This window comes from Pogona vitticeps, chromosome 5 (assembly GCF_051106095.1).
Source record: "Pogona vitticeps strain Pit_001003342236 chromosome 5, PviZW2.1, whole genome shotgun sequence".
Lineage (NCBI taxonomy): Eukaryota > Metazoa > Chordata > Lepidosauria > Squamata > Agamidae > Pogona > Pogona vitticeps.
Window position 1 is genome coordinate 147,157,291 of NC_135787.1, and position 72,089 is coordinate 147,229,379.

The 72,089-nt window shown below is 39.7% G+C and overlaps 2 long non-coding RNA genes across 2 annotated transcripts; one reads left to right on the forward strand and one right to left on the reverse strand.

The window, feature by feature from the left end:
* Positions 1 to 19,579: 19,579 nt before the first annotated feature.
* LOC144583342 (uncharacterized) lies at positions 19,580 to 34,742 on the reverse strand. The gene is made up of 2 exons (XR_013537085.1): positions 22,451 to 34,742; positions 19,580 to 22,063 (listed from the first exon to the last, which is right to left on the reverse strand). It is a non-coding gene; the product is annotated as an uncharacterized LOC144583342 (long non-coding RNA).
* A 1,858-nt stretch (positions 34,743 to 36,600) lies between these two features.
* On the forward strand, positions 36,601 to 55,907 carry LOC144583343 (uncharacterized). The gene is made up of 3 exons (XR_013537086.1): positions 36,601 to 36,778; positions 47,557 to 47,659; positions 49,588 to 55,907. It is a non-coding gene; the product is annotated as an uncharacterized LOC144583343 (long non-coding RNA).
* The last annotated feature ends 16,182 nt before the right edge of the window (positions 55,908 to 72,089 follow it).

The window sequence follows — 72,089 nt, forward strand, 5'->3', positions numbered from 1 at the left end:
CATAATTTGTAAAATGAGAGGAAATGGATACTTGTTCCTGTTCTTCTGGAGTACATGAGTACAGTCGGAAATAAATTTACAACTTCTAGATGGAATGAACACCTTCCTGGAGTCAGGCCATACAAGTCCTTCCCTGGAACTCAGCAAGGACTTGCTGCCATTGAAGCTGCTTTCAAAAAGTGAACAAACCCAAAATCTTAAACTGAACCTCAGCAAAGCTTAGGAAATAAAAACAGATAATGTCTGAAATCCAGTAGTCATTTACTATCCAAGTAGGCCCAATGAATAGAATTTACACATGTGGTGTCGCACCAAATTCCCACAGTGGACGTACTCAAGTTATGACTTACCACAGGATTTCAGCCAATAGCTGTCAAACTGCTGGAGGTCACTGTTCAAATTGGAAACTCTCATAAATATGCCCTGTTGAAGCCAAACTGGTGCTCTAATTATTTGAGTCTGCCATTTGGTTGCTACCAAACTCACCATGATCGTTGGTGAAATCAGATTCTGAAGAATATCCAGTAGTTAGCTATTTCAGTTCCATATTGTTTCAAATTATGAGTGAAAACAGATGTTTTATGTGTGTGTGTGTGTTTTATATATATATATATATGTGTGTGTGTGTGTGTGTGTGTGTGTGTGTGTTTTATACACACACACACACACACACACACACACACACACACACACACACACACACACACACACACACACACACACACACAGTGGTGCCTCGCTTAGCGATTGCCTCGTTTAAAGATGTATTCGCTTAGTGATGAGGTTTTTGGAGCCATTTTGCACTCCATTTAGCGATGTTCCCTATGGGGAAATTTCGCATAGCGATGTTCGGGACCTTGCCTCGCTTAGCAATGACAGTTTAGGTCCCCCTGTTTCGCTTAGCGATGTCCGTTTTCGCCATTTTAAGTGTGTCTTAAAATGTTCAAAAACTGTTTAAAATGCTTGGGATCATTAGTGCACCTTGTAAAACCTTTGCAAACTTAATTTGGCTTTGTGTCTTAATGTGTCTTCGTTAATTTTTAGTGAATTTCCCCCCCCCATTGGAATGCATTGAACTGTAGGTTTGACAGCTTATTTCCTGCAATTTTTCCAAGCCCACATAAAATCTTGGGGTTTGTTTGTACACAAAGTTTGTACACAAAGACAAATGCAGAAAGAAAATATTTCTGTATTTTTCTTTGCATACAAACTTTTTTAAAAATTTAATTTTCCCAAATGGAAAGCAAATTTTCAACAAAGGCACTATTGTACACCTCTTTTGATTGGATATGTACATTGCAAAACTGGGCACGTATACTGAAAGCTAACTGCTTTTCAGTTGCCAGATTAATCTAGGAAGTGTGAATTAAGTAGATTCACGTTAGAATCTGAACCAGGCAAAAGTCTTCCATTCATAATTATTAAGCATGGCAGTTGCTCAGATGTGAAACTAATAAAGGGATGGAAAAAATCCAAAAACCATTGAATGGCATGGTTTAAAACTTAATAGAATTATCCTGAATTTGTATGTCTATGTGTTGAGTATTTTCATATCTATATCTATATCTATATACGCATTGGCAAAGCAGCTACCATGTTCTCTAGACTCACAAAGAGAGTATGGCTTAATAAGAAGCTGACAGCATATACCAAAATCCAGGTCTATGGAGCCTATGTCCTGAGTACACTCCTGCATTGCAGTGATTCCTGGTCCCTCTGTGCAGGGCAGGAGAGGAAACTGAACATGTTCCATATGCATTATCTCCGATGCATTTTTTGTATCACCTGGAAGGACAAAGTTCCAAACAGAGTAGTCCTAGAACAAGCTGGAAATTTTAGCATGTATACATTACTGAAACAGTGATGTCTACATAGGCATGTCATGAGACTGGCTGATGGTCAGATTCCAAAAGATCCCCTGTATGGCGAATCAGTGCAGGGAAATCACCCCAGAGGGAGACCACAGCTGTGATACAAGGATATCTGCAAGCGGGATCTGAAGGCCTTAGGAATGGACCTCAACAGATGGGAAACCTTGACATCTGAGTGTTCAGCCTGGAGGCAGACGGTGCAGCATGGTCTCTCCCAATGTGAAGAGACACTCATTCAGCAGGCTGAGGCAAAGAGCCAGTCCCAAAAGCAGCAAATTCAGCAAAATCACAAATAGATTGCATTTGTCTTTAGTGTGGAAGGGATTGTCACTCTCAAATTGGTCTTCTCAGCCAGTAGACTCTGTTCCAAGAGCACGTTACCGTAGTCTCTCGAGACTGAAGGATGCCTAATAAATCTATGGGCTTGTAATTTCAGCTTGTTTTCATTTTGGGGTCTTTCCAGGGCCACCTCTTTTGTTTTGGGGGTAGCTTATGGGTGCCAGGCCTTTTGGTAAACCTGAACACACAGAGATTCAAATCTTTCAGAATACTTTCATCTTGGGTTTTTCCTTCAGGGTCTCTAGCACTTACAAAAGCCTGTTGAAGCAAAAAGAGGGGGGAGGAAGACCAAGTCTTGGAAAACAGTCAGTTGGAGGGAGAGGAAGAAGTAACAGGAGAGTGGATGGAGGAAGAACAGGGTATGCAGCAGAGGTAATGATACAATTGGGGGAAGAACAGAGCTTGAATCACACACTCACAGAACATTTGAGTTGGAAGGGACCTATCAGGCCATCAGGCCAACCCCCTGTTCAATGCAGGAAGCCAAATCAAAGTAGATCTGACAGATGGTTGCCCAATTTTGTCTTGAATGCTTCCAGCCTTGGAGCACTCACTGGAAATCTGAGAGGGGAAAATGAGGTTTGTACCAGGATTGCAAATAACAGGAGAGGGAAGGACAGGGGTTGTGCCTATAAGACAATGACAGAAGAGGGAGAAAGGAGAGTCTGCAGCACTAAGGCACTTACAGGAGAGGAAAGGTTTTATATATCATAGAGGGAAACCAAGAGAGGAAATCTACGTATAAGAAATCTCTAAGTTTCAGCATGCTGTCTTCCAGAATCCTAAATCTTATGGATTTCAGATGGTCTCAGTTAGGAAGCTCCCAAACACTCCAAAGCTGAAAGAGTTTCTTTCATGAGGGTTTTCATTCACGTTAACCCAAAGTCCCATCCCTGTATATATGTATTCATTCTGAGGAAGCCTACACTCTTAGCATTTTAAAACTGTTGGAATACAAATTGAACAGTCTCCAGCATCCTCACTCCACCTACGCCTATTTTATTTACCTGGCCCATACTAAAAGGGCCAGTTCACAGTTTATTGTAATCTAGTCAGGTAATCCATTACTGTCATGCGAAGTGGATGATGATGATTGAGTGGATCAAGTCAATTTGTACTGATGGTGACTCTTTCTAAGGTTTTCTAGGCAACTAGTATTCAGAAGTGGATTGCCACTCTCTTCTTCTGGTTGCGTTCTGGGGCTGTGCAGTTTGCCCAAAGCTTCACAGGCTGGCTATTTATGTTAAGAGGCATAATATGGAATCATATCCCAAACTGTAGCTCAGCCTTGCTTTTTCATAATGAGGATTTAAAAAAAAAAGCATTTTCTAAAAATGACCCAATAACAATAACAATAACAATAACAATAACAATAACAATAACAATAACAATAACAATAACAGCAACAACAGCAACAGCAACAGCAACAGCAACAGCAACAGCAACAGCAACAGCAACAACAACAACAACAACAACAACAACAACAACAACAACAACAATAATAATAATAATAATAATAATAATAATAATAATAATAATAATAATAATAATAATAATAATAATAATAATAATAATAAATCATCCACCCCCAGTATTAACTTAATACAGGGATATTTTTACGATATGCTTTTATGAAACTCTCAACATAATGAAAAAGCAAGCTTTCCATATTTTCCACAGCTTTACATTTCTATCTTAGTCTGTCCAAAGATCCCCAAGGTGAAATGGTTTGTTGCAAAGCCATTCAACATCATGTAACAAAGATCATAAATCCCACTGTGGAAGATGCAAATTTCTGTTCTCATTTTCTGTCTTCCTTTTTCCTCCTTCCTTCCTTCCTTTGGTTTCCTGTATCATTCCAAAAACACATTTTCATGTAAAAATTCAGCCGTTGTTTGGATTCCATCTAATCTCTACATACAATTTGTTGCTTGCAGCTTCCTTTATGCAGCATTTGAATATCAAGGATTTCTGTGAATGTCATCCCTTAAATGCTGTTTATCTGTTCAATAGTTCAGAATAGCACAAACATATCTAAGGGCACATTTACATTTTCTAGAGAATTATCTTCCCCCTTCTCCCAATTGCTGATTTTCAAGCCCTACCATAATTAAATCTTTACATAAAAGAAGCATATTCATTTGCAAACCACCAATAAATATATTCCATGTCTCAAATAAAAATCCTGCACAATAGAAATACAGTAAACAGTATTGTGGCTAGAGAGAAGAGCTAGGGCTCAGGAGACCTGGGTTTGAATCCCTACTCAGCTAATGAAATTTATTGGAGGAGCTGATTCGGTAAAACATTTAGATATCTCACTTACAATGGAAGCCCTTAAAAGGTCACTAAAAGTCAGTGCTGATGTCTTGATGGTACATAACAATAGACTTTTCAGCGCTCTCTTTTCACATACTAAAACTGATTAGAGGGCTTTATCATAATAGACATACATTTTTTACACTTTGAATAGTGAGATTTGCTAAGGGTTTGAGATTTATGTGCAAGATCACATTTTCTAAACCTTTTAAAATACTAAAGTTTAATTCCTCGTGTACAATCCTAGCAAGAGTTTTTTCCACAGTAAGGAGCATATACTAAGTTTCATTTGTCCAGCAGGCTTATCTGCTCACTGCTAAATGAGGAGCCGTAGCTGTAGCATGCTCCGCTCCAGAAATTAGAATAATAATTAGAATACTTCCAGGAAGCTTGCTACAGGTCTGTTGACTGGGCAAGGGAGTTGAATTCAGCCCATTTTGTCTGATTTTTTTAATGTAAAAGAGCGAGTAGACTTTTCAGTAGGTGGGGTCTGGGGGGAAGTGTCAGCCATAGGTATGAGTAATGGGGAAGATCTCTATTATCATTCAGGAGAAGAGCATCCTTGACATTCCCTAATCTTTCCAGTCTGTCCAAAATCCTGCCACCCCTCTGTGAGAGATGAATAGTCATTTGGAATCTGAGGGTTGTACTTGATCCTGTACTCAAATAATTCCCCAAGGTCAGAGCAGTGGAGGCATTGCTTCTGCTTCAGAACCCCAACCTGATGAGTTGCAGTTCAAAACTGAGGATGCATTTTGATTGGGAGAATTCCAGATGCATCCCTAAGTGAATGTGGTTAAGGAAAAAAGAGTGTTCTAAATCAAACAAGATTGCAGGCCATCTTTTTAAATAGTGTTTTACTGCAGTTCTCTTTGGCCATGAAGTAGATGCTGTGATTAGCTTACTCCCGTGCATTCTATAGCCTCCTAAATTTCTCCTCTGAAGTATTTTTTTTTAAAAAAAACACACTTCATATAATTGTGAAGTGTGGAAATAGTATGCAGGCTGTGATTCAGAGAACTCTTCTGCAAACAAAACAGATTTCTCCATGTGAAACACATTTTACCACAAAAATCTTCAGCAAGGAAAATCTGCAAACCTCTTTCTCACATAAAATGTATCTTACACAGCTTGCACCCGTGGTGAGCATTTCTGAAATGGATGTTTCATCTTTCTTTCGTGACAGGAAAAAAAATCAGACTAGTTAACAAAGACATAAAATACAAAAGGGTCAATGGAGAACAACAAAAGCAGTATTGTTTTCTGAGTCTTCTTCCCCAGCGGATGAGATCCAAGGGAGGAAGCTAGGTGGCAATATGATCAGGTGGGCCTCTCACCTTTCTTCTCTCCTCCTATTAAGCTGTGATGTGGCCAATCCAGGGTTGAAAAGTCTACTTTTTTTGGACCACAATTCCCCCAGCAAGCATGGACATGGTAACTGGAGATGTTAAAGAGTTACAGTCCAAAATAATTCTCTTTCTAATCCATGGGTTAGCTACTGAGGCCCAAAGGTAAGGACTCTTGTGGCAAATGGGCCAGAGAGACCAACTGAATAAATGTTATTTTGTATTCTTTCTCTTCCTAAGCTGCAGAGTGATTGGCTACTGAATGTTATATTTATGTATGATGAAGGGGAATGAAGGAAGGAATTAGAAAAGCTAGTCAAGTATCAAGATGTGTTACTGGAGACCAAGATTATCCACACTGTTGTACTCCTGATTACTATGTATGGGTGTAAAAGCTGAACAGTGAAGAAAACTGACAGGGAAAAAAAAAAGAAGTGATTGAAATATAGTGCTTGAAAGAGATCTTTGTATATATCCTAGACTGCCAGAAAGATGAACAACTGGGTAAAAGCAAATCAAACCTGAACCTTCTCTAGAGGAAAAAGTGATGAAAATGATGCTGCCATACTTTAGACATATTGCGATAATGCAAGATTTGCTGGAAAAGATAATAATGATGTGGAAAGTTGAAAGCAGCAGGAAAGAGGAGGACTAAATATGAGATGGATTGACTTCATAAAGGAAATCACAGCCTTGAATTTACAAAAGCTGAGCAGGGATGTTGACTTCCCTGCTCAGAGGATAGGACATTTTGGAGGTCACTCATTCATAGGGTTGCCATAATTCAGACGTTACTCGATGGCATGTGACAACATGGATGTAGGAGCAACCAGGAATCATCATCCTTACTACTCCAGAGCTCACGATTGGCTAGCCCTTCCTGCCAGGTCGAAGAGTGGCTCGCAGACCAGGCACTCCAGAGCGATTGGAAGGAAGCACGGAGCCCATGACTGCAGCGGAAGGGTGAGTGGACAGTTCAGCCACAGGGGGCCAGATCCTTATTATCTCCACTGGGGGGGGTCTTCATATTCGTATACGAATACCGATATCTCTTATTACAGACATAGACTCTTGATGATGTACACACGCAAATTATGCATATTGGTTGCTCTGTAAAGATGAAGACCAAAGTGCATTGGTGATGGGCATACCACCAAGTATGATTTTTATCCTTATCCCCCATGACTTCAGGTCTGCTTTTTGTTATAGGGTTAGGAACTATTGTTAATTAGAGGAGGTTTTAAAGTTGAACTCACTTCATAGACTTGGACATGGAGATACTTACATGATAGTTTATCTTCTATATAGGAGCTTAGTTGTCTCTTTATGAATTCACCAGGTTTTATTTGAAATGCAATTTCTTGTATTCCAGGAGAGACCAAGAGTACTATTAATGATGACAATGATAATGATATGATGTTACCTAGTTAATTCTGACTTACAGCTACTTTTTCTGGGTTTTCTAGGGACGTGGTGGCGCTGTGGGGTAAACTGCAGAAGCCTCTGTGCTGCAAGATCAGAATACCTGCAGTCGTAAGATCGAATCCACCTGACAGATTGAGCCCTCATCAGTTGTCCCAACTCCCGCCAACCTAGTGGTTCGAAAGCATGCAAAATGTGAATAGATAAATAGGTACCACCACGATGGGAAGGTAATGGCGTTCCGTTTCTAGTCATGCTGGCCACATGACCATGGAAGATTGTCTTCAGACAAACGCTAGCTCTATGGGTTGGAAACGGAGATGAGCACCACCCCTAGAGTCGTACATGACTGGACAAATTGTCAAGGGGAAACTTTACTTTTATCTTTACCTACAAAGGACAGCAAATACAAACGAGATACAAATCTTGCATTGCAAAATTTAGTAACAAAAATAAGCAAAAAAAGAGTGCCTAACCAAAGTGGTAATTACTGACAAGCAACACAATTGAAATGCTACAAATATTCTCACCTTAAACTGAGTTTTTAAATAATGTTATACCTACAGTCTCTGTCAGAAGGAAGGAGAGACACATATGTTATGACCAAAGAGTAAAAAGCAAAGTGAAAGTGTTATAATTATTATAATTTAAACTTCTAAATATGACACTGTATCATTGAAACAGCTCCATATTAATGTGAATGCTGAAAAGATGCCTATATTTGCAGCTAGAACTGGGAAGTGGACAATTCTGAAAAGAAAAAACAAACATTATATTGAGGCTATTCAATTGAAATGTCCCTCCACACCATTTTTAAAAATATATATGTCCTTTAATTATAGAACAGAATTATAGACCAGGAGAATATGCATTTTAAAAACGCTTTGCAATTTGATGGCTAACCCATTCATTTAACTTCTCTGGCATTCTGAAGAAGACTCATAGCAGAGGTGAAATGTCTATTCAGAGTTAAAAGCAAGTTAATTCAGGATCAGACATCAATGCTATTGTGAGCTAGCTACAGCTGGCTGGGGGGAAAGAGCTAAGTGCCAGCATGGGCAGGCCCCCTCAGCAAGGGCAGAAGGGTTGTTGGCTCTGAAGGAAACACCTGAGGCAGAGGAGGGTGGTGGCCCTAAACCCACCCCCAGAGAAAGAGCTGTAGCTGTAGCTGAGGTAGATATAGAGGCAAGTAAGCAAAGAGAGGGAGAGGAGCAACTGGACATTTGGGAGGATGCCTGGGAGTTTCTGTCAGAGAGAAAATAGTCTGCTGGGGGGGAAACACTGAAAGGAGCTTCTAAGAGGCCTGCATCTCCGGAGGAAAGCTGGCTTATCTGAAGGCAAGTTGAAAGCTGAAAGATAGAAGCACCCAGGGACAGCCAGGGCTGCACAGCCTCCTCTGCTTGCTGGATGCCGTGCTGGGGGACTCGGCTGGCAAAGACTGTTTAACAGCCTGGACCTTTCGGCCAAGATGAGCTGCCATGGGAGTGAAGTAACTCCCTTGGAGCTGGGGGCTGGGACAGAATATTCTCTCAGCCCTGGAAGGATAGAAAGCTACCAATTCCATCCTTGCTGCTTGGGGCTAGATGCCCTATCCTGCAAAGGACGACAGAGACACTGTTTTTCTTTTCTTTGTATGCTGAGTCCAATAAGACTTAACTGATCACCAATACCTGCTGCCTCATCATGGATACGGTGGCTGGGGCTGCTCACAGCTGTTTATTCCTCATAGACAGCCAAAGGGAAGACAAAAAAGTGCACAGAGAAACAGAAACACATCAGACCAATTTCTTCCTAAAAATAAGTAATTGTGCAAATGTGTGTGTGTGACTACACAGTCTCTGCATCACTTTGTTCCTCTTCAGCTGCTCTTACCTGGAAAAGGAAGAATAGCAGAGAGGAGTTTCAGAAACCATTGTTGCCTAATAATCTAGCTAAAGTAGCTGTCAACAAATAAGTGGGAATACTCTTCCCAACAGGGCCATGCTCGTTGAGGATGGTGGACTTTATGGTCTAACACATCTCTTGTCAAACACAGCTCCTTCACTACTGGGCTCTACCATCTAGGACTCATGGGAGCTGTAGTCCAGTGACAGATGCAGAGCCACAGTTAATGCCCCTATAGCCTTCTGATATCACTGACCACAGAACAAGACACTCTTTCTATTTGGGATGGTCATCCTCTTCCACTGAGTGCACAGCTTTAGGAGGGATGCACATGGAGTATAAAAAAGGGATATCCTCTTACCAGCCAGATCAGCCAAATCAACTATGGTGATCAATGGGGTTATACTGTAGGTAGCATAGCCAGATCACCTTGCCTCCATCTTGATAGTAATGACATGGGGTGGGATCAACCAAAAGAAGCCAGCCTGCAATACACAGACATCTAATACCTGGGTATAAATGAGAGCATTCATAATATTGAGATGGTACCAAGAAGCCACATTATACTGAAAGCAAAGCAGGGTCAGGCTTAGGATTTGGAACTGAGATCATTAGAAGGCATCAGGGATCAATAGCCTGAGCTAAGAAAAACTCCAGCCTAAAGCCTTGGACAGCTTCTGGCAGTCAGAGCTTACAATAATAATGTAGGCATCCTTCAGTCTCGAGAGACTATGGTAACAAACTCTGAATAGAGAACTTGGAACAGTATCTAGTGTGGCTGAGAAGGCCAATTCTAGAGTGACAATCCCTTCCACACTGAAGACAAATACAATCTGTCCCCTGTCTAGTTCTCTGATTTTGCTGGTTTCGGGACTGCCTCTTTGCCTTCACCTGCTGAACAAGTGTTTCTTCAAATTAGGAGAGGCCATGCTGCACCGCATGCCTCCAGGCTGAACACTCAGATGTCAAGGTTTCCCATCTGTTGAGGTCCATTCCTAAGGCCTTCAGATCCCACTTACAGATATCCTTGTAACACAGCTGCGGTCTCCCTCTGGGGTGCCTTCCCTGCACTAATTCTCCATACAGGAGATCTTTTGGAATCCAACCAACAGCCATTCTCACGACATGTCCGAGCCAACGTAGACGTCACTGTTTCATTAATGTATAAAGGTAAAAGGTAAAGGTTCCCCTTGACAATTTTTGTCCAGTCGTGTTCGACTCTAGGGGGCGGTGCTCATCCCCGTTTCCAAGCCATAGAGCCAGCATTTTGTCCAAAGACAATCTTCCGTGGTCACATGGCCAGTGGGAGTTAGACACGGAACGCTGTTACCTTCCCACCGAGGTGGTCCCTATTTATCTACTTGCATTTGCATGCTTTCGAACTGCTAGGTTGGCGGGAGCTGGGACAAGCGACGGGCACTCACTCCGTCATGTGGATTTGATCTTACAACTGCTGGTCTTCTGACCCTGCAGCACAGGCTTCTGCGGTTTAGCCCGCAGCGCCACCACGTCCCTCATTAATGTATACATGCTAAAAATTCCAGCTCATTCTAGGACTACTCTGTTTGGAACTTTGTCCTGCCAGGTGATACCAAAAATGCATTGGAGGCAACACATATGGAATGTGTTCAGCTTCCTCTCCTGCCATGCACAAAGGGTCCAGGACTCACTGCAGTATAGGAGTATACTCAGGACACAGGCTCTATAGGCCTGGATCTTGGTATATGCTGTCAGCTTCTTATTAAACCATACTCTCTTTGTGAGTCTAGAGAACATGGTAGCTGCTTTGCCAATGCATTTATCCAGCTCAAAATCTAGGGAAAGAGTGTCAGAGATCATTGAGCCAAGGTACACGAAATCATGAACAACCTCCAATTTTTGTGTGGATATGGTAATAGCCATGCCCTGGCCCATGACTTGTGTTTTCTTCAGGCTGATTGTTAATCCAAAATCTTGGCAGGCCTTTACTAAAACAATTCATAACTTGTTTTAGTAATAACAGCAGAATGGGCAACAACAGCTGTATCATTGGCGAAGAGGAAGTCTTGCATCATTTCAGGTGGACTTTGGTCTTTGCTTTCAATCTAAAGAGATTAAAGAGCTGTCCATCTGATCTAGTCCATAGGTAGACACCTTCTGTTGCAGTTCCAAGAGCGTGCTTCAGCATGACAGCAAAAGAGATCCCAAACAGAGTCAATGCAAGGACATAGCCCTGTTTCACTCCACTTCAGATGTCAAAGGGATCTGATGTTGAGCCATCAAAAACTTACAATACCTCCAAACAATCAGGAAAGGAAAATGGAAGAGAATAGCTGACCTTAGAATCATAGAATAATTAAGATGGAAGCAGTTTGTAAGACCATCGAGTCCAAATCCCTCCTCAATGAAGGAATTCACATCAAAGTAGATCTGACAGATGGTTGCCCAATTTTCTCTTGAATACATCCAGCACTGGAATGCTCACCACCTCCCAAGATAATGGGTTCCATTGTCATACTGCTCTAACAGTTAAGAGGTTTTTCCTGGTATTGATTGATTGATTGATTGATTGATTGATTGATTGATTGATTGATTGATTGATTGATTGATTGATTGATTGATTGATTGATCAGATTGATATACTGTGCATCTAGAATGTGTTTACTCTGGGTGGTTTACATATAACATAACAATAAAGTCCAAATTGATGTCCAAATTGATCACAGAGTATTCAGATATTCAACCTAAATCAAACTTCCTCTAGCTTGAGCCCATTATTACATATCCAGCACTCTGGGATGATCAAGAACAGATCCAGTCCCTCCTCTGTATGACTACCTTTCAAGTATCCCTCTCTTATTTTTTAAAGTCTGTTGCAGGCCTAAAAATGATTCAGGGGGACATGAAGTAGCAGCCCATTAATGTATAGATATCACCTCTGAGGCTTCTAAGGTACAAATGGCAATGTTTGCACATTTTGGTTTTTTTTACCTAATGGATGTAGGGGTGCAGGTACAGCCTGTTGTTATGGTAGAGGAAGTTGCCCTGGACTGAGTATTAGCACTAGTGTTCATTTTATCTTTACCACCATGTAAAGAATGGGATGCAATCATAGTTAAGAACGTACTGTATATTTTTAGCTGTTTGTAATTTTCACTTTGCCACCTCTTTCTTGTGTTTATTTTCACTTGCTATACATCTAAAACCTACTTTCATCAGCTTTACATTGGGGGCAAGTGTTTTCCCCCACCTGTGGCAACCCATGAGTCATGAAGAACAATGCAGTTCCTCTGGAGAGATACTCCGAATGCAATTATTTCATTTACTCTCTGCTTCTTGAGTGTCAGGAAAGCAAAGCAGCTAATTTCTTTGATCCGCCCTCATTCTCCATTCTGCATCAATGTACTTAAACAACTGTGCAAAGATGGGGCATGGACTGGCTGTGAATGTTAAAGATGGAAAAATGAAAAGCAGCTTGTTCTACTTGGGAACAGATCACGAGTGTGCTTTACAAAGCAATGAATGAAGGCACCAGGGACAGTGTCCTGAAATATTGAATCCTCATGGTGGAAATTGAATGTAAAAACACATTATCAGCAGACTGGGCAAAGCAGGTAGTAGAGAGAGAAGGAGGGGGTGAAATTACAAATAGCAGTACATGATTGTACAAGCAATGGTCCTGAAATGTTTTCAGAATCTAGCGATTGCTGATAGTTGCATTCTGAAGGTTTCAGAGACCGTAACCAAACTGATTCAGTGAAATGAGTAGAAAATTAAATCTCCAAGTAGAAAGGGAGTGAGGTCAGGATCAACCTTTGTTTCTTGTGAAAATGGAGAGCCACAGTTGCCCATTCGATTACTGAAAACAAAGGAACTATTTCTAATGAATAATAAGAACAGAATGAATTAATATTCAGATTTCATATTCATAATGTCATTAATATGCTTATTAACATCCATTCAAGGAACCATACAATCACACAAAGAATCACAGGCTTGCAAAAGATAAGAAGAATGTTTAAAAGAAAACCTCTTCCCTGGAAAAGTATTGCTAGATGATGCATATGAAGATAAGTATAGCTACTGTGTGACAAGAACTATCAGAAATGGAAAACATAATTCAGATATTCAGGGATCAATCACAACAAGCTCATACAAAATCCATTTGTTTCAATGGGAGTGCCATGTTTCATTTTGGGCTTAAATAATCATGTGTTCATTTCTCTGCTGAAACCAATTGTGCTGTAAAAAGCTTAGCTGTAGCTTGGCCAGTGTTACAGTGAAACACCGTAATATACCATCTGTAACGGGCAGCCAAAACATCACTTGTCCGTCACAGCTGGGCAGTGAGTCATCAGCCAATGGTGTGACGGAGGGTGGAAATTAAGGGGAGGAGCTAGTATAAAAAGGGGGGTGAAGAGTGTGGGAGGGCAGATAGAGATTGGAGATGAGAGTTTTGAGCTGAGAGTTTAAAGTGATTAGTAGTTAGAGTGAGAGAGCCTGTCAGTGTGAAATAGTCTGTGTGAGCCAGTGATTTATTTACAGTGATTGACTTACTGATTCTTTACCAGTGATTTACTATTTTTATTTCCTGTAATCAATAAACCAGTTTTTGTTTTCAAAGTTACACTTGTCCTTTTATGATTCTTTAAGGATAAGTTGGTGGCAGCAGAGATTTTACAGCAAAGTAGCAACCACTCTCTGAGGTTCGAGGGTGGATGTTACACCATCATGCAACATTTTGTAATTAAATGAAGGCATAACACTGGTAAAGCATTGTAATATATACTCAATAATTAATTATGTGTTGTCAAGTCCATTCCATCAACTCTTGCCAGAGTTTCCTAGGTGTAAAATACTTGGAAGTGGTTTGCCAGTCCTTTCCTCTAGAGATTGTGTAGCTTGCCCAAGGCTGGCTTTTCTCCAGCGATAGTGGAAAGTCAAACTCCTGACGTTGGTTCTGAAGCCAGGTACTCAAACTTGTACCAGTTAGCCACCAATTAGTCTTCTGAATGTGTGATTCAAAAATCGCAACCTATTCCTCACATTTTCTGATGCAAGCAAAAAAAAGTTTGCCATTATAGTCTACATCAGGTCAAGGACAATAATGCACAGACATCCCTAGCTTCAGCAACAAGCATTTTAGGTGTGTATTTCACATATATTCTTGCCAAGGCTAGAGAGCTGGGATGCTCGCTAAAAAGAACCTCCTCCTTTGAAATGCTATTCCTAGAGAAAAACTCACTCACTGGGAGGAATCTTGGGGGAGCTCGTGGTTTTGGGCCCCAGCTGTAGCTTTTTTTTCCAGAAGCAGCCCAGTGGATAGCCCTTCAAAGAGATGGGCATCTTCTATAGCAGTTTATAACCCTCTACGGACAATAAAGGCTGCACCTGTTCTTTGGAATGGGAGAACAACAAAGGAGGAGGATACGAGAATTTTTTTCTGTAATGTACCTTGGGGTTTTTTAAAAATCAGAATTCACCACAAATCACAAAAATTGGGTATATAAAAGAGTGATGGGAGAGAGCAAGGCAAACCTGAATTTGACTCAAGGTTTTCTGTGCCAGCATATCACAATGGTCTAACACATGTGAAAGAGTATATTCTTGATTTGATCTTTGCCACTGGGTGAGAACACGGTGGACAAATGTATTCTCTATCGGGGTGGGCTAGCAATCTCCAGTAGGCAGCCTAAGCCTGCCTGCCCTTTCCATCGGCAGTCCCATGATGGATGCTGAAGGGCCACCTGTCAAGCAGGAGGCACCTCAAGAAGGAGAACCTTGAGAGTCTCTACTCATCACAGCAGCTGTACATGGCTGGATCACTAAGTGACCTGCAGGGCCTCCAACAAGCTCCCACAGGACATGGATGATCACTGGATGAGGGATTGAGAGGAGCATGAGGTAGGGGCTACAGAAAAGAGCCACTGCCTTGTGGGGCAGGAGGATAAAGAGGAACACCCCCCCTTTTTTTAAAAGCAGATGGTCCAATATCTACTACATTTGGAAAAGGGAGAAAGAAGAAGTCTTAGAAGAAGAGAGAAGATCTGAATGGGAACAACATACAGAGATCCTGCTCCACAAGAGAGACTATAGGTTCAATAATCCAACAACTGTGTTTCAACACTTGATGTTAAAAATGCGCATCTTGGGACATTTGGTTTGTCTTAGCAGAAATCAGATAGTTTCTTGAGTTCAAATGTTGTTGTTCAGCACCGCATAGCTGCTAGCAGAACATGCTCTCCACTTACAGCAATACAGTGTCAGATGACTCACATCTGCACTCATACAGGGATCCAGTTTATGTCACAGCTATTTAAACTGTAAAGGTATTCACTCCTTCTCAGGTTCAACGACTTTTACCTTGGGAGTGGCAGGAGAATAAATTTATGGGAGAACATTCATTGTCCCAGCAGGCTTCTCCCTCAGAGCTCTGGGGACTCTGGTAGACCCCATAATAGACTAAACCTCAATAGAAAGTAGCTTAACCATGCCAACAAGGCTGTCATCTCCCCACTTCCAAATCACCATGCTCTTGACCCAGCAGCAAAGACCAAATCAAGAGTATATTCTGCTATGTCGGCTGGACCATTGCACAATGGCACAGCCTTGTGTTTATCATGGTGACCATGAACTCCTAAGATGCCCCTGAAACTGCAGGCTCAGCACAGAAACGAAATCATCCAGGAAGAACATCACAGCCATCCTCCACACCAAGCATGACACAACCTTCATCTTCTGGGGCAAGGAAACTGATAGGCAGCAGGGTAGGACGTATATCAATAGAAACCATATTGGACTTGAGAGCCCCATGCAAAGTACAGTACAGACATTCTACTTGAGTCTTATCCAGAGAAGAACGGGGAGAGGAGCGCATGCCAAATGGGAATGTAGTGAGCCCTGTATGGTGGTGTATACAATATCTAAGAAGGCTAAGATGTATAACAATAAACAAACAACTTTTTGTTGCTTGATTTTCAAAGAGAGTAGCATCTATCAGGAATCTTAAAAATAGTTTTCATACCCTTATGTTGGCTTCAGCTTTGAACATGTGAAGTACAGAACAAGGGCATCACATTAGATTTATAAGGGTACAGTGTCAAAATGGTTAATGTAATTCACCAGTTCAATAAGCTTAATTACATTTTAGTAGGACAAAAGATCACACAAAGCCTGTTTATATTCATTGGTGAAAGCTGGAATAACAACTACCTAATGCTTCCTCATCTTTAGGCTCATTAGCTGTGGCTATTAGATTTGTTAGATACCATAACATCCAGATGTTTTCGGACAGCTCACTTGACATTTTATCCATTTGCAGCTTAAGTATTAATGGAGTGCAGGTGAAGAAACGTACTTGCTGCTATGTTTTTGGATTTTTTTTTCAACACTGTCAATATCTTCCTAATCCAGGTGTCTCACCATTTTGGTGCACAGAAAAAAAACATGCAAAACCCCCCAACCCTAATAATTGCCATTTCTCCTGAGCCCATAACTATCTCTTTTAAGCAATCATCTGCTTTTTGCTATGCAGAGTCTTAAGTTTTGAACAAGGATCCCATCACACAGGAACAATTCTGACTTGTGTTGTCCAAACTATTTCAAGGTTACTTCAGAGAAAATAAACTTTTTTGCAACCAGGGGATTTTCATTTATACAGTGCTGTAGTCAGCTTTGTTCATCGGGTATATTTTATTTGTTTCTTGGATTGAAAGACAAGATTAACAAGAATCAATCGATCTAGACAGATCTCCAGGGCAGCTTACATTAATAAATACAATATAATGATGTCTGGAACTATTTCTGCCTCCTATAGCAGACAGCCTCTGCTTGGTGTGTCCACCTTTTCTCCAGTATGGCAGGTCTTTCACTGTCCCAGGGCAAAGGAGAGTGAGCCAAGCAGATCAAATAATAATACTGTAATTGTGAGCCATCAAGTCAGTTCCAACTTACAGCAACCCTTTACAGGGTTTTCAAGGTAAAAAGGACTCAGAGGTGGTTTTACAATACCATCTTCTAGGGGCGTCCCAGGGCTGTGCAGCTTGCCCAACAATACACCTATTTCAGCTGCCAGAATGTAAACACACCTGCCTGAAATTCACGATATGGTCAATTCCTACATTGGCCAAGGAATCCATACTGAGCTGTGTGTAAAGCAAGAGGTAGTGACAACTACATTTGCGCCACATCTTGTTCATTAATAAGAAAAGTGACTCCCAACTTCTTAATGTTGCAGAGTTTTTAAATTTCTAATTAAAATTCCCTTTTTAATACACAACAGAATTATGGAGATGCACAGAGGAGAACAGCTTCAAGTTCCCAGATAGTCCACCCTTTTCTCATTAATGGACACTCAAGACCTCAATAACTCACTCTGAGACATTAGTAGTAGAAGCAATAGAAAACATTTCATTACTTACAGTTAGGAAAGGAAACAGTAAATTAACAAACTGACTTTAACAGATGACAGGGAAAAAACACTTAGGTGGGGATCACTTTGAATTCAGAGGCTGGAAGGAATTATTGGTTAGTGCTGGATAGATTGACAGTCAGCCCAGCCCAAAAAGGTCCCTCCCGGTCAAACAAACTATAGTCAGCATGTGGGGTTGTAAAAACTCCAGCATTTAATACGTACCATAATGTTGCTGATATTATTGGACTTGCTTGAAATGTAAACTGCAGCATATAAAAAGGTAGAGCTGAATTGTTTTGCAATCATTCCATCTGAAGAAGTGCTGTTTTTACACTTGGATAGTAATGTTGGGATTAAGGATGAAATCCAAAATCATTGACCAAAAGATTATTTTTAAATGTTTACCATTAAAATCATAGGCATGAAGGTTGCAAAGTAATTTACCTAGATATCTAACTAAGTGAAGCTAACTGTACCACTCAAAACAGAATAGATTTGAACAGATTTGGCTGGGGAAAGTGTTCTCAGGTTTTCCTCATGTCAAGCCAAAAATCTAATGACATGAGCGGGAGGTTGCCAAACAATTTCAATTGACTGGCAGAACTGCTACTATAATTTAACATTTATTTAGCGGCAATAATGAGTTACAGGCATGAAAAAAAAACCTGTATCAAGTCATACCATAACATAACTGGATGGCCTAGCACTGTCAAAGGTTCTTTTTGTGTATCAAAAATATGAAAACAGTTTTCATGCACAATATTTCTATGCCACTACCCACCTGGTTTCCTCAACTATGCCTCAGCAACATTCTAAAGAATGTGTATGGCATTAAACTGGGAGAGGTAGCTAATATGTCAGAAGACAGAATCTGAATTCAAGATTAATAGAACGGATAACTGGGCTAAGTAAGTTTTAACAAGGAAAAATGTAAAATTCTACTTTTATGCGTGAAAAGAAAACAGCTGCAGAATGGGATGACACCAGGTTTGGCAGAATCATATGTGAAAAGTATCTTGAGCTCTTAGAAGGGCACAGTCTGAACATGAGTCAACAGTCAGATTCCCCAGCAAAAGAAATATCGGAAAGCCTACTCCCACCAAAATCTACCCATATCACTCGATCCAGTCAGGAAGTGAGGCTGAAGAGATTGATGCCGAGGGAGGTCCGGAAGGAAAAAACAGGAAACCAGGCCTTCTCGGCGGTAGCTCCTTGACTCTGGAATAATCTTCCTCTTGCGATCCATGTGCCCCTTCACTGGGCATCTTGAAAAGCCAATGAAAAACCTGGCTTTTTAAGCTATTATTTGACTACCTTCTTTCCCCCTCTTTCCACCTTGAATAATCTGATCACTAATAACATTGTTATGTTTTAAATTGTTTGTTATATATATTGGAAGCTGCCTGGAGTAGTCTATTGACTAGATGGGCAGGGTACAAATACAATAAATAAATAAATAAATAAATAAATAAATAAATAAATAAATAAATAAATAAATCTTTAATGTACAGTAATTCTAGGCTGCATCGCCCTGGCAATGCTGGCCTGCATAGCCAGAGTTACATTATTATTTGTTTTTGTTTTATTTATGGAGAAATTCATGTCTGATATGACAGAGACCATTGATGCATACAACTCATCATCGAAGTTGTGACTTGAGGCTAGAAATGCAATTAAAAAAATGTAGAGGAGCATCATTCTTTGGATCCTGTATTATTTAGGCCTGGGCTAGAGCTACTCCCTACTAGAGAGAGAACAGAGTTGTTCAGAGTTGTTTAGCACACCCAGAGTACTTCCCAAAGACAAAGAGGACTGAAGGGAAAAGAGGAGTTATGCATTCAAAATCTGCAGAAAATGCAATGCCTGGCAACCCCGAAGTGAAAGGTATAGTACAGTTTACTTTTCTGGAGGAGCTGCTGGGGATTTTTGTGGAACTACCCTGGTTCCCAAACTGAGGGACCATGGTGGCATTCCTGATGTCCTGAACTACAGTTTCCATCATGTTGTTTGGGGCTGCTGGGAGTCAGACTCCAGTGCCCTCTCTGGAGGCCCAACTGTTTCCCATACCTGCTATATAATACACTACTCTAGTCTCATGTGCAGGTACTTTTCCTTTTCTCCTAATGAAATAAATTGTCTTTCTTCAGACACACACCACGTAACTATTGAAAATGGTAAGAGAGCTTAGCTTAATTTATTGGGATTCACATAGCTTTAATTAGTAAATTTGCATATGATTCCTTTCTCAGCGCTAGGAGTCAAGGGAACCAGCTTTATTGTACTGATGAAGTCTGCTTCTCTCCGACACTTGAGATTTACAAGAGTGCATGAATCAGAAAGGGAACTCTAGGGGCTTGAGAGCTTATCGGATGTCCATGGCCATCAATGTTCAGAGTTAATGTCACTCAGCTGTCTGCTTTAAATGACAAGATAAATCCAGAGGTGGTCCAAGAATAACTGTCATATACTGTTCTATGGCTGTAAAGTGAAGAATAGGTGGTGGGACAGGAGAACAGTGAAGAGGAGGGAGAAGACATATGGAAATGCGACTTCATTTAAGAGCTTCAGAATTATGCATTACATATGCCATCCTTCCATGCATCTCTGTCAAGCCCAAGAGGTGTTTTCTGAGAAATGTACCTAGTTTATCAGCTCGGCAACAACAAATTACTCCCACACAATTTCCTGTCACAACTCCAACAGGGTGAAATTTCCCTGAATGCTGTAGATTTGACATTTCACCTCAATTTTTTTATACATACTTTTTTATTGGAATACTTTTTTTTTTTTTTTGCAATCGAGTACACAATTCAACAATATTAAAGAAAAGTGTGCAGAATATTGATCAGAGCCCATCGTTAAAAATCAACTTTCCATCAAGCAGTGAATTCCATACTGTAAGGCAAATGTAGTTAAGTGGGGTTGAATTTCAGGTGCTGTACCTCAGATCTATATAGTTTTGGAGAGGGTGAGGCAAGAGAACAGAAAACTGGAGAGAAGAAAATAATAAATAATATATTAATACAATATTTACATCAAAGATGAGCAGCACTATGTTGTGCTTAGCTGAAATCACTGACTCTCTAACCCAAACAAATACATTTGCAATTGACTCTCAACAGCATAAATAAACTGCCTAACCTAGAGCAAAATTACAAGGTGCAAATGCTTTTGAAATAGCATTGTTCAAGGGAATGGAAAATATTAAGCTCCATAAGGCTTGCTAAACAAAATGTAGGGGCCACTAGAGTCGAAAAGCTTTTTTAAAATATGTGGACTGTCTTCAAACTGCATTGAGCTATGACTTTATTTTTATCCATCTTCTCTCTCTCTTGACCCATTTAGAATAAACCTTTTTTTTACTTGCTGCTTCTAAAATGTTCTTAATGTTTTCCAGCATATCTTAAATCTTAAACCTTTCAGAAAGTTGATAAAAGCTGACAAAATTAATTGAATCGCATTAGTCATGTAAATGCTTAATTAGTCACATTATTTATGATTAGATGCAAAATCTTCAAAATTCTGATAATAGATAAATACTGGAGCCCAGCAGACTTTTAAGACCCTCCAACAGTTCCAGGTGCTTTATTTCTTGCTCCTTTTATAGTGTTCAGCTGTCTCTAGGCTCATATCCAGGTAACCATGGGAACAATGTCCATGGTGACTTTCTTAAAGTGGAAGCACAGGCAGTGCCTGAAGTAATTTCATCCATGGGAATACATACAAAATATAATTAGTTTCTAATTACTATATTTCATTTCTCGTACTGCGTTTTCTATTTGTAATGTTTTGGGGATGAACAAATAATGGAATTGGTGGGATTCTTCCCTTCAGGCATGACACCAGTTACATGAGGAATGTCCCCTATAATCGCATGGATCATTCTGGAGTTCAGAACACCTGAATAGCACAATTTTAAAAAGCCAATCATACCATCTTCTTTGTTTCTGGAATGCTTTAATTATAATTGACAGGATCATAAGACATCTCTGTCCTTTCCTTGAAGTTGCACACCAGCTGTCTGTAACTCAGGATGCATTCACTGTAAAGAGGAAACTTCTGAATATGTCTAAACATATGATTTTACCCAGCAACATTGCACTTAGTCCCTGAAGGCTAATACTTGACTGGCGTGCCAAAATAATGCTAGGAGAAAAGTGGCATATAAAAACAATAAATAAACAAATACAATAAATAATAAACAACATGACACTTTATTGAAAATAAGAAAGAAAGAAAGAAAGAAAGAAAGAAAGAAAGAAAGAAAGAAAGAAAGAAAGAAAGAAAGAAAACTAAACTTTTAGAAAGTCCAAAAGAAAAGTGGGACTTATTTTAAAAATTAAAATCCACACAGCAGTAACAAAATGTACGAGTCCATATTGAACCAAACTGGACACCAGAATATCATGAGGAACCTCGTTAAAAAAAACTTGCAGAAATGAAGATACACTGCATCCACAGCATTCTCCTCAACTTCCAAGCTTGTGGTTCTGCCATAAAAATCTGATCTAGTTAGTCTGGCATGACTTGCTTTTGGGAAATCCGTGCTGTGTCTTAGCAACCATCACAATCTTTTCTAAATGCTTACAAACTACTTAATTATCTGTTCTAGAACCTTTCCAGATATCAATGTGTTGCTGATCTCTGTCAACAGATCATCCACCAGAACAAGGTTCTGCTAACACAAAGACATTTCCCTAACCCTAAACCCCTATGGCTTGTATATCTTTGGGTTTGAATGGCAATGTAATCCAACCTGCTCAATTTTTTTGAAGCAATAAAAGTGATTGAGAATAACCGTTATTCTAACTTATGTGTAAACTATATTTTAAGATACTTTTCAAAAAAAAAATGTCCCATGGGAAAGCTGCAGTTACCTGCTGGCTTCATACTCAGTATTTTTTCTGAACTTGAATGCCATGATCCTGAAAACAAGAGGTATAGCTTCAGACCAATTCCACCTCTATGGTATAGAATTCTTTAGCCTTCAGAAAATTTCTTCTGTGTGCAGGTTTAAAAAAGAAAAAAGAAGAAGAAGAATGCCACCTGACTATAAAGTTTATCTATACTCCAATTCATTCTGAACTTGGTTTACAGAAGAAGAAAAAGATGTATCACAGCACTGAAAATGGAGCCTGTGGAAAGAGCAGAGGGAGGAATTGGGCTGAAAAAGCCAAAGAGAGACATCCTGACTTCGAAAAGCATTGACCTGAATGTTTTGACAGTTGAAGCCTCAACTGCAGATTTGCATCCATGCTTTCACTATCGAACCCACTACATTTTAGAAAGGTTAACATATGCTCTGAGACAGCTGCTCCTCTTTAGTGAAATGAGTAAATCTGTCTATGTAAATATGAAACAAAGATGTCTGGGAAAACAGGATGGGCTGCACAGAAGAAAGAGAAAAACCCAAGGAGAATGGGAAGATTTAGATGAGCTTTGAGTTAAATGTACGAGTCAGGATTGTCGTTGCCAAATAACTTTGTCTAATTAAGGCGTCAGAGCAAACTTTATGACTAATTTGTCAGCTTTGCTTAACACAACTGGCTGGAATCCTGCTGTACCGTTACTCAAACAGTACATTTTGAAAGCAATTGCTGTAAGTTAAGAAATCTACTTGTTGCATACTGAGTCACACAACTTCACATGCAACAAACAATGTCTACAGGGATTTCTTGACTTATGAGAATTTGCCTTTGTTTGCACAACTGCACAACAGGATTTCAGCCACTGGTTGGTACATTACAGGGAAGTTGGCTGCTAGATATGTTTGCGTGTGATTTCAGAAACTCATAAATATAACTTAGATGTGTAAAGTTAAATGTTTTTATGCCCCTGCCGCCACATCCATGGCCAAATAAATGAGATTTTGGTCAAAATATAGGATAATGCATTTGAATATCAATGTTTTATATGCTAGCAAAGTTAGTATATGCTCAAAATGCATTTTCACACAGATGCTGAGTGATCATTCTGACTATTTTATTCCAACCCCCGTCATCTGAATACAACAAATCAGGGGTCCCTGGTGAATGGCCCTCTTTTGCTCCATTGGCTATCCTTATTGTTTCTATATACAGAGATCTGAAATCCCAGTACCCTGAGTAACAAGCTCTTTTGAGTATAACTCTTGACAGATCTTCAGGAAAGCATGCCATGGTACTGCTCTTCAGATCCAGGTCTTGATGCATATGCCTATGCAGCTTGCCCCTCCAGCCTGATCATTCTCTTACTGAAACCAGTGTTCCTTACCTTGCATGGGGATTTAAAACAACTACAGCAGCAGCAGCAACAACAACTTTCCAGCTTGTTTTGAATTTATTGTACTTGAAAATTCTGATGAAAGAAATCATTCCAAGTAGCGGAACATGCTTTTTTGACTTTGATATCTATACACAGGGAGAAAGGTGGGGAAGAAATCAAATGAATGAATGCATGCATAAAACTTAAAAAGCAACCTTCTGAACTACAGAAAGTGTGCATTTGACAGTTAATTTCATTCTTCAGTACATCATAGTATCAGTTCCAGGCAAATTAATCTATAATTCTGGACAGGTTTTGCCATGTGGTTAAAAAAAAAATCCCCATTAAATGAAAGGAAGGAGGCACAATATCTCTGAGAGGAGAATCCATACATTTGTCTTATTCTCTGTGCACTGTTATTCTCAGTGTCCACTGCCTAAAACAGGGATTTCCCACTACTCTCTTTTATGCTGTCAGAACTCCAGGTTGAGTCTTAAAATTAAACAACACATTGTACTGCAACTTTAACACTTTAATTTTGTGGCACCTACTCACAAATACAACTCAGTGAATGGAATGAGGCTTACTCCAGGGGAAGTGTTCCAGGAAATAAATGCCAAGGGCACCTTGGTACCTGGAGGTGGTGGACTAAGAAACTTTTAATGAATGATAAAAGCCCCCAGTTGATGACATCATCAGCTTGCATAAATTTACACAATAGGATTTCAGCCAAAGATAGTGCTAGATATGTAATGCTAAAGGCAACAATGGGTTAAATATACTTGATACAGTAGAGGCCTATTGAATCAATGGAATTTTTTATAAACCTTAATTTATCAGTAATTATTTCAGTAGGACTGCCTTAGTTGGGATTAGCAGTTAGATTTAGGCCAACATGAATGCTACACTTTTGTTCTTGTTTAGTCGTTAAGTCGTGTCCAACTCTTCATGACCCCATGAACCAGAGCACGCCAGGCCCTCCGGTCTTCCATTGCCTCCCGGAGTTGGGTCAAATTCATGTTGGTAGCCTATGTCCGAACCATGGAGAGAGGGAATTCACTAGCCCCACCCCTTCCATCATCAATTTGTTGCTCCCTAGACATGGAATATGGCTTTTAGAAGAGGATCTATGAAATATTTTCACATGTTTTCAGATGCTAGAAAATCAGCACTGGAAATAGATGATTATATGGTTTTTAAAAAGCTCTCCTTTCAGAAAACAATTAAAAAAAATATTCACAGCCCTGGCAGCACAATGGCAGCAGTATGTATGATGGTGGCAATGTAATGACACTGGTGGAGTGACAGTGAGAGCAGAACAACAGGAGCAGGTGGCCCCCACACACCAGGCACACAAAAAAAAAAAACCTGGCCCAGTTTTCTGGTTGCTTCATAGTGGTTTGTGGGTCATGGTTAACCACAAACTATGAACCATCACGAATCACCATGTTTCAGGTTCATACCATCTCTACTTGAGAGCAATAAAAACTCATTACAGCCATGTCCATATAGTAAGTATATAAATAGACACCATTAATGTGCATAATTTAACCAACTCATTTTCTAGTTATTGATTTTTTTGGATTGTTAGTCCATTAATTTTGTTTCTTTTTTCTTTCAGGAAGTCCATTCACTTTTTTGCATCCAGACTAATACAATTAGTATTTATTTGTTGGAAGAAATCAAATCCATATTGAATACTTGGGACTAATTTGCATAATCAGCAATGAGTTTGTGCTATATGAGTTAGAAATGTCCAATGTAGGGCAGCATTTTGCCTACTACCATTAAAAGAAAAAACACATATTTCAAATTAACACTCGTATTAATTTTGTTAATTACTTGTAGTCTTCTTAACCATTATTTAACACAATACAGAGGTGAAACAGTATGATATTTATCATTTCAAGACATGGAGTGCTCTTCTGCAATGACAAACTTTACATCAATTTGGAAGTCCTTATTGGACTTTCTCTCAAATAAGGAAAAAGATGAATTGATGGTATGTGGCTTTGAACTCTAGTGAAGCCAGCAGCCCCAGAGAGAAGCTTCCAATGTTGGAACGCCCAGTTTGGGATTCCCTTAGAGATAAGGGGATTGAAGGAGAGACTTCTCCGAAGCATTTGGTTGTGATAGGGGGGGAGAGAGTGGGCAGCAACCCAGTATCTCTTCCATCTGTAAGATTCACTCAAGCACGAATCGGATGCGGGAGCCATTTTTGTTGGCACTGAACTGTGAGTACCCAGGAGGAGAAGAGAACAAGCATTATAGCTTAAAAAATGAATTAAAGCTTCTGATCTATGAACAGCCCTATTAAGCTGGGGGGGAAAAGGCAGAGTGAAAAAATTTGGTCAAAGGAAGAAAGAAGCGGCGAATGTTTGCATACCAGTCTGCCTCTGACTCTCAGACTCTTAAACTGTCTCTGAAATAGCAGGCTGGCTTACGGCCAAAAGAGGGACAGTGACGGAAAACTTGCTTGTTCTTAAAAATCCTGGAGGGAAACACCAAGGGACAGGATCTATGAGACTGAAACTTTGGGAATGCGGCTCAGTGTGGAGGAATTAGTCTGTGTGGAACTCTGAATTGGATATTTATCTGGTTTTTGGAAGAAGACAGAATGAGTTTCTTTTTTTTTCTTTTTTCTTTTTTTTTTGAAACAGGACAACAGATGTCACGTTACCAGGGGTTACAACAGCCAAAGTCCAATAAACCAGTCCAAGGTCAGGAATACCAAGAATGCAAAGCCGATAACCATTTACCAAACCAACTCACAGAACGTAGTCCAATGTCAGAGTCCAGAGCCAAACACGCAACATAGTCCAAGGTCAGAGTCCAGAGTCAAATACACAACATAGTCCAGAGTCAGGAACACGGTTCAAGGTTGTAGGAGCGTGGATGCTAGCCAGAGATTTTGACTTGTTGCTTCCACAGAAATTCTAGCTGACTAGGCGCTGTTTTTATAGCAAAACAGCCCCTTGAGCTGCTGGAAACCTTTCCGTCCTTTCAATACTCAGGGCTAGTTGAACGGCTGTTTTTGTGGACAGCCTTCGAGCGATCCTCTGACCTTTTTGCCATAAGTCTTCCCCGAAGCCTGGCCCGAAGCTTGTCTGCTGAGGAAGGAAAATCTGGAGACAATTCAGGTGTTTCTGATTGCTCAGCATTCTCCTCAGCCTGAGTTAACCCTTCTGGTTCCAGGTCTTCAGCTGCACTCATGACAACAGACAGAGGAAGAAACAAAACAGCGAAAACTAACTAACTGGGTTGAGCAGTCAGGAAGACCAGGACTGGAGTTTTTCTTCATGGATTCTAGGGACTTTGGACTAATGGAAAGAATATCAGTTGGATTATAAGGGGATCTACTGGAGAAACTGAAATCTGGTGATCGTGGACTCTTTTTGGCTTGACTGTGTGGTATCCTGAAAATAGAATTTTGTTGGCTTTTTGCAGAAAAAAAGGCTAATTCTGCCACGGCTGTACTTTAAGCTTCTGGACTTAAAGTTGATTTATATATGATTTATATATGATATATATATATATATCTCATAATAACAGGATTCCAGGAAATAAATGAACGTTTTAATCAGATAGAAAATCAGATGAAAGAGGGGTCATCAGATCCTAAACCACAGCCAAGTAAAATTGTATTAACTCCAGAAAAGCCCCTATTGAGTAAGATATCAAGTAATATAGATGGGGTAAAGAGCTATCTGGTGATTTATCCAATTACTACAGACAGAAAATGTGATATTGAAAATTGGATTGTTGTTTTGGATTCATTCTTCTCTTCCAAAAATTGGAAGAAAGCAGAGTCACTGAAACAAGAGGAGTCTATTAAGAAAGTATGGAATGAGACAGAAATGGATAGAAATGAGACAGAAATGAGCCGCCCAGAGACCTTTGGGTAGTGTGGGCAGCATATAAATTAAATAAATTAAATAAATAATAAAATAATGATTTAGATGTGATTAATAACTGCCCAATTCAAAAGGAAATTGAAGAACGGGATTTATTACACAAATGGCTATGGTTCTCAGATAGAGTTGGAATAACATAGATTTAAACTAAAATAAAGCTGTAAGTGGAAAGCTGGAGGGCAACTGAACTATAAAAAAAAGCTAAAAGTGGATCTGTTTTTGTAATATTATTTGATTGGATGATGATGTATTTTGTGTTCTCCTATCCTCCCTAACCCTTTCCTTCCATTCCCTTTTACCTTTTGTAATCCCTATCCTACTCTTAGATAAATAAAAATATATAAATAAAAAAAAATTATGATAGTCCTGAGTACGGACTACAGTGGTGCCCCGCATAGCGACGTTAATCCGTTCCAGATTAATCGTCGCTATGTGGAAACATCGCAAAACGGAGCTAAAAACCCCATAGGAACGCATTAAACTTCATTTAATGCGTTCCTATGGGGCACAAACTCACCGTTATACAAAGTTCCTCCATAGCGCCGCCATTTTCGCACCCTCGGTAAGCGAGGAAACTGCACGAAAATGGTTGTGGTGGCCATTTTGGGCACCTGGTGGCCATTTTTGAACCGCTGATCAGCTGTTTTAGAAACATCGCAATGCGAAGATCGGTAAGCGAAACGCTTACCGATCATTGCAATGCAATGTTTTGCCCATTAAAACATTGCAATGTGATCGCATTATCTATCTAAAAAAAAGATCACTATGCGGATTCGCCGTTAAACGGTGTGCTCGTTATGCGAGGCACCACTGTAATTTTGATGCAATGGAAGTATTCACTATAAATAATTGAAGGAACACACACAGAGAAAATGCTCTTCCATGATTCTGTCAAAGTGACTGATGGCACAAAAACCAGAACCCCTGAAGCTTCCCCAAACTGATGATCCATATATTAGCTAAAGAGAGTAAGAAAAAGTGTCAGGTATAGTTGGTATGGGGAATCTTTGGCCTTCCAGAGACTTCGGCCCATAGCTCTTCAACCCCATCCAACAATGAAAGTGATTGTGCAAGTTTAAAGCATTTAGAAGGCAAAACAGTTCCCACCCTTAAAAAGTTCATCACTTCAGCTCTGTAACCTGTTGAAGCCCAATTTATAAAGGATATGAAAGAAGCCAACCAGGGCTTTGGAAAGAGCTATTGCACAGAACGCCAGTCCCAGGAGACTAATTGCTGCTCCTGCAGGCCAAGCAATAAAGGTAAGATAACACCACCTCAAGGCTTTCCAGTGGTTAAGAAACTTCCTGAATTTATTGACTACAAATACTCCTCTGTTTCAGCCTTGGATGATTGGCAAATAGGGGGCTATGATGTTCACAAAGACGATTTCCCAGTTTCACCCAATCCTGTCTGCATCACAGTAAGTTACACGATCCAATCCAATTCAGAAACATTCCATCAGAATTGATAAATGTAAAGGCATCCCCTGGATTTCTGAAATCAATCTGGTTGTTCACTAAAGAATATCCCAGTCATAAAGGCTGCTATGCTATACATAAGCTCCTCTGGATTCTGCCATGTTCTAGGGTTCTCTGCATCTGACACATCAAATTCTCCAAGCACAATCAGCCCTGCCTGTTGTATCAGTCACCCACACATAGTCAAAGAGTATGGATGCTGAGTTTGAATTAAACATCACTGAGAAAAGTACGGCCAGAACTATGGCCTCTTGGCACTAAAATACTTTCAGTGCCACCACCAAGATTGGTTTCGAGGTGAGAGGTCTTTGGGACTTTGCTGTATTATTTTGACACCAGTAGCTTCCATCCAAATTTACTAATGAGGCTTTAAAGAAAGGAATCCCTGAAATTCAGAGTAGGATCCAGAGTCACCTATAGAAGCAGATATAGACAAAGACTTAAGGGAGGATGCCCTTAAATGCTTCATGAAACAAAAATGTCTTTGGCATCCTCTTGAAGAATGAGAAGGAGGAGGCCTGATAGATTTCCATCGGAAGTCCATTCCATAATTGTACAAGATGAACTTGTAGGGGACAAGAAGAAACCTCCACCCCATGTCCACAGATAAGACCTTCTTTCTTCTGATTGATTTCAGAGATCTCTAAGAATTAGGGATATGCCAACAGAGCAAGTTAAAGTCTGCTGGTTAAAGTCTGTCTCTGTCTCCAAAAGAAACAAACAAAAGTGGGGGTGGGGCATCAGGAGGTCAGAGAAGTACAGTTTTGGGAGGACTGGAGTTGTGCCAGATCCAAAGCTCCTTTAGCCCAGAGGCACAACCACAATAATGGACAAAGTTACGATGGACAAGGGTAATCCTCAGTCATTTCTAGCATGACTAAGCTGGAAGGGGCTTGGCTTCAGCACAGATTTAGAAAGCCAAGTGTCAGCTCAGCTGACCCCAAGCCATCATGGCTTATTAGGATTGATCTCTTAGGCTGCGATCCTCTGTCAAGTGAGTGAGCCCTATCAAACTCAAATGGACTGACATTTGACTATAGATATGTTAGATTCTGCTGTCAATGTCATGTAAGAATGTAGTCTAGAAGGAGATTTTTCCAAATGAATCCTTGCTGGCTTCCATTCTTACAGAGTGATTCATGGACTAGTTTTGTTTGAGATCTGGGCTTTTTTTTTTCAGACAGGACACTTTCACTATGGCTATCCTGAGCCTAGCCAGAGGCACAGAATGGATACTCACTGGGACGTTTTAACATGAGCTGACTAGCATCTGTGGCCTACATGTTCTAGAACTGCTGTTTAGCAAGAGTATGTTCAGCCTTTGGCAGAACTTTGCCCTGAAAAGAAAGAGGTTGTTTTATACAAATATAAAATCGTGTTATCCCTTTACATGTGATATTAATTGGAATTTTACACTCCTGTATATATTGAACTCCTATGTTTAAATTAGAATCACAAGCACTGCAGCTTTGCACATTAAAATCAATTTTGTTATCAGGCATTGGAAATGCTCCTTTGGGCAAAGCTTACATTCCCAATATTTTGGGAGGATTAAGAGAAATACACCAGCCAATAAAATATAAAGATGTGGACAAGGAGCTGCTTGGGTGCTGTTGTTTTCATTTGGTTTTCCTTGAACCTCTGACAGCTAAAGACTTACCCCATTAGTTCATGGAAGGAGGCAGTCCTGACCTCCACCAAGCCTACTGTCAAAATAACTGATGGATTTTCATAGAGCTTTTCCCTCACATTTAACCCAGCAGGGGGGTCATAGTTTCCAAGGCAGAGAGCCAACTGGAACTAAAACTCAGCACCGAAAAAAAGAGCATGAAATTAAAGGTTTCAGGGCAGCAGTCTAACAGTCATCAATTTCCAAAAACCTCTTATCATGGCAGGCTGTGAAGAATTCAGGTTCTTATTTGTTTCTGCCTTCTAAAGACATCTTGTTGGCAGGGAAAAACTTCCATAGTGAGCCTGCCAATTTCATGTCAGATTTGGAAGGTGTTCAGTTATAAGTAGTACGACATATTACCCAATATGTTAAAAAAATGCTGACACCAACTATGGCCCCCTTTGCCTTCTTTATCCCTTTGGTTCTCAGTCAAAGGAGTCTGAACTAGTTTTGCCTCCATTTGCATTCACTGAGCATGTAAGGTGTATGCACATCCTTTGTGTCATCTGTTTGCTTCACAAAAGATGGGGGGAGGAGATTCCCCTTTGTTATAACTCCTGTGTTATGCTGCATTGTTTAGCTTTTGTCATACTAACAGAAGGGCACAAATACAAAAGGAGGACATACAACAGATGAATAATCTTAGAAGTTTTGTTGTTGTTTAGTCGTTAAGTTGCGTCCGACTCTTCGTGACCCCATGGACCAGAGCATGCCAGGCCCTCCTGTCTTCCACTGCCTCCCAAAGTTGGGTCAATTTCATCTTGGTAGCTTCAGTGCCACTGTCCAACCATCTCATCCTCTGCCGTCCCCTTCTCCTCTTGCCTTCACACTTTCCCAACATCAGGGTCTTTTCCAGGGAGTCTTCTCTTCTCATGAGATGGCCAAAGTACTGGAGCCTCAGCTTCAGGATCTGTCCTTCCAGTGAGCACTCAGGGTTGATTTCCTTTAGAATGGATAGGTTTGTTCTCTTTGCAGTCCAGGGGACTCTCAAGAGCCTCCTCCAGCACCACAATTCAAAAGCATCAATCCTTCGGCGGTCAGTCTTCTTTATGGTCCAGCTCACTTCCATACATCGCTAGTGGAAAAACCATAGCCTTGACTATGTGGACCTTTGTCGGCAAGGTGATGTCTCTGCTTTTTAAAATGCTGTCTTGGTTTGTCATCATTTTTCTCCCAAGAAGCAGGTGTCTTTTAATTTCATGGCTGCTGTCATCATCTGCATTGATCATGGAGCCCAAGAAAGTAAAATCTGTCACTGCCTCCATATCTCCCCCTTCGATTTGCCAGGACATGATGGGACCAGTGGCCATGATTTTAGTTTTTTTGATGTTGAGCTTCAGACCATTTTTTGCACTCTCCTCTTTCACCCTCATTAAGAGGTTCTTTAATTCCTCCTCACTTTCTGCCATCAGAGTGGTATCATCTGCATATCGGAGGTTGTTGATATTTCTTCCGGCAATCTTAATTTGGTTTGGGATTCCTCCAGTCCGGCCTTTCACATGATATATTCTGCATATAAGTTAAATAAGCCGGGGGACAATATACAGCCTTGTCGTACTCCTTTACCAATTTTGAACCAGTCAGTTGTTCCATATCCAGTTATCTTAGAAGTATACATCTGGAAATGCATACAAGCCTACCCTACACTATTTTGCCACACGACGCTTGTGTCTTATGATATTGTCCTGTTACTAATTGCTGGATAACTCAGTGGCTTGTGTATCTGGCTGTGGAGACAGCAGTTGGGAATTTGATTTCCCCGCTGTGCCTCCCTGACAGGGGCTGGACTCAATGATCTATAGAGTCCCTTCCAGGTCTGCAGTTCTGTTTTCCATACTTACATATATTCTAATATGAAGGGATAGGTGGTTATAGCTATGTACAATGATGCACAGAGGAAAAGTAAAGAAACACATACATTGCTGCTTGCATTTCATTTTGTCAAGTTTTTCTTACAAGGTCCTTTCTTCAACTTGTGCTTTATTACATGAAAAGCAGCTTATATCTCAGCAAAAGTCCAACTCATTTCTAAACTTCTGCAAGAGCCAATAAAGACAGAAGGTGAGGTGGGCTGCTTGGGAGTATAGCCATGAGTATGGATCACATAATATTGCATTACTATGACCAGCCCTTCTGCCTCAGTCTGCTTAAAAAACAAAAAGAAAAAACCCAACTCAGTAATCAAAAGACACGCTTCCTGATTTGGAAACTGTCCTTTCCTTGGAATAAGGCAAGGCCATGCACAATCTTGGCAGCCTCAAAGGAAATGCTTCATTGAAGATATTCTACTCTGTACAAAATGAGATGGGGAAAGAATGTTGAAAACATCCAACAAGCCAAAATGCCAGTCAATAAAACCACCCCTGTTAATACCGATGCACTTCATCCAAACTAGGTTTGAACACATTATATTCACTTTTGTGACTCCATGAAGCTGTGGCTGTGGTTTCAGGCTGCCTTGCTGTTCTAATTTGTGTTCAACTGACCATAGCTTTAAGGGAACTTTCTGATAGATGGAGGTCACTGGAGCACAGAATCTCCATTTATTTCCCCCTTCTGCCTTGCCAAACAGTGTATGAAGGGAAGACAGGGCAAGGACTGGTCGCATCACTGAAAACACTCTTCTGTGCTACAAACGCTACTTGAGCATTTTCCCCACCTTGAACATGAAGGTTTTAAAAATAAGGTGGGCTCCTTAGTGTCAAGACTCCCACACAGTATAATTTAATTTAAAATTAATTGGTTACAAATTATATCTACATTCTCATTTAAGAGCATAAGAAGAGCCCCGTTGGATCAGGCCAAGGGCCCATCTAGTCCAGCTTCCTGTATCTCACAGTGGCCTCACCAGATGCCTCTGGGAGCACACAAAACAACTAGATACCTGTCTCCTGATACCCCTCCCCTGCATCCAGCATTTTGAGCTACCTTGCTTTTAAGCCTGGAGATTATACATCCCCATCATAGCTTGTAACCTGCAGTGGATGCTTCGTCCAGAAATCTATCCAATCCCACTTTAAAGCCATCTAGGCCAGATGCCATCCCCACATCCTGTGGCAAGGAGTTCCACAGACTAACAACATGCTGGGTCAAGAAATATTTTCTTTTGTCTCTTCTCACTCTCTCAACACTCAATTTGAATGGGTGTCCCCTGCTTCTGGTATTTTGTGAGAAGGCAAAGAGCTTCCCTTTATCCACTTCATCCATCACCTGCTTGATTTTATACATCTCAATCATTTCCCCCCTCAGGCACCTTTTCTCTAGACTAAAGAACCCCAAATGCTGTAGCCTTTCCTCATAAGGGAGGTGCCCCAGCCCAGTAATCATTTTGGTCACTCTCCCCTGCACCTTTTCCAGTTCCACTATGTCTTTTTTGAGGTGCGGTGACCAGAACTGTCCGCAATAATCCAGGTGCAGCCTCAGCATAATTTTGTACAATGGCATTATAATGTGGGCTGTTTTATTTTTAATCCCCTTTTAAATGATACCTAGCATGGACTTGGCCTTCTTCACTGCGGCCACACACTGGGTTGACACTTTCATCAAGCTGTCCACCAGCACACCAAGATCTCTTTCCTGATCTGTCATGGACAGCTCAGAACGCATCAGCTGATAAATAAATTTTTGATTTTTCCCCCCAATGTGCATTACTTTACATTTTCTTATATTGAAATATATTTGCCGTTTTGCTGCCCATTCTCCCAGTTTGGAGAGATCCTTCTGGAGCTCTTCACAATCCCTTCTGGTCTTCACCACCTGGAAAAGTTTCATGTCATCTATAAATTTGGCCACTTCACTGCTTATTCCTGTCCCCAGGTCAATTATGAACAGGTTGAAAAGCACCAATCCCAGGACACATCCCTGGGGCACACCACTTTTCACCTCTCTCCATTGTGAAAATTGCCCAGTGACACCTACTCTCTGTTTCCTAGATATCAGGCAATTTTCAGCCCATAAGAGCAGGGGTCTCCAAGTCCACAGCCTGATGCTGGTCCGTGGGCTTCCTGGAACTGGGCTGTGGAGACGAATCTCCAGCCCCCCACATGCATGCACAGTGGGCGCGTCACGCTTATGGAGGGGCGTGTCACGCTCACAGACGGGCATGTCACACTTGTGGGGGGGCATGTCGTGCACACGCACATGTGCACTTGTGTGATACACCCACCCACAAGCATAACACACCCCTCTGCAAGCATGACACGCCCACCCGCAAAAGTGACACACCCACCCACGAATGTGACACTCCCACCCGCAAGCGCCTGCCCCCCCACACATGGAGCCTGCAGCTCCCAACCAGTTTGCAGTCCCAAAAAGGTTGGGGACCACTGCATAAGAGGACCTGCCCTTTTATCCCCTGACTAGAAATGGGAGTATTCATATTCATATATGAATACACACACACACCACATAGGTGCAGATAATGAGGATCCAGCTCCCTCATGATTCCACTGCTGTTGCAAGCTCCGCATTGCCTTCTTATCTCTCTGTTGCTAGTGATGGATTAGCCACTCAGTGACCTGGCAGAGAGGCTCGTTATCCTGCCTTCTGCCAGAAATAGCTAATTTATTGTGAGCAATGTAGTAATAGGAATGTTCCAAGGAGCTCCTGGCAGCGGTGGAATTTTAATTTCTTACTTACTTACTTACTTACTTACTTACTTACTTACTTACTTACTTACTTACTTACTTACTTACTTACTTACTTACTTACTTACTTAGTTAGTTAGTTAGTTAGTTAGTTAGTTAGTTAGTTAGTTAGTTAGTTAGTTAGTTACTCCCTCTACAGGAAAAAAGGCAGCAGCCTAGGAGAACTGAGAAGGAAGAAAGATGTGCAGCCCCTGTCTCCTTTAGGACACTCTGGTCCCTGACGAGGTATGCCACTACACCTACTTCCTATGACACCTCTGCTTCATCTTGGCCTCCCATGCATTGGCTTTCCAGTACAGAAATATTCTACCACCTTAGCTTGCCTATGAATAGTTATTTCAGATGTGTGGTAATTTTTTGGTTCCCCTGAGCCTCTGTTTTTGAAAATAATTCTTCATGACCTGGTTATTCCAAAGATGTTTCTCCCTGGAACAGATTCCCATTCAGTTCTAAAACAAAAGAGGATTGTTACTTATGGCTCTATTCAAATTATTTTATAGCAGTGGAAAGCTGGAGACCCTTCCATTAGCAAGCAAGCACTGTCCTTCCTAGAAACATAGTTTTACCCTCCACAAACTTCTCTAATTCCCCTTCGAAGTTATCCAGGTTGGCAAGCCATCATTACATCTTGTGGTAATACATTCCATGGTTTAATAGTGTGAGGTGTGAAATAATGTGTCCTTTTTTCCATTCAGAATTGCTCATTATTCAAGTATTATGAGAGTGGGTAACACACTTGTCTATTTTCTCTAAGCCAGTGGCTCAAACTTGAGACCCAAAATGTTTTCGGATTGCAATACCTCCTGATGCCTCCTTCCCTGTAAACCTCAAAGTAGGCAAAAGGAGGGCGGGGCTATTTTTGGGTCCAAGAAAAAGAAGCTACTGCCATGTCATGATTTGTCCTCTGATTTCTCAAACTTATATTTTCCTATGAAAGGAGTTTCCATTTTTCTGCCTCATTCTCACAGCCTTCAAAAATGTATTTTGGTTATATTTTAGAACTTACTGTAAAGTAGCCAGAAGTGCTAAATTGTTATTTCTATTACAGACATCTTCATCACTCTGCACCTCCTCCATCTGCCCAAATGTCTTGACCAGAAATAAACTTTGTGAAAGCAGTTAGCTAATGACACTTTCCCTGGGGCTTTAACTGAAGCGTAGGCAGCAAGGGAACCAGCTGGCTGGCACAGACATCTTCGTACAGGGAAAGACAAGAGGTGTGCACATGCTCCTTGACTACCTCCGAAGTAAGGTAAGCACTTAAATCCTGAACCTTATCCATAACAATTTCTCTGAAATTTCTCCCCCTTCCTTTCATATTTTTTTAATTTGCATTTCATTTATTTATCTTAATACCTATCATTTTCTCAACAAAGAGACCTAAGGCAGTGCATACAACTTTTAAAAAAATTAGAACTAAAAATAAACTACAACGCTAAGCAAATTTAATTATAACTACTGATTTTTACATTTAGAACAATTTAAAGCACATTTACAAGACAACTCTTGCACAGCACAACTAGTAATCTTAGACCCAAGCATGCCTCATATTCCCCTTGGTTTACAGCATTAAATCCAGAAACTAAAATCTGCTACCACAGTCATGATCTACCCAGTCTGACAGTGAAACTGGTCATGGCTTAGCATCCCAGTCTGGCCACGGCCCCAGCCACTCTAAGGCTGCTTCATCTTGAACCAAACTTTCATGGAGGGATCATAGTTTGTACTTTATACTAGGAGTTTTGTACATGGCTGGCTACTGTGGCCACTGTGACTGCTTCCTGTTTTCCCTTTTCTCTTCTTTAAAAGGGCCACATGCATAATGGTATATACACCTCCATCACTGCTGATCTCTATTCTCCTTTAGATTACTTCTTTAGAAAATAATTTTTTTAAGTATTGTATTATTAGAAGAAAGTCCAAAAAAGGTAACTTGTAACTACTTCTTCTTCTTTATTATTTTTAAATGCTTTTACCTCCTCTTTCTCCTTAAAAGGACCCAAGGCAGCTTCTCATGCTGATTTTAACAATAAAACAGGCTCATAAGGGAGATGCAGCCCTTAAAACAGCTTGGGCCCAAGCCATTTAAGGCTTTATAGGTTAGAACCAACATGCAAATATATATTATTTCCATGTAACTTTGCAAGGAAGAATTAAATAACTCATTGTTTTACCTCCCTTTGTTATTAGGTACTTTTTCATTCCTTTAGAGGTAAAAGTATGTTATAAAAATGGGGGGGGGAGGAATCCCAGAATGTTCCCCAAAAGAATTTTAGATCCCCTGAAGTAATAAGAAAAGTGACAAGTAATGAGAAAAATAGCAAGAAAGCAATAATGTCACCAGTTTTTATTTAAATTGTAAAAATAATATTGTTAGACCTTTATTCCCCCTCCCCCCAAAAGTAACAGGTAATTTCATAATGCAGAATGCATTACTTACAAACTTTACCCTTCCTCCTAGGATTTGTGGCATTTAAATATGTTTCTGGCATACATTAGGAGAGCATCAGCATAACAATGCTTACTTGCTTTGGCTTCATTTGTTGCCTTTGTTCAGTTAGCTCACAAGGCCACCATGATGCCAAAGAGACATACTGTAAGCTGTGTGACTTCCAACAGAGATATTTGTTCACCCCACAAAAATAGCTGTATTGCATACAGAATGAGAATATAAATTCAACATTAGGCAGTGATGGTACTTCAGTTGCATATTACAAAACCATGGCAGCATAGAGAATATATTAGCTAAACCTCTGTAGTGTACGCCTCATGTTTGTGCATTGCTAAGAAGTTCAGAAGGCCGTATCATGCATGTGGAAGCAACACAACTCATTAAAGATCAAGGGGTCTGGAGTTATTAAGCCAGTTTGCTGATATGAACATTACCTGGGAGTTTTGCATTTCGCACCGAAATGCTGGTGCTACATCATTCAGAAGCAAAGGGTGAGACTTAGTTGATGCCTATAAATAGTTGAGGCAGGCAATTTCAATAACACTGTTCTCCCGTGCTCTGCTACTACCCTGGTCCTGTACAACCAAGTGCTGATTAACAAGAACCAGCTGACTGAAACAGTCTCTCTCTTTCTCCTATATTTAAATTCTATGATTCAATACAAGACTTTGTGATTTTTTTTTGTTTTGTTTTTTTAGGGGAAAGGTTTTAGTGAAGAAACTTGGAGTGGTGAAATTTCATACTGAATAAATACAGCAGATAGATTTAGAAACCTTTTGTACATTAAATAAAGTACATTTTTAAAATGCTTAACAGAGAACACCTTTAGTCTTTCCAGTGAAAACTTCATGGGATGGGTAGATGAATGAAGGACGCACTACACTGTCAGACATTCAAGAATTACGATAATGGGGGACATACAAAATGAATTAGATTATTATAGCTATAGTACATTGTCTATGTACATTTCGGCAAATGAAAGCTCAGATCCTAATTCACACAGAAACCCAACAACATTAAGGTTCTTAACTAATATTTGCATCCTAAAAAGCACAGCAAATATTTTACTTTCTGACATGTACTTGTCCAAATGTTGGAATTAAGCAACAATTGCATGACACATTTCTTTAGGATTTATTAGCAGTTGCTTGCTAGACATGAATAGCAGTCAAATTAACTTCCATCAGTCCAAAGTAAGAACTTCCCAACAACACCTTTAAGTCAATTATGTTCTCTGACCAGGCATGAAATAGGATTCCAGGCAGGGAATGAATAGATGAACTTTTTCTTTAAATATATTGTGACAGACAAGTCAGTAACCACTCTTATGCATCACAATGGAACCTTGATATATCAACCAATGGTTGAACAGAAGGGGCGGAACTAAGGAAATATAAGAAAAATGGAAGACAGAATTAGAGTTAGGGACTTCAGTTAAGGATATAAGTTTGAGAGAAAGGATCAGTATTGTGTTAGAGAAGAATAGAGAGATAGAAAACAAGATAAGAAATGAATAAATACCTTGATTAACATGATTCTACATAAGCAAATATAAATGTTATCAAAGCACAGTTTATTGAATGAATAAAATAAGACCATCCATGATTTACTTTATATGATTTACTTATAAACACTTAAATAAACATTGTTTTATTGAATAACACTGATTAAGAGTCATATTTGAGGAATAAATCCTCCGGTGGCAGTGAAAAGGGTTGAAAAGTAAATGTCATACCCGAAAGTGAACCTAGGTTGTTTGGAAGAACAAACAGGGGAACTGGGTGTATGTGACATATATATATCCACAATCAGGAATAATCTATCATCTTTATTCATCTCCCATCTGACAGTTTGGTGTATGCTGGCCAGCGTATTTGCTACAAACTGTCTCTACCAAGGAACTAGAGGTCTCTAGGGTTCTTCATCATGTAATTTGTCACCACTGTCAGCAAGATTTTATTTGCCTCGTTTAACAACAAAAAATCAGCAATATCAAAATAAATCAGTAATTCATATTGATTTTGAAACGTGCCTATCCTAACTCTAGTTTTAAGGCTCACAGGAGAAGATTTGTTGATTTAGGCCTTTGTACTCAGTAGAGTTTACTTTTGAGTAGGTATGTTGTGCAGCAGTCCTGTAAGTGTTGCCTGGTCTCCTCTAATACCAAGTTTTCTCAATATAGCCATCAGAGACATAATGAACCATCACAGTCTTTTAAAAAATGTGTTGACAGTTTATGTTTATTACTCACCAAAAGGACAGATCATAATGTATGACCTATTTTTGGGTTGTAAAGGATAGAATTTGTAGAGTATTAAAAATTCCCATTATTCTGAATATTCTAGAATAAGAATACTTGAAGAATTCAGTATTTACAACTAAGTACTCACCTGATCTTTGTTACTCAAATCTTACTTTTAGAATCCAAGGGTGCACTGGGCAAAAGGCATATGGACATGCGGATTGGACTGCTGCAGATATTTGTTTGCTTGTTTGCTTGTTTGCTTGTTCATTTGTTCTATTTTTACCCCACCTTTTTCTTTAAAAGGACCGAAGGTAGGTTACAACATTTGAAGATGATACTGAACCTACGAACAGTGAGCATACAAATACAGTACTACAAATGATTTAACAAATACCATACTAAAAACATAAGCAACACCAAAACACTTTCAAAGCAGTAAGGTACAACAATTGGTTTAAAAATTCCACTCAGGCAACCAGTCACTCAGAGAAAGTTTGTCTAAAGAGGAAGGTATTTGCCTGCTTGCGGAAGGACAGCAAAAATGGGGCCAGCCATCATTGTATTGTATTGTGTTAGAAAAGTATTGATTTCCTCTGGTTTATTTTCTGTTGTGCCTTCATTTCATTCATTATATTCTCTGTTCATCTGCTGTGATTTCAATAAATCTAATTAACTGCATCTGAGAATAGCCTCAGATAATCTCTGTTACACCCACTCGCCCATTGGGGTAAAAGCCAACCCCATTTCCAATCTGCAACTCTGAAACCATAGGCTGGTTCAGGGATAATTACTGGAATAAGGAAGTATACTGGTGGATGCAGCTTGACTGCTCCTATATATATATATCAGAAGATTCTGAACAAACCACAAACCTCAGTTTGTGGTTTGTTTAGCTTTATGTCTGGACCAGGATTTTTGGTTTGTTCCTCCCCTAATAAGAGAGAATCATGGGGTGAAGTGAGGGAGGTCAAACACATACAAAATACAACAAACAACAGACAAAAACCGAAAAGGAAACTCATACAAGCCACCACCTCCATCCAAATAAAAAGGGAAGCAAATTATAAACTAGAACTAATATCTAAATACCTAAATAACTGAATGAGTTGTAGAAGACTGTATCACAACCTTGATGCCATGCCTAAATATCTGCCATGTTACATCTACTCCTCTTATATCTGATGGAGTGGACGTGTCCACAAAAGCTCACATTAAAAAAGATAACAGTTGGTCTCTAAGGTGCAATCATGTTTTTTTCTTTTTTCTGTTTTATTAATTTGTTTTTCACCTAATTAACTGAATTAGTAATGTCAACTCCCTTCTGTGATAAAACTAAGCCATGGGTCCAACCTGTGTGTGCATGTGTGCAGGAAAATGTCCCTAAAGGCTTCTTCGAACAGTGCCATTTTTAACAATTTAATAATTGGGGAGGGGGCTGACATATCTCTGATGGGAGACCTTGTGGCACAATGAACTATTATGCCATGTAGAAGATACGTTAACCACTGGCATCACAGAGACAACCTGAAGGTAATGGAATAGTTCTTTAAAAAGAGAAGGAGACATGGGCTATTCATATTCGTATCCCTGGGGATATGAGTATGACTAGCAGCGCCACAGGTGCCATGGAGACCCATTCTCTTCCCTCCCCCAGAACCAGCTGGTCCACTCACCAGTCGCCACACAGCACTGGGGCCTTTCATCCTTGTCATCACGCCAATCTGAGAAAGACCCCAGTTGGCGCTTCCCCATCTCCCAGCACAGCTGACCATTCTGGTGAGGATAAACAAACACAGGAAACTCCGTATCTCAGCTAAACAAAACTTAAAACATTAGTGTATAATATGCAAAAATATCAACAAAAGTGTGTCAACAACTTATATCAAACCATCAAACAATATATGTTAACAATGTTCGGTCTGATACTAAGCAAATAAATAATACTAAGCAAGTTCTCCAATATTAATGTGTGCAGTTCAGTGTTCCTATGCATAAAAGATCAAAGTCTAAGGTCCAGAAGTGTTGAGTAAAAAGTCCATTCAAATGTAGTCAAAGTCTTGGATCCTTGGAGTAATTGATGAGCTCTGAGTATATATAATTGTCCACTAAGCTCGTTTTGTGGTATTTTTACTTCTTCAGAAGATATCCCTTGGACCTCCAAAATGCTGGAAACAGAAACATTCATGAACAATGTAATTCAATATAGTTCAATTCCACATGCTAGCGTCCTCTTATCAGTATGTCAGTTCTCTGCTGTGAGGAGGCAGAATAGGGGAGTCTCCCAACTCAGCTGATGAGGTGGGGAAGCACTGGCCAGGCTCCTTCTCAGATTGGCACAACAACGAAGGACCCCAGCACTGCATGGTGACCAGTGGGTGGACTACTCAGTTCTGCGATACAAATATGAATAGCTAGCGATACAAATACAAATAGCCCGTGTCTAATAATAACAGTTAAATACTTCTGGAACTGTGACAGCTAACATATTCCTCCTCCTTCCATGTTTACTGTATATGCTTTTTTGTTCCCAAATAGGGCTTAGGGAATCTCTGTCTTGATGTCAGAACTGATCACAATTATCTAGCTGGTTAAAATCAATCATACATATCTAGCAGAGAACTGGTTCATTTTCCCCCAGCTCTCTTTCCTTTCTCAAAAGCCTCTTAAATCTGAACATTTCATTGACAGTACAAAAGTCAAACACATACTGTTAGGTCAGAACTGGGCTAATTCTGCAGTTCCTTGCTACATAGAAATCCTAACTAATTAAAGAAGTCTCAAGTGATTCCAAATGGAAAGTATTGTGATTCTCAATTAAAGCAGACGAAAAGCAAATAACTCTTCACTCACTGAGGGATGAAATGGGTCCTGGGAAAATTAAAATTTCAGAATTGCAATATCCTGTCACTCATGAAAAAACCTAATTCTCCAATCAGTTGTATTTCATTGTGGCTTTCATCTGAAACGAGAAAAGAATGTGTTTTGATAATAACTAATATCAATCAGGAATAATTACCAAGAAGTAGGAGTACATTAGCATTGCCTCCTGCCAGCAGCGAAGTGGGAAATTGCCACATAGGGAAGGATGTGCAAAAAATATGAAGTGTGTATCAAAGAGAAAGAAAAGAGGGAAGACAAGATTTGAGGGAAAGGTTTTTTTTTTCTTCAAAATTCATTTGCTTTTGCTTTGTTTTGTTTTGCTGAAACAAAGAACTAATATGTCCTTCAGGAGGAAATGGCATTTACATTTGACAATTCTAATGTGGCAGAACACTGGTTACCTTAAATCTCTGCCACTTTTTATAGAAGGTGGGTTTGGGAACTATAGTAAAAGGGCTTCAACTTTCATTTGACATATCTTTGGGCAGCTGACTATATCAGCTTTCTGTCAGGGAGCGTTTAAAAGTCTCAGGTGGTTGCTTGGAAAAGTATTGCCTCTGGTTCATTTATGTTTGTGTGTTTTTTTAACTATTCCTATTTCATTCTCACATTATCCTCCCATATGGCCTTATACTATTGCCTTACCTGAGATGTTCAAATTCCAAATGGCTTGGTAGACTACAGCAGAAGATGAGGGGAATAATATGCAGCATGGAGATCCTATAATCAAACACAAACACAAATGAGGTTCTGATACTCATCAAGGAAGCAAAATGAAAGATACTATTCGCCCTGTGTGTTTTTAAAAGACTTTCAGCAGCTATGGTTATGATAATTCTCATTTATCTGTAGGCAAATTGCTCTATCAGGGATCTACCATCACATCTTTTTTTTAAAAAAAAATATGGATCTATTGTACAGGAAAAAGTTGTTTTGTTTGTGGAAAATTGGCAAGAAATATTTAATCTACTAAGCATGTTGTGTGCATACATGTGGATGCACACATTTTGGGCTTGTGCATTTCAATTTTTATAAACTGCACTGAGTGAATTGACTTTTTTGACCCCGCCCCCATGGAAATTCCAGTTTATTGTGGGTTGTAAAAATGCCTCATGTCCAAAGGAACATTTGTGTGTGGAATGTTCAGAATACCCAGTCAGAAAACACAACATAGAAGAAAAATAAAATCAGATCAGATCAAACCAAATCTGTGCTTTCTGTTTATGCCAAAAGTGTAATGGCACATATTTTTTTCTTCCAATATGTTCCACTGGCTCGGGGGGTGGGGGGAGTACTCAGAGGTGAAAAAAAGCCCAGTAGACTTGCTGGACCACGAAAAAAAATTTGGTCATAGAAAAAAACTGTACGACTTTGGTGGTACATGGCAACATAACAAACCTGTCGGACAACAGATGATTTGGAAGGGGTAATCTATCAGATGCTGGTTGCTTCAGCTCACTGCGCCTGCATATTTTCCTGTCATCAGAATAGGATGGGTCGAACATACTGAACTTAATTGCTAGCATCATGTTATGCCATGTCTGACTTTAACAGTCATCTGTTTAATCTGAGAATCTGAAGTATACTTACTTTCCTCTTCCAATCTGCTTTGATAATATATGGCCCAATAGCTAGTGTTTGGTTTGAGAGTTTGAACAGATAGGTCATAAAACAGCAAGATGAATTATTTGCATATTTTGTTCTGCTTTTCACCAGATTTTCAGAGCTGTGTTTTTATGTTTGCACAAAATTGGATTTGGTGGCTCTTGAGATTCAGGTTTCCCTTAGCTCTTGTACTGGAAAGCTTTTCTGTATTTTAAAAGCACACACATGTGGATACCAGTATAAATTAAGAAAATATAATAAAGAGAAAAAGGGTCAGAATAAAGGAGGACTAGTACAAAGAGAAACAGGTTAAAGCCCAAGTGGAGGGAACATCTAAGAAAATGTCAGGAATGTATTATTTATAGTTTTTTTTCATGCAATATATGCATTAGGTGAGACTAAACATTTTAGCAGGAAGTCTGAGAAAGTTATAATTATTCTTTGGCACAATGGTGGCATCTTCAACCAGTCAAAGTGCCATGGCCCTTATTAATTATGCTGTCATTGGATTCTGTTTCAACATATTTATAGCTGAACAATTTACCGTGACTGTACTGATGAATTATTCATAGTACCTTGAATGTATTGTACTCTGATTCATCAGACATTGCAAAAAAAGCTGAAAGAGTTGACTGCAACCAGCTTATACCAGCTCTCTCTCGGTCAGGTGACGTTGACTGAGTTGTTTGCTTCCCTTTTTCAAATCACCTGAGCAAAGGCAGCCAAACACTGGACAGCTTTTATCTCTTGCTTACTTTAAAGCAAGTTCATTGCATTCTATCTTGATATACACTGTACTATAGTGCTGTTAAAACTTACTGGTATGACCCTGACAGATATCTGCATAGGAGGATACTGGAAGATTTCAAACTGTGCTAGGATGTAAGTATGATACCCAAACAAAAAAGTGGGTAAAAACATAATACATATAATAAACTGAATAAGTAAATATTGATTTTCTCCAGCATTTTCCAAAGAGGCTTCTATTATGAATGTATATGGATGAAACATAAAATAAAGAACCATAACTTTTGTAATTCTAAGTAGGGGTTGAATCAAAATTTGTTCATGGCCCAGAATGAAAAATATAATGTCTGCATGGTAGTGTGTGTGTGTGTGTGTGTGTGTGTGTGTGTGTGTGTGTGTGTGTGTGTGTGTGTGTGTGTGTGTGTGTGTGTGTGTGTGTGTGTGTGTGTGTGTGTGTGTGTGTGTGTGTGTGTGTTGTCCTGTAGTCTGGGATGATCAATAGCAGATCCTGACCCTCCTCTGTATGACAATCTTTTAATTATCTTAAAAGCTCAATCATATCTCCCCTTAGTCTACTTTTCTCAAAGCTAAACATGCCCAGTTCTTTCAGTATTTCCTCATAGGGCTTGGATTCCAGTCCCCCTACCATACGTGTTGCTTTCTCTGAATTTGTACCAGTTTATCAGGCTCCTTCTTAAAGAGCAGTATCAAGAACTGAGCACAGGACTCATGATGAGGCCTAACCAGTGCCAAATAGAGGGGAATTAAAACTTCATGGGATTTGGAGACTATATTTCTGTCAATGAAGCCTAAAATAGTGTTTACCTTTTTTTGCAGGCACATTACATTGTTAAGTCATATTCAGTTTGTGGTCTACAATAATTCCATTATCTTTCTCTCATGTACATAGTATTGCTGAGCCAAATATCCCCCATCTTATAACTATGTGTTTGGGATTTTTTGTCCTAGGTGTAGAACTTTGCACTTATCCCTGTTAAATTTTATTCTGTTGTCCAGTGCTTGAGTCTATCAAGATCTTTCTGAATTTTGTTTCTGTCTTCCAGAGTATTAGCTATTCCACACAATATTGTGTCATCCACAAATCTGATAACCATTCCCTGTACCCCCTCATCCAACTCATTGATAAAAATGTTGAAGAGCACAATACCCAGGACTGAGCCTTGTGGTACCCTATTCATTACCTCTGCACAGTTTGAGAAAGACCCATTGATAAGCTCTCTCTGAGTACAATTCTACCTATCCACCTGACTGTTCTTCTGTCTTCTTTCTAGTAGGGTCTTGAGAGTGAGGGGAAGAGCAGTATGCCGTTTGGCATGATCCGCACATCCAAATGGCATATTGACCTCAAACAACTCTCTAGCAACTTCTACTGTCAAGTGTCAGTTGAACACTTTCCCTTTCTAAGGGATCTAAGTGATTCAGCACAACAGTGATGGTTTAACAATTTTTTAAAAATTCACTTTTCCTGCTCCTCTGCAGAGAAGCAGGGGAAGTCTTTATTTGTCAATATCCGGAAGTGGCTAGCTTATTAAGCCACTTCACAATAGTAGAAATTGACCGCAGAAGGAGCCTTGGCAGCTTTGATAACTGTAAGGCTCAATTTTATTCTATTCCCAGCAATTGCATGCAGTGGGAACAGACTTAATTAGAGAACATAAAGCCACAAAAAAGTAGAAGTCCCTGACAAGGGTTCAAGAAAGGGTGGGCCAAGGTGCACCCAAGGCAAATTGATCTGTTCTAGCAATAACATCATGTGGTTGCTGGAAAAATAAAACAGCAATCCGGCCCAGCAATGCACCAAACAGCAGGACAAATGTCCATCTGAATGAGCCCTTCTTTTCAGCTCTGTGCTGTAGCCTGCCAAGATATTTTTCCATCTTGATCCTGTCCTCTATACTTCTGGTTATCCCTCCTAGCTTCATGTCATGCAGACATGTCTTTGCAGATTTGATAAGCAACTCCTCTACATCCTCATCCATCATTCAGGCATTTGTTTCAACATCTATAAAGAGCCCAGATGCATATACATATATTCATGTAGAAATCTCTCCTCACAATCAGAAATCCTTAATCTGTACAGGATCTCCAATCATGGGAAGTGGAACCTAGCACATACAATTGAAGATTCATAGTGTCATTTCAAAAGGCAGAGGCCGAAGAAGCTGACAGCAGTTCTTCTTACGGTAGGTGCACTGATTTCTGTACAGCTATAAAAGAGCCTGGCTCAGATATCCCAGTGGTCTGAGATATCTAATTCAATTTCCTACTGTGCCCTCTGTGAGTAGAGTCAGCCTACGCGACCATGGACAAGCTGCACAGTCCCAGGGCATCCTCAGAAGAAGAGAATAGTAATCAAGTTTTGAGTATTCCCTACTTGGAAAACTTTGAAAAAAGAGACACCATAAGTCAGAATTGATGCCAATTCTGTTAGCACATGATGATGATGGTGGTGGTGGTGGTGGTGGTGGTGGTGGTGAGTTATACTTTCCATTGTTTTACTTTTTTTAATTAATATTAGATTAATTTTCATCTCTTTAGTTTAATAATGCATAAACTGAGTTAATCAATAATATATTTGATATACTATCAGCGAGCAAATAGCAATAATAACTTCACAGGAACAAGTCATTGCCATATCCATGGTCTAACAAAGTACCATTTAGAAAAAGGATTTGTTGTTATTCTTGGGTTTATTCCTGTCCCCATTTTTACAGGACATGTCTTGAAAGAAAATAATGTATAAGTCTTTAAAACAGCTGTGTTGAATAAGCTACAAAGATATGATAAGCTACCATAACGTTCACGACAATGATAATAACTATAAATTATCTGTCTAAACTAAAATGCATATGGTAGCATAAGACAGGAGTGATGGACTAGAGTCTATAGTTTCTTAGTAGGCAATTTTATGGAACTAATTGTTAGTAAATTTTGACAAATTAATGAGCTCTGAATTTATGGAACAAAATGCAGACTTGAAGAGCCGTAAGGTATCCTCATATCATAAGATATTCAATAAATCAGTTCAACTACCTACATGCTTTCCTTATAAAACTTCAAATTTATGGCTTTCTCTTTGGTGCTAGAGAAGGTCTATTTGATACTTTCATTTCCCAGGAGCATTGAATGCTTTAAAAATAGAAATGGTCTACTTTAGTACTTTATTATGGTGCACAAATTCAAAGTAAGATGAGTGTTCTTCTTAGGATATTTTATTCATTCATTCATTCATTCATTCATTCATTCATTCATTCATACATACATACATACATACAAACATTTATAGCCCACCCTATATCATAGTATCTTATGGTGGGTTACAAAGCTGTGTAAAACAATATTTGAAACATAAGATATTGTATACAATTTAAAATCAAACAACACAAAATTAATACACCCAAACATTAAAACCATTGCAATAAAACCTGTGCAGGCCGCGATCCTCAACCTTGCCACCTGAGGCTTTAATAAATTAGCACATCTTGACTTGGTGCCAAAATGTTGCCAATGTTGGTGTCAATCAAGCCTCCAAGGGGAGGGTATTCTATAACTGGAGTGTTATGGCAGAAAAAGCTCTCCCACATGTCACCACATAATGAACTATTCTCACTGGTTAGGCACACAGGAGGGCCTTCACAGCAGATCTTAGTGATCAGTCAGGTCAGGTTGATAGAAGGAAAGGTGCTCCTTCAAGTACCAATGACTTATCTAATTTTAAGTTACGTTGAAAGGGATCCTCCAGATACCAAGATATTTGTTGTTAAATCAGCAGGATATATTTCCCCATGCATCAAGTGTATGTATGTCTTTCTGCAGATTAATTCAACAGTCATTACAATTTACTGACTTCAGGATTTTTGGCTATTCTCAGTCACAAGCTTCCTTAAAGCAGTTTTGTGTAAAATCAGAAAAGTGGATATTTTCAGCAATGGCTATATTTAGCTGACCTCTCTAAGTGATGTTGCTGCCCCACAGCAACCTAGTATGTCATTATAATCCTGAGTCGAAATAAATTTCCTGCTCATAAACAGGTAGATTTGAAGAAGTAGGAGAACACACAAGGTACTTCAGTTTCTTCAATTTTGATGCCTCTCCTGGTTTATTTCCACAGGGTGTGATCTCTTTGAACATCCATCTCCTGAAAACATTAGGACCAGCTATAAGATCTGCTTCCTGCACAGATGCAACCTATTCCATGCTACTCTTCCCAAGAAAGAGTTTTGTTGTATGTGACCAAATCCCACCCCCATTTTCTTCTCCTCTTTGTTTCATATTAGATTGTGAAAGAGGTTGTTCCTCCGTCAATAAAAAGTGTGTGTTTGGTTACCCATTCTTCCTAATGTGCACAATTCTAAACATTATTAATGTATATACATTCTATATATTTTCCCTGATGATTAAATGCATGGTTTTGCTCATTTTTAAAGATGTAAATTTTGGGGGGCAGGCATCTTTGACTAATTAGTTGATCGTTGCCTTATTTGTTTATACATGGAACTTATTTCTGAGTACATTATTCATGAATTATTTCATGTTTATATTACTTTAGATGTAAACCACACAGAATAATGCCTAGCACTAATTGGGTGTTATACAAGTTTAAATCATCATCTTCATCACCATCATCTAAAATTTGATAAGAAAAATGAATCTGACATATTTTTCCTCTTGAACATGACAAACTGATCCATACAAGCATACTTTCATTCATACTCCTTCAGACTATGAACAGGATCCATTTCCTTCAAGGGATGAGGTAGCACCAGATATGTGTTCACAAGATCAAACTGAAGATGCCAACCTAGACCCATCTGTTACACAAAAGTAGTAACAGCCATTATGTAATATTGTTGCTTTCATGTACAGAAAGCACACTCTTACACACTGGAGGCATAAAGACAAGAGATGTGGAGAATTCTCACAAAATGTCTAATTCCCAGTAGACAAAACTGCCTTTTGAGACTTCATTCATCTATATGAGATTCTTTGCTTCCAACATGAGGATCAGACTGTCACTCTTTACCTCAACAAGACATCTGCAGTTCAGGCAAAATGTCTCCATGCCAAACTACTGTAGTATATTTTCTTTTTGTAGAAACAAACCACACAATAACACAGCAGCCACCACCACCACCCCCAAAAAAAACCTGACTGATTGATCAATAAAGGTTCATGTCGTTCATTTAAACAAGAGAGAACCTATTGTAATTTAATGATGCAATTTATGGTGGAGAGGAATGCTTAAGACTGGAAAACAAAAAACCCTCACCATCTCACATGTGAGGAGGAAAAATTAGTGGTTTCTCAGGAGAACTTAAATGCCTAATTTTTTTTAGATTCCAAAAACAAGAGATCTGATCTAGAGCATGGACTACTTGCTTGCTAGAGGATTCTGGTTGTTGATGTCAATTTCCCCCTCCCCCACCCCAGGTTTGCTTATCCATGTGCCTGTGGGTTGTTGTTGTTTTTTTTACTATATTTTTTAAACAGTAGCCTACTCCATTTCAAAGAACAAAATCTTTTTTAAAATTGTAAAAGATTGAATTGAGGAGTGAAGCTTTTTATTCTTCTGCTTTTAAAACATTTTTAATGCCACAGGACATATTTAGTACCCAGCTATGCCCAAGTATTTTGGCACACCTGTGGTAGCTTTTTTAGATAATCTGTGATCACTGTGATCTCCTGAGCATTAAACCAAAGATCCAGTATTGGAAGAAACATTCTTAGCTGAAGCAAGCATTTAATAGAAGTTCTATTTCAAAGTGTCCTTGTTCAAAAACACTTTCAGCATTATTTTGTGGCCTGCCAAGTCAGCCATTAGCAGCACTTCATAAAATCATGTTCTGAAACTGAATTAGCTGCATTTTAAATGGTGTTGCACAGGGGCCTAATATGAAGTCTTAAACGCCTTAGCAATATTCTGATTAGGGTGTAAAATACTATCTTTTCACCGTCTGCTCAAAGAACCAGGTCCAAAAAGTGGAACTTTGTGTTTTCAACCTACTTTTCCTGTTTTGAACATTTCATCCAAAAAAAATCAGGCTATTTATACATGATAAGTTGGTTAATTGCTACCTGTCAAATCAGAGCTGACATAGCTACCCCAATAGAGCTTTCAAGGTAAGTGAAATATTTAAGGAGTAGCTTTACCAGTACCAAGCCCTAGTGAGTTTCCATGGCCAAGTGGGGATTTGAACCTTAGTCTCCAGAATTCTACTCCATCACTTTATCCATTACACCAGTGGTCCCCAACCTTGGGCCTCCAGATGTTCTTGGACTGCAATTCCCAGAAGCCTTCACCACCACCTCTGCTGGCCAGGATTTCTGGGAGTTGAAGTCTAAGAACACCTGGAGGCCCAAGGTTGGGGACCACTGCATTACACCACACTGGTTACACATGAGTAACTCCATGTTTATTATGAAAACTGCTGCTTCCCAATTATTCTTTAGTCTCTTAATCTGGTAATCTTAGATCCTGCCTGCATCCCCTAGTTGCTTACTGTACAACTATAAATGAGTTTGCACTTCAGCCAAACTAAAGAATCAAATACAAGGAATATCATCTGGATATTACATTTAGTATTCACCTCCCCTCCCAACAAGCTAAATCATTGGTGTGTTTGAAGTTCTAACAAGCGACTGTCTGACATTTGCCCTGACATTTGCCAAGACAATAGGCACCTGTGGAGCAATTAATAACATTTCAAGTTAACTGAAAACAGATTTCTTTATTCTGTGAAACAACATCCTGTGAGCTTAGAACAGGTTTTCAAAGAAAATTAGGAAATGCATGTCGTACGAGTTCACAGTGTATTTTCATCAAACATTTTCTGAAGGTTGAAATCTGGTGACTAAGTGTTTCAAAACCCGAATATATTATGTTACCTGCTCTCTCCTGTCATTTCACTCAACAGTGTCCTCGTTAATTGAAGACTTATATCAAAGTGCAGTTTCTGATATATGCGTAGAATAGTGTACATAATTTAAAACATGTGAATTATAGAGTCTATATTATTTGACTAACATTCCTATTTGATTTTTCCTGCTTCATTTAAAGCTTTTTTCAACATCCCCATAAAAATCAGATACTTTCTTACCATTTCTGGTGTTCAGAGAGTCATCTGAAAAAACTTGGTACTTCTCCTCTTGAATCATTTGTCGTAGTCTACACTGGTCAGCTTGTAAAATATAATTCTATTGATCTCACTCTATTTTGTACATGAAGTATTACCTACACTTGATGGGGAAGAAGCAAAAAACGATTGACAGTATTTTAGTGTGGGTTTTTGTTCCCATCTTCCAATTTGTCTGAATTTAATAAGAAGCCAGCTTCCATCTTAACCTGCCCACAGAGTGACAAGCTCTTTTTGAAACTGTTTGATTTTCACTTTCCAGTTTTAGCTAATGGAAGCATTGGCTACATGTTCCCTAACAGCTGGGCTTCATAACAATCACCACACCATAAGTATGCAAACAGAATCACTTGGTTGTGTGAATTATCCTAGCAGGGTGCATGCATGTAGCAAGGTCCAAACTGAAACTCTGGAATGTCCAATGAAAAGGATTGTATCAGGTGATCTGCTGGAATCCCTGAAAAGGTTTCCATTATAGAAGACTTGAATAAACATGCTGTCCTTATATATGATAATTTCCTGTGTTCTTATATCGCTATCAGCACTATACCTAAAAAATCAAGACCACATATGTGTCTTCTGCAGACTGAATGGCCAAAGGAATTTCTCTGTGTTCGCACAACCTACCCCCTCCCCCGTGTTCATGTCTAACACATTCTGTAAAATCTACAATAGTTTCCTTCTTGTCCTGGATGAAATAACTGTCAGTATTGGGTACATGACTGAATAAACAAATTCTTGCTTTCTGCATCTCCCTTCTTATTATAGCAACACAATAATGGTATATCAAATTTCCCCACATTATACCTTGCTTTGTTCGTGTGTGTTCTGTTACTGTGCAAGAAGAAACCTGAAATACTTCAGAAAAGATTAGGACAAAAAAACATAACTGAATGTTCATGTTTGACACTATTTTTGACTCTGCTCTGCGACCTCCATAAATGCTTTTCTCCCTGTGCTTGATTGAGGGAATGATCTTAGAAGCACGGAGCATGGCTTCAGAGTGCTGCTTGAACCATAGGTGAAGGCAATTTTTGAACAAGCACCCACATCATGTGGAAGTTTTCAGGGAAACAGCAAGCCCCTTCATAGCAAAGGCTTCTAAGAGGAAAAAACACCTGTTGTGATGCCTGTAGAAATGTACAGTCGTTAGAATTTCAGTATATGAGTAGATGAAAATCTGATACAAAAATGTTATGATGTAAATGCCAGTGTGAACTTGTTCAGCCCCAACTATTCCTACTCATAGCTCTCTGACTCCATGGCAGAGGCTACTTTTCTTTAGGTGTGGGTAGGGTTGGTTTGGTTTGGTTTGTTTCCAGCACATGCAATTGCGCAGATCAGACGAAAATGAAGCTTGCTACATTAAATTCCACATCTAGTGCAATTTCTTAATATTGTTAAGATTAGCCACCTAATGTTATTGGAATTTTTTTTTAAATCCTCTGTTCTTCCATGGAGGGTCACAGGGAGGAAGCAAAAACTTTTGTGTTTATTTTTTTTCAAATAATTAAGGCAACACTAATGGGGGGAGTGATAGGGAAAAATTTCCTCCCAGAAGAAGCAGACAGTAGAGGGCAAGAAGGGAGATGTTATTTTCCTTTTCCTTTTCTTTTCTTAAGGGAGGTGGGCCAAATAAGCTCACTTGACGTGTGCATGCCATGTGGATGCAAGTATTGCACCAAATGGCATACGGAACCTCAACACAACCTATTTAGCTTGCTCCAGCCTGCTCCAATTGAGCTGCTTAGCCAAGCCCTATGTAAGATACAGTGGAACCACTACTTACGAAATGTCCCTACCTACGAACAATCCAACTTACAAACAGCTCCGTTCTCAAAATTTTGCTTCTACTTGCAAACGGAGCTTCAACATATGAATGAAAAAAATGCAGGGGAGGCAGGGAAAGTGCGAAATTTGAACTTTCAGTTGACCGTTGGCCAGTGAGGAGGGTGCTTATCTGCAACATCACTCATCCAAACAGTTAGAGAGTGGATAGGGAGAGAGTCTTCAGACTGCCTGGTACTGCCTGGTATTGCCTGGCACTATACTGTACAGACTGTTTGTGGGTTTTTTTGCTTTTTTTTTTAAAGAATGATTTTTGGATTTTTGACTTTCTTTTTTTAAACAGAGAGACTGCCTGTTCTGGGTGAGTACACTGTATTTACTGTACTGTACAGGTTTTTTTTTTGCAGCTTGGTGGGGGGTAGGGCTAGGTAGGGGTTATGTTTCTGTTCTCTGATGGGTCTTGCAGTATAGATTTTAGTTTTAAAATGTGTGTGGTTAAAATGTGGCTCTAAAGTCTGTTTTAAAATCAGAAAATACAGTATTCTGTGAGGGGCTGTGGTGGTTGTAGATGCAGGCAGCCAGGCAGGCAGGCTTTAAAATAGGGTTTAGACTCAAGTCTCTACCCGCCCCCATGCTCTCTTTTTGTGATGAGGAGTTCTGTGATGGAATACAGTAATGGTTGCTGGTTGCTGATGCAGGCAGCATGTAAAATGAAATTTAGACTCCAAAGTCTTTTTTTCTTAAAATCAGAAAATATTCTATGAGGGGCTGTGCTGGCTTGTTTGCTCAAATGTGTTTTGTTTAAAATGTGTTTTAGACTCCAAACTCTCCCCCCCCCCCATTGTCCTCTCTCTCTCTCTCTCTTTGTGCTTAAAAGCACAAACCTTTGTCTGAGGGGTCTATGTGCCCCAGTGATGACCTTCTTTCTTTCTTTCCTTTTCCCCCCATTGTTCCCTCCCTCCTTTCCTGCCCTTTTTTTTTTTTACTTAAAAGGTGCTTGGCTTGGCTTGATTGAAAAGGTGCTTTTCAAGGTGTTCTGTTTTCAAGGTGTTCACTCCCTCCTTTCCTGCCCTTTTTTTGACCTAAGTTCATCTTAGGTCAAAAGAAGAAAAATCCTCCCCCTAATGGTAGAGGACGGATTAACTGGCTTTGCATTAGTTCCTATGGTAAAAATTCTATATTAAAGCTTATTTTTTGCATTTTCTTTTTTTCCCCCAGAAAACTGATCCCAGTTTTTATCCAGATTGAGAATGTCGGGACCGCTGGCACTCATCGCAGTAGAGGACTTCTTTGCCATCCTCCAATGGAGTAACGCAAAACACATTTTTCACCTATCCCACACTGGCATGGGGTACTGGTTGTTGATGTTATGAATTCCTGTTAATTGTTTAGGTCACAGCGGGTAGTGTGGAAGGAACAAGGTTCCATAGAATACCATGGAGGTGAGAGCAAGTTTGACCTTGAGGCACTGCAGATCATAAGGTTGCAGTGGTGGGGGGTAGGATGTGCTGGGGCCCTCCCCGGGCTGAGGGTCACCAAAGAGAGGGGACTTACAGGCCTGGGGGGGGGGGTTCTTGATATTTCGCTGTCCAGGGTCATGCTGTCTTAAGGACCGCAAGACAATGGGGCATGGGACTCACCCATACTGTATAAGGTTGGTGAGAGGGTCCCGTGAGACCTTTGGCACCAAATCTGATCCCGCACTACCGCAGGCCCCTGGTTCTATCAAGCAGTTGCCTAACTGATTTGCAATAAAGTGTGGCCTAGTTCAACCCATCACCTGCGTCTCACTTCTTATTCTGCGGTGGGAAGGCAATGAATATAGACAGCCATTTGGCAAATTATCACAATGTGCACATCATTGGTATGACGCTACTTCTCTAAGAGATTTCTCAAAATGATGGTGAAAATTCTTTACTACTTTCACAAATTTCTAGAGTTATAACCTAATCATTTGGCAAGTAATAAGTCATCATAAGGTACCCAATGTGGTATAGTGGATAGAGTGATAGACTCACGAGGCCTGGGTTTGAATCTCTGCTTGACCATGAAAATGCACTGGGGAAGTAAAAGTGGTAAAATCACCCCTTAAATATCTCACTTACCTTGGAAGCATCATGAAGGTCACTATAAGACCATTTCAACTTGATGACACGCAACTAATTAAGTTATTACAATTGTAAGGTATCACACGGCAAACTGACTATCTCATAAGTCTATAACATTTTGTCAAACTGTGTGGAGAATTCTATTATTTCCAGACTCCCCATCTTTATCACTGGATATTGATTTGTACAAGCAAAGCAATTTTTGTTTTGGTTTGTTTCCAGCACATGCAATCACGGGGCAAAATTTTCTCTACCTTTCAGGAGGACATCAGCTGATCAAAGTGGTTATGTACTTTGTAAATTCCCCTTCAGATGGTAGTAAAGGCACTATGAACTACATGTCCTTTTCAAAATCATGCATTTTCTTCAGAAATCAGTATTTTGATTGGCCATAGGGTGGGCTCAGAAGTAGTCCATGGGAGAAAGCAGAGTGGGGATATTATTTAGATTTAAGCTTGCTATGTGTGCCAGACCTGTGTTTCTCAATGACTTACTGAGAACTGCAATTTTCTTTCATGCTGCTTTTAAACTAACAAAAACTGCTATGGTGTGTTCTGCTGCATTTGATTTCCATTCACACCCTGTCTCATTATTCTGATGGGATGTTCTGTTTCACACCATGATGGCATCTTTCACACATGTCCGTAGCAGATGCTGCCATTTGTGTGAGCCAATCCTTATTTGTACGTCAGGATTTTCTGGTTGTTTCTCCTCGGATAAGACCTTTGGACTCTAACATTATTTATTTATATTATTTATATGCTGTCATTCTTCCCATAGGGGACCCAAAGAGGCTCACAACAATTAAAACTACACAAAGATCAACACTTTAAAAATACAATCAAAATTGTATTTTATCAATGCTAAAACCAAGATTAAAATCCATTAAGAATATTTTAAAATCTGCATTCTACCAAAGCTGAATCCTGATATGTTCTGCTGAATCTGGAGATATTTGTACAATTCTGTATTTCCCCCTTTTCTTTGGCATTTACTGTATGTGCTATCATTCTCTCAGATTGGTAAAATGATGTGAAAGTTGCAACCAACACTGGGCATTTGACTTGATGCACCAATGCCAGGTTCGGGCCTATTGAAATATTTGACCCACTGTGTGCCTTCTCTGATGCTCTGCTGACATGATGGAAAATGAGCACAGTGTTGTCACAGGTTATCACAACCTCCTCATGCCTCCTTTGCCAGCAGCAGCATAAAGGCAGTGAGTGTGTTATACAGCAGGTGACATGCAGAGGGGTTGAGAGGAGGGCCGCAGGCATGACTTCATCTGCTGAGCTCCTTAAAATGGGAGTGGCTCATATCATAACAACAAGCAGCAAGTAACACCAGGGAAGAAGGGATGGGAGAAGAGGGAAAAATTAAGACTACTGTATAAGGAATGTGTGATAAGTTGCAGTGGAAACCACAAGGGAAAGAACTTCACATATGGCAGGAAGCAGTATGATAATGGCCAACATCTGTTTCCCTCAATATTTGGAGGAAAGAAAGCCATGAACATTCTTGTGCTGAGGTAGATAATGGACGATGGCATATAAAATAAGACCTTACATGATTGTTCATTTACCGTGCATGATCCCTAAAGGGTTCTGGCTTTGGGAACACCAAATCTGGGATCCAGCAACTAAATTGTTCAGGAGACTGGATGTTCTTTCTTTTTGTCTTAGTTTCTTTTCATATTTTGGTCACAAAAATGTTGTAGAATCTAGAAAAACAAACACCAGAAAGCATGGTTTGCTCACTGATAATACAGGTGAGCTTAATTGTGTGCTGGATACTGAGCTACATACTTTCATGTCCACCTGGGCCAGAGGTAGAAGTAGCTTTTTACAAAACTTAGGTCAAATTGCTGGACATATTCATTAAATGGCATATTAATCACAGGCACAGCTTCAAAGTCTGGGCAGCTCTCACAAACTAGAATCTGGATAATGATGTAAACCACAATATTTAGATATGTCGGAAAACAGCATGGAGGTTGTTTGCCTTAGTTTGCCAATAATATCAAGTGACATTATATAATTGCTAATTATAAAACAAATGAAAGCTTATGAACAGATGAAAGAATTAAACTACATTATAACTAATGCACCTGGTCATTATGGGATTTGAAGTACTAAAGGATTTTCAGATTAGACCATAAAGGTCTATTTTTAAAGAGACAAAGGCAGGTATTAAATGCGTAGGAATGAGTGTTGTACTATTCCCAGGGGCTTAATGGTAAACCTGCTGTATGCCAGTGTTTATAATATAGAAATCGGCTTTAAGGTCCCAGAATAAGCTGCCACTCTTCTACACAAGAAAAAAATTTCACATTAAAATTATCTTTTTTTCCAAGCAGTTCTTAAGTAAGTGATACCAGAATCAGTATGTGGCGTATCTGCCACAAGAGAGATGTAGTTCAGAAGGAAAGGTCTAGGTAAGACAATGTGCAGAAACAGGAGCACTTTTTTAAAAAAAATATTCCAAAAATATCTTGTTGTCTAGTAGAGATTTCATTTAGAAGAGTCTTAAAGAACACCTTGCCCATAGCACGTCTTCCTGTCTGTCCTTAGTTTCATTTATCCTGCTTTAAAAGCAAGGTGGGTATTTTCTTCAAAATCATCAACCAATGTAAATCTATCCCTAGCACCTTTATCTATTACTTAGCTATACTTCACAGCACACATGCCATTCTCCCATCAAAATACTGACAGACAGGGCAGAAAACAATATCCTACCCAAAGCAAGGGTGTTTCAGTCAAATGATCTCCTCTCTGTTGCTTCTTTGTAGAGAAACTGGAATCATGTATGTGGATTGATGACATACAATGGTTACCTTTTCTTGAGAACTAGAAAGATCCACATAACCATCCCCAGCCTCTAGCCCAGTGGTCCCCAGCCTTGGGCCTCCTGATGTTCTTGGACTTCAACTCCCAGAAATCCTGGCCAGCAGAGGTGGTGGTGAAGGCTTCTGGGAGCTGTAGTCTAAGAACATCTGGAGGCCCAAGGTTGGGGACCACTGCTCTAGGCGTCCTAATATGACTCGAATGATAACTGTCAAACATTACAATGACAGAAACCACAGGAAACCAGCTCCCATGCCACTACTGTGACCTATATAGAATCCTGAGATGCTTTTAAATGCATTGCTACTAGTTAAATTCTATAACTTGCCCCAGTACTACAGACACTGAACTGCGCACAGGATTCAATTCAAAGGGCTCTAGAAGAGTAGCAACTAAGTCTTAGTCATGTTCATGTCAATGCTATGAAGATGTCCTTGCATAAACCAGGACACAGAGAAGGGAAAAATTTGAAGAAAATGAAGAGTTTTCCTCTTGTATAAGCTTGTTTCTTTCTAACCAATCCTCAAAGCCGGTAGTAACCCAGGTGTTCTTGGACTGCAACTCACCACTAGCTGTGCTGGTTGGGATTTCTAAGAGTTGCAGTCCAAAAATACTTAGGCTGGGAACCTTTGTTCTAAGCCATCCTGTTTCTTAACTGGATCTGAGACCATACATTTCATTCTTTCTTTCACATGCCTTCTAATTTCAGTCCTCCATTTAAATGCAAACTTAGAGATGTGAAAACATCTTAGTCTCAATTTCCTTGCATTGCTCTCAACGCCACCTGCATTATCTTCCTGTGTACTGGCTTGCATTACTTTGTTTCTATTTCCATCATTAAAATTCATAATGTCTTTGCACATTCTCCTTCTTTATGCATTTATTTACACTTGTATGCATTCACGTATGAGTTTTTCCCTAGCGGTCACATATTCCCACATTCACTAAAGCATGTTTTTACACATTTTTCAATTTTCTTCATTTTGGTCATTTGTATTTTAAAATATGTGCATAGTTTTGAGTCCACATTATTTCCCTGTAGCACCCTGTAAGCCTCTGAAATGTGTGAATTCTTGAGTTGAGATGTATTTTCTCTGACAATGAATCTCAGGAGGTGCAAAAGCACAACATTCACCAAGACTGTTAGATTTCAACTAAATTCTTTTCCACCTCTATGTAAATGCTAGCCGTTTTCAGACTTTATAGAACAGAGTATTCTGAACACACTGGGTGTGGAGGAACTAGTCCCGTTCCCTTCTGTCATCACTTTCTTCATGTTATCCGTGATGAGTCTGAAGAGGTGACATTCCAGTTCATGTGTAAGGTCCCAAGCAAGCCTGAATCTGGCGAAATCTAGGTCGTTGCTTATGTGGAGAGTCTACAAATAAGCAGGAACATCTCTACAACCTTTACACTAAAGGCATGAAGAACACAGTGATGATGGGGAGAGAGTAGATGTTCTCCTCTAAGCCTGATCAGAATCCTGGATTCAATAGTCCTTACTGGCATTCGGATTTCACACTATTTCTTGAGGCTTTCCCTCCCTGTGAATCAATATTCTGTTTGTAAACTGAACATATCTGCCCAGGCAGTTCACATTATATGGGAATCTAATTAGCACCTTAGTAAAGGTAAGTTAAATCATTTTAAGGCACTAGGAAAGTGAATATTAGCTCTATATGTAATTCTTTAGCTTTCTCCTGATGGTGTGTAATTTACTGATTAATGTAGCATGATACTCCCCTTTGCCTTTAAACCGTATCTGAACATACAAAGGTTAGGAATGTCCATTTATTTTGGATCCATTTGGAACCTTCTTTTCCAGAGCACAGAGTGCTGTCCTCTGAAGATGCCGGCCACAGATACTGGCCAAAGAGCCTGAAAAAAACACAACAAGCACTTCTTTCTTTCTTTCTTTCTTTCTTTCTTTCTTTCTTTCTTTCTTTCTTTCTTTCTTTCTTTCTTTCTTTCTTTCTACTTACTTACTTACTTACTTACTTACTTACTTACTTACTTACTTACTTACTTACTTACTTACTTACCTACCTACCTACCTACCTACCTACCTACCTACCTACCTACCTACCTACCTATTAGATTTATATACTGCCCATCTAGAACAGGTCTACTCTGGACAGTTTACATATAATATAAAAATAAACTAAGATAAAATCCAGATTAATCCAAGATGGGAAAGGAAAAAAGAAAGGGGGGGGGGAAAGAGGAGGAAGAAGAAGGAGAGAAAAGAAAAAGAAGAAAAGGGGAGATAGGCTAGGTAATGACTGTATAAACAATGGCAACTCTCCTTATAAACAATGGCAACAGCAGAAGGAAATAGGAGGGGGTTCTTTTAATCAAATGTAAGGGTACAGTCACTGTCCAAGAATAATAAGTTATAAATGAAAAATGCTGTCATAAATAAAAGGGGCATACTAAGAGTTTTTGCTCCCTGAAGCAAGGGACAAGACAACATCTTCTCCCTTTCCATATAAAAAAGCAGGCTAGACTACCAGTTGAAATTTTCCTCAATGGAGACAATGAGACAGGATCCTGCACCATAGCTGAAGGTACTTGGGCAACCAAGTAGCATTATGTCTACTCCGGCATCTTGATAATGCCTCCCAGCTTCTGCTGTCTATAGCAACAACTTAACTCTCCCTAATGGTAGGACTGGCTTGGTGATGAAATTAGACACACATATAGATTAATTTCACAAGCATGCAAGACCTGGAGCCCAAATGGCTTGCTAATGTTTGTGTGACGTTTTAAATCCTGGTCCACAGCAGCTCTGTCTTTCAGACAACTCACATTAATTCTTAGCCACACCATCACCTATCAAGCTGTGAATAATTAATGCAAATTAAGCCTGTTTTAAATAAAAAAGCCTAATTGCTACAAGAGGAGGGGGAAGCGGAAGCACCTGGGAAAGGAAAAGGAGAGATAAGAAGCGAAAGAATGAAAGGGAATGAGAAAAGGGAAGAAGAATGGAATGGATATGTATGTTAAAAGTCAGGCAATGTTTGTGCCCTGCTGCCTCTCTCTGTACAAGCATGTTTGTAAGAGGGAGGGAAGATGGCTCCAGCCCTGCTTAGTTTTGCTCCATTATTCTCTCCATAACCTAGAGAAGATGAGGCATTTATGAGAGGGAAAGGTGCCTAATGAAGAGTTGTGACCTCGTTACATATTATGTTTCTAGGAGTGTGTAACACAGTTGAAGCTGGTCTCATTGTTCTGAAACAAAATGGAATACCTACTAACTTATAAAGCCCTGATCAACCTGTGACCAGAGCTAGCATGTCAAGTCCCTGAAAGAGATGCATGAGATTGGAGAAATCCTCAGAGGAGCCCCTGCTGGCTGTTCTCAGACCAGCATATTGCCACCTGACAGTGACATGAAAGGGAATATTCTCCACAGTGACTACACTTTATGGGATGCCTCTTCCTTCAGTATTTAAGGGATACCAGCTGTGGCATGCTTTAGGCGTCAGTTAAACACTTAGGACTTTCCAAGTTTACTGTGCTGCCCATAGGGTGTCCACACACATATAGCCCAAAATGATGGTGTCCATTGCCAAAAAAAGAGGACAAAGGAGAACACTGATTTGGATAAAATTGCACACACTCTTTTATACATTCCAGATTCAAAATTAGAATGTTGTTCTCAATTTAAAGAGAAATGATTCACACTCAAACAAGGAGGAGAGTGACCAGGCAGACTGCATGCCTGTTGAGTCTACTGTCCCTGATCCAAACTGCAAATGGGCAACTTCAGGGTCCTGGACTTCAGTCCCTCTTTGTGGTTCTGTATCTGGACTTGGACCACACAGCTCTTCAAATGGAGGATTATCTGCGGGCAGTGCTGCCTATATGTGGAGGACACACAGCCATCCTAGTTACCCAGTTTGAAAATAACTGCAATTGGATCGTCTCCAATGTTAAATGTTCCAGCTAATGCTTAGTTAACATTTATATTTTAATGTTTCTATTTTTCATGTTTCTTTTGGTGCTCTATATTGTTTCAAACATGGAACGCATAAAAATGCTTAAATAAGCAAATAGCAAATGATATATAACCATCCATCAGCTGAGGTCTGGAGTCTCTTATATTGATTTTTTTTTCTCCACAGAGCGTGAAAAATCATTCTACTCTCAAATTTAAGAAAGGGTATCTCCAAAATCCCTGTACTTGGATTAGATTAGATTAGCATTAGTTCATCCTGCTATCCTGCTTTCTCTCCCAGGTACCAGACCTGTAGCATTTATATTCCTCTCAGAGGCGGACTCATTTAATATGTGACAAGACAAGTATGTTAGCGTCCAAGAGAATGTTGTCATAACCAAGGACCTTTCTGCTCTTAAGGATTTAATTAACTTGCCTTCAAACACTGTGCCTTCTGAAAAAGGGAGCCAGAAAGAAACCTACCAACTCCTTTTCCAGAAGTTTTTTACAGGTCACAGGAAAAAAATGTGCTCAGGGAGAGACTGGTCTTCTGTTTCTACAGCTAAGTGCAAAAACAGCACATTGTTGCCTGGCAGTGAAAAGTGCAGCATGAAAGCAAAGGAACACACTTGCATCCCACTGAGGCTTCCGTACATATCATGGAGGACATGGATAAGGCAAACCAAAATTTGTGGAGCTCTAGAACTGGCTAAGAAACCAAAATGAGAAGCCCTGCCTCTTCTCTACGAATGGACATACAGGTTAAGTTAAGGTTATCTGAAAGGCCATATATAGAGATGGGCACAAATTGCTTTGTGCTGTTTCATCTCATCAAGTTCCCTTCTCCCACCCACCCCAGCTGGCTCTCCCACTCACCAGCCAGGATGCACGGCTTTTCTCCTGCTCTTCGTGCAACCGTCCAGTCACAGCAGGAGTGTCTGCTTCCCTCCTCTGCCTCCTTCAGCAGCTGTTCAACCAGATGAGGAGGTAGGGCAGGGATTCCTGGAGTGCAACCTTATGTATATATATATATTTTAAAAACACCTTATTTTTATTCGTGCATGCCAACATACAAAACAAGAAACTAAAACCTAACAGTAATAAAAACAAAACAACAAAAATAAACATCCGTACTACACCTATGGATCAGAGATTTTGCCATCATCTAGCCATCTGAATATCATCAAAGGATTCTAGTGAGCACTGATTCTCCATAAACTAATTCTTCCCCTAAATGGAAATGTTTATAAATTACATTTTTAATTATTAAAATTGAGATTTTAATTTAATTCAGTTTAATCCTTTACTTGTGGATCTTCTTTTGTTGTTCTGCTGCATTCTCTTCCTACTTAACATTGCTTTCCCTCACCATGGTTGGAAAAGGTCCTATAGAAATCCAATAAATAAATAAATTTATTTATTTATTTATTTATTTATTTTATTGCATTTATATCCCGCCTATCTAGTCGAACAAACACTCTAGGCGGCTTACAACACATAAAACAACAATCTAACAAAATTACAACATAACAAAATTTTTAAACATCCATATAAACCAATTATCCAAGAAGAAAAAAGGGAAAAAAGGAAAACGGACAAAAATCAGGTATTAAATGGAGGGAAGGCCTGTGTAAACATCCAAGTTTTCAGTTGTTTTTTAAAGATGCCCAGTGAAGGAGCCGCACGAATCTCCGGAGGAAGATTATTCCAGAGGCGAGGATCCACCGCTGAGAAGGCCCGGTTTCTAGTTTTTTCCTTCTGGGCTTCCCTCGGCATCAGGCTTCTCAGCCTCACCTCCTGGCTCGATTGGGTGATACGGGTAGATCTTGGTGAGAGTAGGCATTCCGCCAGGTATTGAGGCCCTAAACCATTTAGGGCTTTATATGTAAGCATTAAAATTTTGAAGTCAATGCGGAATATCAGTAAGGTAGTTTAGGACTGCACCCCCCCCCCCAGCCAGTAATATCATAGTAGTAATAATTATGTGGCATCCATTCAGTTCTGATTTATGATTACCCTTTCAAGGGTTTTTAGGTATAGAATACCAGATGTGGTTAATACACAGAGTTACCATAATTCAAAAACAACTTTACAGCACCTAACAAGTGAAGAAAGGCTATTGATTCTACATCTCTACTTGACATACTCTTAGGCTGATTTTTAAAGCTTCGGTCTCCATCTTTAGACTTCCCTTTAATTTCAGATCCTATAGCTTTAACATTTCGCCAGGATAATATTTGGGCATTTCTATTTCTACAGGCAACTCAAGTTCTATGCCAACCAGCCTAGAAGAAGAGGTCTAGAAAAATTGTATTTTGGGGGGATGGCGGTGACGCTTTTATGCTCAAATGACAGCTGTATTTCTTATTTATTTTTGTTGCTTTATTTGGTTATGTTAGTTTTTCAATTTTTAAAACTTTGTCAGTAGAAAAAATGACAAGTGAAGAAGGAAGTGGCTTGTTTTCACAAGTACAGAGAAAATGCTTCTGTCAAACAAATAGTGAATTCCACAAATACTAGAGCTTGCTCAAAGGAATTACATAATATGGCTTGAGGAAAGCTCATACTGTTTTGGCAATTGGGGGCTCCTATTTAGGTATGTACAGCCACATCAGAAATTGCTGTTATATGCTTCTGTATAAACATTTCTATCAAGGATCTTTGTATTTTTTAAAAAGGTGCCTAAACACAAGAACCACATCTTGAATCTTAGAATATAACACTAAACTTTAACTTTAACTATTTCAATTTTACTTTCCTCTGAGTTACACATTATACCACAATAAAAGAGGATAATTTAAAATGAGATCTGAGCCCTTCCGGTATAGATGACTTACACTTAAATGTGTAAAGATCGTTGTACTTCCCCCTATTTTATGTACTATCACCATTTAAACTTGAACAGCATTTGTTCAATAAGAAGAACAATAGAAAATCAAATGAATAATTTGAAAATATCATGGGCCGACACTACCTTGTGAATCAAGCACTGACACTATACCTTATGTGAGGTAACTTTATGATTATCAGCTGCTCATCTGTTCTAAAATAGATCTGGACTGCTTTTCAACTCTACCCCTTCCTCTGTCACATTCACCAACTGGACTTGTAAAAACATGCTTCACGTGTCGCCACAATGTATGTTTTGCAAGTACAGCTGGTGAATACTGTGGTCTTCTTAATTTAGGGCATAACATATGTTGTCCTTTTCCCCCTTTGTCAAAGAAGCCCATTAAACAGCTATATTGAGCAAGAATATGTAGGCACATATGTTAATTTAGACTGCATGCTGTCAAGTCTTTGTTTTCAAACATGGTACACTGAGCGTGCATATGGCACATGCAGGAGTCTAGAGTTTCATGGATCATTACCATTCCTGTGGCCCAGGAACCTATCACTTCACATGAATTTATTTCTCCTGCTTATTCAGTCTGCATCTTTCTAGTGACAGCCTGGCTGGCTTATTCGTTTATCTGTCTTTTGGCCAACAGGAATTTGACCAAATAGCTAGCCCTTTAGAACATGCTCAATTTTGTTTCACACAGCTAGTTATTCTTTCTCATTTTGAGAACCCTTTATACAATGGATATTTTATTTGCACTGCATAACAACATTGGGATAAACTGGGCAAATGGTATTGTTTTATTTGTTTGTCAGTATTCTGCATTCACTATACTTCATTTGCTGAGTAAAGCCATTCTTCGCCACAGTCACAAAAGCTCCAAAATTTGTGTCAATTGACCTAAATGAGGAAAAATGGAATGGCCAGTCAGACTCTAATGGAGAAATAGTCAGCTTCCAATGGAGAGAATTTACTACTGTGATATGTGGTAAATGTGCATTGGTTGTGGAATGTTACTAAAAACTGACACAAGTGTTTCAACCTCAAGCCATATATAGTGGGCAGAGTTTACTGACCTCTATTAAATGTTTCGAGGGATCTATTTCCTCTTTATACATGTTGACAGCACTTTTATAGCTTGTCATGCTAGCAAACTTTCACTTAAATTGAACTGGATCAATATGATTTTAACTCCTGCTGACTGCCATGGCAATTGAACCAAACCCTAAATCAGGGTTTGAAGTATTAGAGATGTTTCCTGTATTTGATTAGTGAGATAACATGGATTGGGGGAAATGACAACATAGCATTTATTCAGTCCATTAGGACAGCAAACCCATGAGTTCCATTCTATGGGAGGAAGAGGAAATTCCTGCCAGCAGAGGTCTAGGGATCACATTTTCCTCCTCTGTCATGTAGCCTCCCCTGCCACCTCACACATTTTCCCAGAGGATTCTCCAGATCTCCAGAGCAGTTTTCTAAGTATCATCAGCTCAGTCAGTTAAGTACCTGAATGCAGAATCAGAGGTCAGGAGTTTGGTTCCCCATTGTGCCTCCTGGGAAAGTGAGCCAGTTTGCGTAACTTTGGGCAAGTTGCACGGTCCCAGAGTACACCCAGAAGAGGTAAGGTAAAGGTAAAGATTCCCCTTGACAATTTTTGTCCAGGGGGCGGTGCTCATCCCCGTTTCCAAGCCATAGAGCCAGCGTTTTGTCCGAAGACAATCTTTCCGTGGTCACATGGCCAGTGTGACTTAGACACGGAACGCTGTTACCTTCCCACCGAGGTGGTCCCTATTAATCTACTCGCATTTGCATGCTTTCAAACTACTAGGTTGGCGAGGAGCTGGGACAAAGCGACGGGAGCTCACTCCATCACGTGGATTCAATCTTACGACTGCTGGTCTTCTGACCCTGCAGCACAGGCTTCTGCAGTTTAGCCCACACGCCACCACGCCCCAGAAGAAGGGGAGAGTAAATCACTTATTTCTACTGCATATCTAGAAAACCCTAGGAAAGGTCACTGTAACTTCAAAGCAACATGATGGCACATTTTTTTAAAATCAGCTTTTAAAACCATGAAAACAATATTTGGTTTTTTTAGAATCTTGATTTGATTCAAGCACCACTTTCCTCACTTTGTTTTTGACCAGTTTGGAAACTGACAAAAAACCCCTCTTCACTTCAGATTCTCAATGATTTCTGAACCTGAAGCACATCACTAATTTTATGCATTATTAGGTAATCATCAGAAGATGAGATCTATTATTAGTAGTACAACATTGTAAATAACTAAAAGAAATCAATTCAAACAAGCGGCTATATCAAACATAGTAGATATGGGCCTAAAACCAGTGTCACACTAGCAAATATGCATTCGCATGATAGGACTTCCTTTCACTCCCTTTTTTCAGCTGCTCTGCACGTACACCGCCTGAAAAATCTATCCCAAAGGTTTCCTGAGACACCTAAAGAACATGTTAAAGGCACATAGAAGATGGGATGGAGAATCAGAGAAGTTCCCTTAGCAGAAAGACAGAAAGACAGAATTGGACTCATTTCATAGTCTTAACTTGGGCTACAACCCTAGAACATACCTTGGAGTAATGCTCATTGAGCGTCACGTACTTCTGAATAGATACACATAGAAGTGTGCAGTTAACTTACAAGATTGATGATAGTGAAAATGACTAATGTGAAAGATTCCCCTTAGTGCTTAGCCTTACATTTGCAGAAAACAAAAGATTCATTTACATCAGCAAAAAGACTGAGAAGACAGAATGAGGTTTGGGAGCCCACATGATGGTTCACCGGAGCTGCCGAATCTCCAGTTCCATAGGGGCGCAAGTCATCCATCTACGGTTGTGTACCTTTCAGCTGGTTGGGCACAAATCTCATCACCACCATTTTGCTAGATGACATTTCAGAAATGATATGCTGTAAGTAAATGCGGACTGCTGACTTCAGGGGTTTGCAGCAGAGCACCTCAGAGTGTAAACAGATTTATTCTGAAGTGTTGTACTGAATTAATTGCCTACACTGATCTCTCTCTGAAATCCCTAATTTACAGTTTGCGAGAAAGTGCTAATTCCCTAATCTAACTAATAAGAATGTATCACTACAAATAAATTACAGCACAAAGTGAAGCACATTATGTTTTGAGTTAGAATTAGAATACCACAGCACCTTCATTTATGCATAATTTTTAGGTTACAATTTTCTAAGTGACACCCCCAGACAAATAATGCAGATCTTAAATATGTGGTCGAAGTGTTTGACAATGGGCTGGGAGAGGAGAACTTACAGCTTTGTATAGAGGTTAGCTGCTACAGTGATGCCATGATAAGGAATAGCGAAACACTGATCAGGTCATTATATTAATTTGATCAACTTCTGTCTCTGAAAATTTGTGTTGTTTTTTTTTTTTTCAGAAATTCCAATATTTTTGTAGTCATTTTGTGCCATTAAGTCATTTTTGAGTTCTGGAACCCCTGTGAATAAAAGACCTCCAGAACGTCCTGACATAAACAACAATGGTGAGCTCTTGTGAACAAAAGGCTGTGGTTCCTTCATCAAGTCAATCCACCTCATGTTGAGTCTTCCTCTTTTTCTATTGCTTTTATACTAGGTCTTACTACATTACGAATCATTTATTGTGTGACTACTAGAAACAGGACAGATGCAGCGACTACGAAATTGAAGGCCAGGATAAAAGTATCACATTACAGAAGTTATTGTAAAGAAATAAACCCCAGACTATGCTTCCAAATACCTCTGCAACCACTCTTCTTCCGACTCATCACTGTCTACATGCACAAAGAGACAGTTGAGGAGGTAGGGCTCTCCTTTCTCCTCTATATTGATGATTCTGGATTTCAGAAAGACAAAATGGCTAATCTCTCATACATGTTCCCCAGATTTCCAGGGCCAATGGGCAATATGCCCACAGTGGAATCTGTGTTCCTCATCCCTCTCATCGCTACACATTCTCTTTCTTCTGGACTCATTCGGCATTACTGTCCAAAAGGAGAATGCCAGTTGCTACTCCATCCCTAACCCATTCATAAAGGGCAGGTGAGCAGCCTGAGGCATCAAGGAACAGCCAGCACCTGAAAGCTACTGGGGTGTGTGTGTGTGTTTGTGTGTGTAAACGTTGGCAGGTAGCCAGTATCCTGATATCACACTAGGCAGAAAGAAAAGAAACAGTTGGATGACTGACGAGACAAGGAATCATTCCGGTAGTCCAAGTAATCATCTCATTCTGTCATGGTGATAAATTTAAGAATCCATTGTTGCTGTGGTAGCTGTTTTTTTTTTACAGAAACTTCAGAGATGCACAGGTTCACAGGGGTGCCTCAGGTACCCTACCCATAGGTTTCATAATTATGCTATACTTCTTGCTGAATCGCTGCCTCTTTTCAGCAGGAAAAAAAAAGATTATCACATTTTTAAGGCTGCTGCCCATTGAGGCCCCATTACAGAATTCTTTAGCAAATAAACTAATTTTTCATACGCTATCACAGGCAAGCAGGAGAGGAAACCTGCAGGACATGCAAATGAAAGTCTCTAGGTGCCTGTGATTCAAACCTAGAGAAAATTACATCTGTTTAAGCCTTTGTAGCTTCTCAAATTCTCTTTGAACACCATTCCTCAGAGCACATTCATCCTCCCCAACATCCCATCATTTCGCTGAAGGTTTAAAAGAGAAAACCCTAGCCTTTTCTCAAGATCAGTATTACTTAGCATCTGAAAAAGACAGAAGTCAAACACTTCTAATTATAGAATTATAGACTTTTGTCTTAAATCTTAGGTTTGTTGCTTGTTTTCTTCTGCCCTTAGCTCTTCTTTCAGCATCCATTTGTGAAAATCACTGCCTCCTTCATCTGGATCAAAACAGAGACTATTATTGAACTGCCAACACTGTGCCTCCTGCTCTTTCTGTGATCTGTGCTCTGCTGCCCACAGCATCTGAAATCAGCCTCCCTTTCCTTCATGTCCTCTAGCCTCCAGGGAAGTCCCTGCAGTGTTTGTCATGTTGAGGGCCATCCCAGCATCTCCACAAGAGAGCCCTCCAGTCCTGCCAGGCCAGTTTCATCAAAAGTCTTCACAAGGTCTAAACATTTGGGCAAAAGTTTATGGAGACTTCGGTAATGAAGCAGCTGTGCAGGGGCTGAACAGATAGCAGCTCATTAGGAGCAATGCATAGTGGATGGCAGCCAGATGGCTGAGCTCTCATTTTACAAACTGGGTGACCAGAATGGTAGGCATTGCTATCCTCTACCACTGAAAGCTGACTAACCTTTCAAGGTCTGATCCTGTTCCCTTTCATATCATCTGGTATTTTGGAATGAGCTTTTACTGCCTCTTGGAGCAGTCATTCAAAAGGGCCCTGTGAAGTGTAAATTGTCTGTGTGCCGTTGAGCTGATTTCTTTCCTTTCCTAATTAACAGCTTACGAAACAAGATAACCCACTCATTTAAAATATCATGCTGAGGTTATTTTTGTTCCCCCCCCCCTTAAATTTCTATTACTGTGGAGGCATCATTTTAACAGAGCTGTTTGATTATTTTAGGTAGATTTTTCTGAGAGTGCCGCAGACCCAGAAGTAAATTTTGTATTCACGTTCTTCTTGGAGAAAGAACACAGCAGCTGTTGTAACACAGCCTCAACAAGCGAGAAGCATCATCCTTTGCCTGTTTTTTTTCCCTCTCTTCCTTTTTCTCTGATTTTAGCCATTCAGAGGAAGACAGGCCTGTCTGCGAAGCACCAGTACCTATACTAGGGTCATGCACTGTTCTCTGTAGATTGATCAGTGACAGGTACCTACTATGACCTATCTTTGGAGGTAAAAATGTTGAAACTGAAGTTGTCCTACTTTGGGCACATGATAAGAAGGAAGGGCTCTCTGGAAAAGACAATAATTCTGGGGAAAGTGGAAGGCTGCAGGGGAAGAGGAAGACCA